The 72089-nt window shown below is 36.3% G+C and overlaps 6 protein-coding genes across 7 annotated transcripts in view; 2 read left to right on the top strand and 4 right to left on the bottom strand.

Annotated features, from left to right (window-relative positions):
- Window positions 1-134: 134 nt before the first annotated feature.
- LOC143274111 (olfactory receptor 8B8-like) lies at window positions 135-1067 on the top strand. The gene has a single exon (XM_076575570.1). The coding sequence runs from the start codon at window positions 135-137 to the stop codon at window positions 1065-1067; it is 933 nt and encodes a 310-aa protein (XP_076431685.1).
- A 16902-nt stretch (window positions 1068-17969) lies between these two features.
- LOC143274110 (olfactory receptor 8B3-like) lies at window positions 17970-21133 on the bottom strand. The gene is made up of 2 exons (XM_076575569.1): window positions 21117-21133; window positions 17970-18903 (listed from the first exon to the last, which is right to left on the bottom strand). The coding sequence occupies exons 1-2, from the start codon at window positions 21131-21133 to the stop codon at window positions 17970-17972; spliced, it is 951 nt and encodes a 316-aa protein (XP_076431684.1).
- Window positions 21134-28039: 6906 nt separating this feature from the next.
- LOC143274109 (olfactory receptor 8B8-like) lies at window positions 28040-30579 on the bottom strand. Of its 2 annotated transcripts, none has more exons than XM_076575568.1 (2): window positions 30563-30579; window positions 28040-28973 (listed from the first exon to the last, which is right to left on the bottom strand). In XM_076575568.1, exons 1-2 carry the CDS (start codon window positions 30577-30579, stop codon window positions 28040-28042), a joined length of 951 nt encoding a protein of 316 aa, XP_076431683.1. The 2 variants fall into 2 exon arrangements, with proteins under 2 accessions (XP_076431683.1, XP_076431682.1); XM_076575567.1 differs by lacking the exon at window positions 30563-30579 and adding an exon at window positions 29094-29107 and having other exon boundaries at window positions 28040-28976.
- Window positions 30580-42382: 11803 nt separating this feature from the next.
- Window positions 42383-43572, bottom strand: LOC102905373 (olfactory receptor 8B8-like). Its single transcript, XM_042282109.2, has 2 exons — window positions 43559-43572; window positions 42383-43319 (listed from the first exon to the last, which is right to left on the bottom strand). Exons 1-2 carry the CDS (start codon window positions 43570-43572, stop codon window positions 42383-42385), a joined length of 951 nt encoding a protein of 316 aa, XP_042138043.2.
- Window positions 43573-52956: 9384 nt separating this feature from the next.
- On the bottom strand, window positions 52957-53904 carry LOC102912117 (olfactory receptor 8B3-like). Its single transcript, XM_006997789.4, has one exon. The coding sequence runs from the start codon at window positions 53890-53892 to the stop codon at window positions 52957-52959; it is 936 nt and encodes a 311-aa protein (XP_006997851.1). The 5' UTR covers window positions 53893-53904.
- Window positions 53905-70543: 16639 nt separating this feature from the next.
- LOC121831048 (olfactory receptor 8B8-like) overlaps window positions 70544-72089 on the top strand; it is a 3023-nt gene continuing 1477 nt past the window's right edge. The window contains exon 1 of the mRNA XM_042282082.2: window positions 70544-72089. This exon is cut by the window's right edge and continues 1477 nt beyond it. Coding sequence (XP_042138016.2) covers window positions 70557-71489 — 933 coding nt within the window. The 5' untranslated portion in view covers window positions 70544-70556 and the 3' untranslated portion in view covers window positions 71490-72089.

The raw sequence follows: 72089 nt of genomic DNA, 5'->3' as shown, positions 1-72089 counted from the left end.
ATTCTATATGATTAGTCTAGGCTTGAAGAAACATTCCCAACATATCTGTTACAGTTACAAAGGACCCCTGAGGAGTCTGCATCATCCTCTAATGCAGTTCAATGTTCTGTGTCCACAGGTCCCTTTAGAGAAGAATGGCCTCAGTAAATCTCTCTTTGGTGACTGAATTCATTCTGGTAGGATTAACAGACCAGCCTGAACTTCAAATGCCCTTGTTCTTTCTGTTTCTAGCAATGTATCTGATCACTGCATTGGGGAATTTGTGTTTGATAATTCTGACTGCGCTGAATTCTCACCTCCACACTCCTATGTACTTTTTTCTCTTTAACTTGTCCTTTATAGACCTCTGCTATTGCTCTGTGTTCACTCCCCAAATGCTGGTGAACTTTATATTAAGGAAGAATACAATTTCTTATGTGAAATGTATGGCTCAAGTCTATTTCTTTTGCTTCTTTGCTATTTCTGAGTGTTATGTCTTGACTTCAATGGCCTATGATCGCTACATGGCCATCTGCAATCCACTGTTGTATAATGTTGTCATGTCTCCTAAATTATGTTTGAGCCTTATGCTTGGTTCCTACTTTATTGCATTTTCTGATGCTGTAGCTCACACTGCATGCATGCTGAGATTGACCTTCTGTGATGCCAGCACCATCAATCACTACTTCTGTGATATTCCTCCTTTGCTCCAGCTGTCCTGCACAAGTACGTATGTCAATGAACTTGTCATTTTTATTGTTGTGAGCATCAACATCATTGTTCCTACTTCAACTGTCTTTATCTCTTATGGTTTCATCCTCTCCAGCATATTCCGCATCAGTTCCTCTGAGGGCAGGTCCAAAGCCTTCGGTACCTGCAGCTCCCACATTTTTGCTGTGTCTCTCTTCTTTGGTTCAGGTGCATTTGTGTATTTCAACCCTCCCTCAGCTGGGTCTATGAATGAAGGTAAAATCTCTTCTGTCTTTTATACCAATGTGGTGCCCATGTTGAATCCCTTAATCTACAGCTTGAGGAACAGAGATATTAAATTTGCCCTGATGAAAAGCCTGAACAAGAAGAAATTTTGATGGTATAGGGTGGTCTCTATGCCTCTTGTTTTGGGCACAGAGCACAGTTTCTATTTGTGGGCAAAATTTCAGCAGAAAACTTTACTCTTGTTTTTTTTTCCCTAGAAAACATTCTGTTTTTTATTTTTTTTATTTTTTTTTAGTTTTGCAATTGCAGAAACCCTTGTTATAATCATAAAAACTAATCTCTCTCCTTTTTAATCACAAAAAGAAATTTTAGTCTTCTAGATATTATTTTAATATTTTTAGAGTTTGTTTTCTTCATTTTTTTGTCATTTTCACCTTTTTCTATTCTTTTTCTTATCTAAATACACTGCCACTAAAAGAACTTACCTATTATCCCCCATTCATTACATTCTTACATTTTTCCTCTTATACATTAAAAGATATATTCAAAATATCAAATGAAGTAACTTTCGAGTGCCATTCTCCACTGCCTGTATGTTTCTGATTTTGAATGTGAATTAAACATGTAATTCAAACATTTGCTTCTGTTCATTTCTGTACATCTTCCATTGGAAAGCAACATATCTCTTTCAACTGCCAATGTGACAGGTATGATTTATGGGTAATCAATAGCTTGGTGAAAAGTGTAGAATTACCTAATGGTTCCATGTTTCAAACATGCCATTAACATAACTCTTTCCATATTTGTATTATTATTTAGGAAATACAATTTTAAGAGTATATTTCAGCTTTGAAATTTTATTATGATTTGTCTGTGGGGTATACATGTGTCTATCATCGTTGTAGTGGTTACTTTATTTTGGATTATTCTTTTTGTTATTATTTTTGTTTGCACAGTAGGGAGTGAAGTTTATCTACAGAATTAAAAATTGAATAATTTGAATGTTTTAAGGGCCTAGTAATTAAAGAAAAGAATATATGGGACAGAAACTGTGCCAACAAAAGTTATCAAATGGGATCCAAGAAGACAGACAATGAGTAAATAAGAGTCTTTCTCTGCAAAGAACGACTGATGCAGTTCTGAAAATCATGTGACTATCTGAATCTTAACTTTCTTCTGTAGAGCACTGCAAATATTTCTCTGGCTTTATTAATCTCACACAATCCTTCACACCAACAATGTCTGTGCAATAATAGTGATTTGAGAATGAAAACGGTTTTATTGATAAATGGAAACAGACTATATTTGTTGAGTCCAAGTAGATTGAAGCCAGATAAGTCAAGGAATAAAGAATGAGTCATCACTGAGACACTAGTTAGGAAGAAGGCTTTAGACAGTGCAGGGCAGACAATGGAATCCTTTTTGTGTGGCTTCTTTTATCTTTTCTGGAAAGTCCTGGGAATACTATGAAGACTGAAACCTCTCTCTGGATAGGCTAAAAAGCGTAAGTTAATTGACAATAAAGAAAATAACCCAAAGGAAGATCTAGAGACAAGTAAATCATTCCATTGTAGTTGACTTTCATAGGAGATTCCCTGTGGGAGCCTGTTTTCAGGTTCCTCGTGGCTTTACCCAAGAGGTCCACATAGAGGATGATTAGGACCATGGACTTGAATGCAGGTGTCTGAGATGGTCTGCACTTGGCTGTGCTGTGGGGTGGGTCTTTTGCTCCACTCCTTGGCATCTCTATAAATACCCTGGGGCCATTGGAAAATGTTCCAGACCCTCTGGAGGCTATCCTTTATTTTCTATCTGTTTATCTCTGGATATTCTCTGCAATAAATCCTTCTATCTAATATTTCCTGCTGCTCACACTCAAGAAAACTCAGGGGAGCTGTGAGATTGGAGGGTAAATGCTCCACAATTCCCATACGAAATTTCTGGGCAAAATGAACAAAATATCACCAAAATGGACTGTGCTGGCACAATAAAGCTATCAAGGACAGACCTTATTTCCACATAACTCTTGAAGGGTTGGGTTTTTTTCTTCATTAACTGACATGAAAAGATGAAGTGTTTACAGACAGGACTCATTTTAAATTATTCACCTGAAACATGAAAAATTGCAATAACTGGCAAGACTTTCCATTCTCAACAGAGGCTGTCGTGCACACTGGTTGTAAGGACAGTGGAATCCTGGGAACTTTTTAAAACAAGTCTCTCTGTCTAAGGGGAATGATTGTATTTTATATATTAATGCAGCATCATGAACAGTAGTAAAACATATCCATGGTATAAATGCCTATATCAACAGGCAGAGATAACTGTGTACACTACTACTGTAGAAGAGTCATTTGCCAGTTTTTTGTTGCAGTGAGGTGTGCCAGAATAGGTTAAGACAAAATAGATACCATTCTAACACCTGCTTTTTAGCCTTACTTTTGCAATTTGGGAATAATAATGAGGCCTCGCTTAGATCATGCAGCTGTAAAGAAAGCCAGGAAGTGTGGTGACATATTGTGTACCCTCATAAAGCTTGCCTAAGGATCAGAGGACAGAGCCAGCCACTAGATTAGACACAGAGGCCAGAAAAATGCCCTTAATCCTATCACTCAGGAGTTAGAGATCTGTCTGGATCTCTGAGTTAAAGGCCACACTGGAAATAGAGCCAGGCAGTGGTGACACACACCTTTAATCCCAGTACTGGAAAGCACACACACCTTTAATCCCAGGAAGTGACAGCAGGGCAGAGATGCATAGGTGTATAGGGCATGAGGAAACAGGAACTAAAGCAGTTCACATGAGACCCTTTCTGAAGACTCAGAGGTTTCAGTCTGAGGATTTGTGGAGTTGGTGAGGTAAAAGGTAGTGGCTGTGGCTTGCTCTGCTTCTCTGATTTTTCAACCTTCACCTTGATATCTGGCTTTGGATTTTTATTATAAGACCTTTTAAGATTCGTGTTACAAGGATGTTATTTCAACATAGTCAGGATAAGAGATTGGCATATAAAATAATCATTAAAAGATCTATGTATCCATGCTTAATAGAGGAAGCACTCAGTAGACCAAGGCCACCAAGTGTAATTTAGCAACCTCTCCACAAGAAAAAAACTGAGGAAATACATCAGTTGTCAGTGCTTGCTTATTATGTGTTAATCCTTGGGGTAAAACCTGATCACTCAAAAAAATTCTAAGAAGGAATATAGGCTAGGAGTGCTAACCTCATTTTACATTATATTAGCACAAGATCATTATAGACTTCCCATTTCATCAAAAGGTTGTATATTGTATCCTTTATGTAACTATAAATAGTATTTATATATTCATGCATGTATCCTGATTTCCCAGTGAAATGTTGTTACAAAACTATGATTAGAATGTTATGTATATGAACAGTGAACAAACTTAAGCAAAAATGGACAATAAAGTTCCAAGTATAAGTAATTAACCTTTATGTACAAACATGGATCTCATGGAAGCGAACCTATAGATGCCATGTAAAACTTCAGAGTAATCTAGACTTGTCTGGGGCAGAAACAACTTTTTCACCACACCTAAGGAGGGATTTTCAGTTATGTCTATTAAAGGAGGGAAGGCAATGTTCAGTCCAGTTATAGAGATTTGTGAAGTGCCATGAAATTATTTCATATTAGTACTCTATAAGGAGAGTATATTTTTCATTCCATTTACAGAGCTTCATTTTTAACCACACTGAAGTCTTCTCTCAATGAAATGTTTCAAATGCTTCTTAGCGAAATTATGATTACAGGATGGGGTCAAACCCATACCTTCACTTGTGCTAGTGAGTACTTTACCACTGAGCTGCATAAACAGCATGCTAATTTCCATTTCCATTTACTAATGGTGAAAATTTAATAAGGACCTTAATAATTACATATACAAAAAAAATCCCAAAGAATAAAAAACTGAAGAATTACTGTACTATTCATAATGAAAGACCTGAAAGATTGGTACAATGAACTCTGGGGAAGACCTGCCCAACTTGGCCCCAAATTCTGGCTACCGGGCAGGTTCCCTTTTGGCCCCACCGGGAAGTATCCCCTTCTCCAAGACCCCAGGCAGACCCTGCAATCTCCCTGCCCTGCCTCCACGTCCATCTGCCTGAGACCCCAGCCACTTCCTGAGACTTAGAGACTGCCCCTCAGCTCCCATCCTGCCCGGGACTTCACTTCTGGACAAGAGCTCCCATCCTGCCCCAGAGTTCCCATTTGGACAAGAGAGCTCCCTTCTGGACAAGAGAGAGAGACTTCCTCAATCTGTCATCTCTGAACCAAGTGCACTAATAAGACCAAGAATGAACCACAAGGAGATGGGCCGATGTCAAGGCAGAAGTACATAAAACAAAATGAAGAGCAAAACAGCATTACCAGAAACTAGCCCGCCTCCAACATCTAGACGTGAACATCAAAAGTTGGAAGAAGCAGAAGAAAACAGCCTTATGAATAACATCATGAAGAAGGCCTTTAATCCCAGCACTCGGGAGGCAGAGCCAGGCGGATCGCTGTGAGTTCGAGGCCAGCCTGGGCTACCAAGTGAGCTCCAGGAAAGGCGCAAAGCTACACAGAGAAACCCTGTCTCGAAAAACCAAAAAAAAAAAAAAAGAAGGTAGAGGCTTGTGTAGAGGAAAAGACAAAAAAAATGGAAAGAACGGTATAAACAACTAGAGGAAAGGGCAAACAAATTAGAAGAAAACAATGAAGTCCTGGAAGAAAACAATAAAGTACTGAAAGAAAATCATGAAAAAGCAATGAAACAAATAAAGGAAACAGTCCAAGACCCGAGGGAAATAGAAAAATGAAGAAGACACAAACAGAGGGAATGAAGGAAATAGAAAATCTGAGTAAAATATTAGGAACTTCAGATGCAAGTATAACCAACAGAATGCAAGAGATGGAAGAGAGGATCTCTGGTGTTGAAGATACAGTAGAAGAAATAAATTCATCAGTCAAAGAAAACAATAAAGCCAACAAAGTCATGAACCAAGATGTCCAAGAAATTTGGGACACCATGAAAAGACCAAACTTAAGAATAATAGGGATAGAAGAAGGAGAAGAATAGCAACTCAAAGGCACAGAAAATATATTCAACAAAATCATAGAAGAAATCTTTCCCAACTTAAAGAAGGAAATGCCTATGAAGATACAAGAAGCCTATAGAGCACAAAACAGACTAGATCCCCCAAAAAAGTCCCCTCGCCACAAAATAATTAAACAACTAAACATACAGAATAAAGAAAGAATATTAAGAGCAGCAAAGGAAAAAGGCCAAGTGACTTATAAAGGCAAACCCATCAGAATAACACCCGATTTCTCAATGGAGACTTTGAAAGCCAGAAGGACCTGGACAGATGTAATGCAGACACTAAGAGACAATGGATGTCAGCCCAGACTAATATACCCAGCAAAACTTTCAATTATCATAGACGGAATGAACAAGACATTCCAAGGCAAAGCCAGATTTAAACAATACTTATCCACAAACCCAGCCCTACAGAAAGCACTAGAAGGAAAATTCCAACTGAAGGAAGTCAGATATACCCTGGAAAACACAGGCAATAGATAAAGCCACAGCAGTAAACCCCAAAGAAGAGAAGTACACACACACTACCATCAAAAAATAACAGGGATGAACAATCACTAGTCATTAATATCCCTTAATATCAATGGACTTAATTCACCTATAAAAAGACATAGGCTTACAGAATGGATACCAAAGAAGGACCCATCTTTCTGCTGCATACAAGAAACACATCTCGAATTCAAAAACAGACACTACCTAAGAGTAAAAGGCTGGGAAAAGACTTTCAAATCAAATGGTCTTAAGAAACAAGCAGGTGTAGCTATCCTGATATCCAGCAAAATAGACTACACACTAAAATCAATCAAAAGAGATAAATAAGGGCATTACATACTCATTACAGGAAAGATCCAACATGATGAAGTTTCAATTCTGAACAGTTATGCCCCAAACACAAGGGCATCCACATATGTAAAAGAAACATTACTAAAGCTTAAACCACACATAAAACTCCACACATTAATAGTGAGAGATCTCAAAACCCCACTTTCACCACTGGATAGATCTCCCAAATTGAAACTTAACCGAAAATTAAGGACTTAACTGATGTCATGACAGAAATGGACCTAATAGATATTTACAGAACATTCCATCTTAACGAGAAAGAATAAAACTTCTTCTCAGCACCCCATGGAACTTTCTCTAAAATCGACCACATACTTGGCCACAAAGCGAATCTCAACAGATACAAAACAATTGGAATAACCGTCTGTGTTCTATCAGACCACCATGGTTTAAAGTTAGATTTCAATAAAAACAAAAACTACAGAAAACCTACAATCTCATGGAAACTGAATAATGCTCAACTGAATCACCAATGGGTTAAGGAAGAAATAAAGAAGACATTAAAATTTCCTGGAGATCAATGAAAATGAAGACACCACATACCCAAACTTATTAGACACTATGAAAGCAGTGCTGAGACAGAAATTTATAGCACTAAATGCCCACATAAAGAAGTTGGAGAAATCTCACACTAGTGACTTAACAGCACACCTGAAAACTCTAGAATAAGAAGAAGCAAAGTCTGCCAGGAAGAATAGACGTCAGGAAATTATCAAAGTGAGAGGTGAAATCAATAAAATAGAAACTAAGAGAACAATACAAAAAATTAATGAAACAAAGAGCTGGTTCTTTGAGAAAATCAACAAGATAGACAAGCCCTTATCCAAACTAACCAAAAGACAGAGAGAGAGATTCCAAATCAACAAAATCAGAAATTAAAAGAGGGACATAACAACAGACATTCAGGAAATCCAGAGAATTATCAGGTCATATTTCAAAAAGCTCTACTCCACAAAAGTGGAAAACCTAAAAGAAATGGACAATATTCTGGATAGGTACCACATACCTAAGTTAAATCAAGACCAGATAAACTATTTAAATAGTCCAATAACCCCTAAGGAAATAGAAACAGTCATTAAAAGTTTCCCAACCAGAAAAAGCCCAGGACCAGATGGTTTCAGCATAGAACTCTACCAGATCTTCAAAGAAGAGTTAATGCCAATACTCTCTAAATTGTTCCACACAATAGAAACAGAAGGAACATTACCAAATTCCTTCTATGAGGTTACAATTACCCTGAATCCTAAACCAAGCAAGGATACAACAAAGAAAGAGAACTACAGACCGATCTCCCTCATGAACATTGATGCAAAAATACTCAATAAAATACTGGAAAACAGACTCCAAGAACATATCAAAACAGTTATCCACCATGATCAAGTAGGCTTCATCCCAGGGATGCAAGGGTGGTTCAACATACGAAAGTCTATCAATGTAATACACCATATAAACAAACTCAAAGAAAAACACCACATGATCATATCCCTAGATGCAAAAAAGGCATTTGACAAAATCCAACACCCCTTCATGATAAAAGTCTTGGAGAGATCAGGAATACAGGGAACATACCTAAACATATCAAAGGCAATTTACAGCAAGCCAACAGCCAACATCAAATTACATGGAGAGAAACTCAAAGCAATTCCACTAAAATTAGGAACGAGTCAAGGCTGTCTGCTCTCCCCATACTTATTCAATATAGAACTTGAAGTTCTAGCCAGAGCAATAAGACAACATAAGGAGATTAAGGGGATACAAATCAGAAAGGAAGAAGTCAAGCTTTCCCTATTTGCAGATGACATGATAGTATACTTGAGTGACCACAAAGATTCCACCAAGGAACTGATGAAGTTTATAAACACCTTTAGCAACACAGCAGGATACAAGATCAACTCAAAAAAATCAGTAGCCATCCTATATACAATAGACAAAGAAGCTGAGAAGGAAATCAGAGATACATCACCCTTTACAATAGCCACAAATGACATAAAATACCTTGGGGTAACACTAACCAAGCAAGTGAAGGACCTATATGACAAGAACTTTAAGTCCCTGAAAAAAGAAATTGAAGAAGATATCAGAAAATGGAAAGTTCTCCCATGCTCATGGATAGGCAGGACCAACATAGTAAAAATGGCAATTTTAGCAAAAGCAATCTACAGATTCAATGCAATCCCCATCAAAATACCAACACAATTCTTCACAGACTTGGAAAGAATAATACTCAACTTCATATGGAAAAACAAAAAACCCAGGATAGCTCAAAGAATCCTGTACAATAAAACAACCTCTGGAGGTATCATGATCCCTGCCTTCAAGCTCTACTATAGAGCTACAGTAATAAAAATAGCAAGGTATTGGCATAAAAACCGACATGTGGAACAATGGAATCAAATTGACATTAACCCACACACCTATGAACACATAATTTTTGACAAAGAAGTCAAAAGTGTGCAATGGAAAAAAGAAAGCATCTTCAACAAATGGTGCTGGCATAACTGGATATCAACATGTAGAAGGCTGCAAATAGATCCATATTTGTCACCGTGCACAAAACTTAAGTCCAAGTGGATCAAGGGCCTCAACATAAATCCAGCTACTCTAAACCTGCTAGAAGAGAAAGTAGGAAGTAGTCTTGAATGCATTGGCATAGGAGATCATTTCCCAAATAAAACACCAGTAGCACAGACACTGAGAGAAACAATCAATCAATGGGACCTCTTGAAACTGAGAAGCTTTTGTAGAGCAAAGGATATGGTCAACAAGGCAAAGCGACAGCCTACAGAATGGGAAAAGATCTTCACCAACCCCACATCTGACAGAGGACTGATATCCAGAATATATAAGGAACTCAAGAAATTAGACATCAAAATGACCAACAGTCCAATTAAGAAATGGGCTATAGAACTAAACAGAGAATTCTCAACAGAGGATACTCAAATGGCTGAGAGACATTTAAGGAATTGCTCAACATCCCTAATCATCATGGAAATGCAAATCAAAACAACTCTGTGATACCACCTTATGCCTGTCAGAATGGCTAAGATCAAAAACACTGACGATACTTTATACTGGAGAGGATGTGGACCTAGGGGAACTCTCCCCCCCTGCTAGTGGGAATGCAAGCTTGTACAACCACTTTGGAAACCAATATGGCGCTTTCTTAGAAAACTGGGAATCAATCTCCCCCAAGATCCAGCTATACGACTCTTGGGCATATACCCAATAAATGCTCAATCTTACCACAAGAGCGCTTGCTCAGCTATGTTCCTAATAGCATTGTTTACAATAGTGAAAACCTGGAAACAACCTAGATGCCCTTCAACTGAAGAATGGATAAATCAATTATGGCACATATACACAATGGAATACTACTCATCAGCGAAAAAACAATGACACAATGAGGTTTGCATGCAAATGGATGGATCTAGAAAAAATCATCCTGAGTGAGGTAACCCAGACTCAGAAAGACAAATATGATATGTACTCACTCATGGGAGGATACTAGAGGTGGAACAAGGATGCCTGGACTGCTACTCACATCACTAGGGAGGCTACCTTGAAAACAGGACCCCAAGAAAGACTCGAGGATCACCCAATGACAGAGAAATGGCTGAGATCTACTTGAACAACCTGGACATGAGTGGGAGTAGTGAAGGGCAAAGGTCGAGGGAAAGAGAGCCTGTGAGATCCCAGTTGGATCAAGAACAGAGAGAGAGAACAAGGAATAGGAGACCATGGTCAATGAAGACCACATGAGAAAAGGAAGAAACAAAGTACTAGAGAGGCCCACAGAAATCCACAAAAATGCCCCCCACAACAGACTGCTGGCAATGGTCGAGAGACAGCTGGAACTAACCTACTCTGGTGATAGGATGGCCAAACACCCTAATAGTTGTGCCAGAAACCCCATCCAAGGACTGAGGAATCTGGATACAGAGATCCACGGCTAGGCACCGAGTGGAGCTCCGGGAGTCTAATTAGCGAGAAAGAGGAGGGTGTATAAGAGCGAGAACTGTTGAAACCAAAGTTGGATAAAGCACAGGAACAAATAGCCAAACGAATGGAAACACATGCACTTTGAACCAAAGGCTGAGGGGCCCCCAAATGGATCAGGCCCTCTGAATAGATGAGACAGTTGATTGGCTTGATCTGTTTGGGAGGCATCTAGGCAGTGGTACCAGGTCCTGTGCTCATTGCATGAGTTGGCTGTTTGAAACCTGGGGCTTATGCAGGGACGCTTGGCTCAGTCTGGGAGGATGGGACCAGACCTGCCTGGACTGAGTCTACCAGGGTGGTCTCAGTCCTCGGGGGAGGCTTTGCCCTGGAGTAGGTGGGAATGGGGGGTGGTCTGGGCAGAAGGGGAGGAGGGTAGGAGGGGGGAGAACAAGGGTATCCGTGGCTGCTATGTAGAACTGAATGGTATTGTAAAATACAATAAAAGGAAAAAAAAGAAGGATATCCATCAAAATGAATGTTAGGTCAAGAGATGTGAGTTGAAACAAAGAAGACATTACATAGTGAAAATCTTGCAATTCATTAGGTTTTTACATTTAAAAAAGAAACTATTTTAAAGGGAAGATGGTGGTGGTTCGGGGGCATTTGTTCAGTGGCAGCTGTGGCAAAGAATGGGAATGTATATTACCGAGATACATTCTATACATGTATAAGTATTTCAAAACATTTTATTTTAATGTTTAGAATTTCATACATGAATATTTTATTTAAATTATTTGCACTTCCTTTCATTTTTTCTATCTCTCAAGTTCATGACCTTTTACTGTTCATTGTTACATACATACACAGGCATATACATACACACACACCTCAATGAATTCATTTATGGTGCTCTTATGTTAATGTATTTGTGGAAGAAGAACACTTAGGATAGACTATTAATTGCAATCTCTTTATCTCAATCTCTCTCTCTCTCTCTCTCTCTCTCTGTGTGTGTGTGTGTGTGTGTGTGTGTGTGTTTCTATGTCTCCGTCTTTCTCCCTCGCTTGCTCTTTCACTTGCTCACTCTCATTTACCTCATATAAGGTTATTTAAATTTTGCTTTATATATGTAAGTCCTGTAAGAAGTGTTTTCATCAAGAAAATAAGTATCAAATTATAGGGAGAATGCCTATCCAACATCTGTGTAATAGAATAGTAGTCTGAAATTTCCTCCCAAATATAACTACCCCATGATCCCCAATACTGCACTATCACTGGCTTCTCCTTTAGGACTCCTCTTCTACCCAGTCTTTGGGACTTCCATCAAAATAATCAATATGGGTTGCACAGAGCTTATCATAGAGAGTTTCAAGCATAAACAAGAAAATTAATTCATTCGAAGGAGAATGCATAGAACAGAAGATTTTTGGGTTAATAAAATAAACCAGACTCAGAAGAATAAACACGGGATTTCTGTTCTGTAGGACCCAAAAACACAAGAGGAAGAGGTCTAGTGTGACCTAGAAGATGGGAAAAGAAAATGCAATAGGGATGAATGTTAGCAAATTACAATGATGTCCATGTATGGAAATGACAAACTTATTATTTGTAGGCTAAATAAAAGTAATAAAATGAAATATGAGTTACTATGAATAAATTATCACTATGTAATGTGAAAACCTTTGAAACAGATACATCTTCACTATGAACTATTTATAAAAAGACATTTATAAATAGTTCATGTTAATGCTTCCAGTTAATGTTGCTTACGTTCACATATTTGGAGATGACCACTTAGGATGGACTATGACATGCAATGTTTCTATACTCTATTGTGTATGTATGAATGTTCAAAAAATAGGTAATTTAAGTTGACTTGTGTTCAAGAAATTCAATTTTTAGTTAAATATCTAATATTAAAATAAATTCCAGACATGTAAAAATTGATTGTAAATTTTACCAAATGTTTTCAGTTTTCAAAATGTCATCTAAAAATAAATACCAATAAAACATTATAATTGTTGTTATAGAGGATTGCTTTAATTCTAAAACCCTACAGAGTAATATTAAGAAGAAATTGTAGATCAACACACTTTATCAATGTAGATTTTTTCTTGAAATTTTAACAATTTCAGAAATGTAAAAATCAAATAAGAATATTACTTTAAATTTTATGGAATGGCATCAGGATTAGTGTTCTGTGAAACTTCTAGAGGATAGCTAAGTGATTAATTAAATTAAATGAATAAAAAAATTCAGATTAATCATACTATGATTTTGACAAAGGTACAAACCCTTCTGATATCAGATTAATATCTCATTATTTTTACATTCTAGCCATGTGGGCTAATATCTATATCCAGGTACACATTAGAATATGCTTTAAATCTGCTCACATATCTTCACAGTATGGATAGAAGTGACAAATCTATGGGGATTAAATATAGTTTCAGTGTTCTGATTGATCCTTCTTTGACAATTTCATATATTTATAAATTATTCTTGTGATTTTCACCCTCACCACCCACTCTTATTCCACTTCCAGTTCCCCTGGAACCTTCTTGTTCCCATAGGTCCCTGTCCTGTTTTCATGTATTTCCCCCCTAGACTTGAATTTTGTTTGTGACTCACTAAGTTTACTTACGGTTGTTCATATGAGCATGGGAAGGGGTTGTTTACATGGAAAACTTCCCAGAGGCTACACCATTGGAAGAAATGACCCCCGTGGCAGCCAATAACTTCCAATAATTCTTCAGGAAGTGGTGGGTTCTCACATTGTCCCCCATCATCATGACAAAATGATGATGAGCCAGTTTTGTGCAGATCATGTGGAGATTACCATAGTTACAGTTTCAGTTTGCATCTATACAACACAGTCCATCATTAAAGGGATTCAGAGCAGCACCATAAGGAAGAAACCTGGTGGCAGGAACTGAAGCAGACGCCATGGAGGAGCACTGGCTTGCTGACCCTATTTCGTTATAGAACTCAGGAAACCTGCCCAAGAGTGGCATAACCATCTACTGGGCTAGGCCATGTTACAACAATCATCAATCACATAAATGCCCCACAAAACAATCTTATGGATGCATTTTCTCAACTAAGGTTTCCCTTTCCCAGATAACCCTAGCCTAGGGCAGTGTTACATAAAAACTAGCCAGCAAAAAGATTGTCTCCATTGAAATACTCTTTAAATTACATTTTTTAACATATCTTCCTGTTTAGCATACAAAAAAAACAGGGAAACTGTCAATATTTGAGGGTGGTAGCAATAATGTAGCCATTAATGTACCTTCAGCTACGTTATCTTATCTTTATTAGTTATCAGGAAAGGTATAGATTCTCTTAATGGCAAATATTAGTCCACACACTAATCAGAGTTATGATATATTAATTCATTACACAGCAAGCCCTGAACAAATCTAACAACAAGCTATTCATTTACTCCCATGAATCCCATGGGAAATGAGTTGGTGAAACCATGATGAACAGCAAATTGGAGGTTCTTCCAAAACTAAAAGTATGTCTATCAAGTGATCTAGCTATCTCACTAATAAGCACACAGCCAAAGGACAGATGATTTTGAAATTGGGGTATGTAAAAGAAATTCAGTTTGTCTTCAATAACATATTGTTTTACCAAAACAAAATGATTTCCCCCAATTTTTTTTTTTTTTTTTTTTTTGGTTTTTCGAGACAGGGTTTCTCTGTGTAGCTTTGCGCCTTTCCTGGAGCTCACTTGGTAGCCCAGGCTGGCCTCGAACTCACAGAGATCCGCCTGCCTCTGCCTCCCGAGTGCTGGGATTAAAGGCGTGCGCCACCACCGCCCGGCGATTTCCCCCAATTTTTAAAAATGCCATTGAACATATATCAGAGATGCAGACATGGGTCTAGCAGGTCATTTTTATTATTGAAAATGACTAATCTGCAGGAGTCCTGTGACTTTCTCTTTTCTATTATCTAAAAAAATAATAATAATACACTTTTTGAAAATTTCCTTAAGCAAAACAGACCAGAAAGTGTAAGTAAAATACATTAAAACCTTAGTGAGTTCATGAACAGCCAGAACTACGTGGTAAGTTTAAAACAAAGAAGAAAGGAAAGAAGAAAGAAAGAAAGAAAGAAAGAAAGAAAGAAAGAAAGAAAGAAAGAAAGAAAGAAAGAACTAAAGAAACCTCAGATTGCCTTAAGAATCTTCACAACTATATGTGTATTTATTTATTTGTTTGCTTGCTTGTTTATTTATCAGCCAAATCTTCCCCTCCCTCTTCTCCTCCCAGTCCTTTCCCATACCCTTCCTCTTCCAACCCTCAACTCCACTCCTCCTCTGTTTCTGTTTAGGAAAGTACAGGTCTTCCAAGGATATGAGAGGATCAGGAGTTCAACTTATTCTTCACTACCTAGTTTGTGTCAATCTGGGATATGTATGAACTTGTCCCCACATTTAGAAAAGATAAAAACACAACAGTAACAACAAAAGACACATTGAGGCTGGCAAAACTGGATATCCATCCACATACAAAGAAACAGAAGTATATCATCTCATCCTGTATAAAAATTAACATGAAATTCATGAAAAAGTTTTAATGAAACACTTTAAAGTTTGAAGATAATGTGAAAATATGAGGTGAGATACTCCAACACAGACAGTCAATGAATTTCTAAATCAGTAATTTTACAATCATCTCTCTCTCTCTCTCTCTCTCTCTCTCTCTCTCTCTCTCTCTCTCTCTCTCTTTCCATATATATATATATATATATTATATATATGTGTGTGTGTGTGTGTCACATATATGTATGTGTGAGTATGTGTGTCTCTGTGTATATATCTGCCTACAATTTTTCTAGCCATGCTTTCTTCATTGTAGTTATCTTCTGTTTACTGTCATGAATTTATTCCAAGGTATGTACGTTCTTGAGATTATAATAGAATTACATCATTGCCCCCATCTCTTGCCTCTCTCTAAACCCTCCCAAATATTGCTCCTTGCTTCCTTTCCAATTCATGGGGCTCTTTCTTCATTAATAGATAATTAATGATTGGATTATGGGGAATTAGCTGTCTTTAGTCCATTGTCATCATGGCTCAAAGCATGAAGTGTGACAGCATGCATTAGACATGGTAATGGAGAAGGAGCTAGGAATTCTACAGACTAATTGGCAGGCAGCAGGAAAATGCTGTGAGTCACAAGGCAGACTTGAGCTTCTGAGACATCAAAGCCCACCCACCTAGTGAAGCACTTCCTCCAACAAAGCCACACCTACTCTAGCTAGTTCATACCTCCTAATAGTGTCACTTCCTGTGAGCCTATGGGGCCATTTTCTTTCAAACCACCACAACATCAAAAAAAAAAAAAAGATGATGAATAGGATTGCATCAAAAAACTGTTTTCCCACAGCAAAAGAAACATGAATAATAAATAGAGCAATGTGTTTACCGGCTCTTCCTTCAACAAGAACTCACTAACTGGAGTATATTAAAGAACTCAAACATGTTAATCACCCAAAGACTCAATATAGTCATTAAATGTGCAAAGTAAGTTAATGTTTATCACAATAATACATATAAGAGGCACACACACAATTCAACACCTGTAGCTATCAGAATAGAAATCAAAACTATATTGATCTACCATCACAATCTCACAATGGGTATAATCAAGAAAATAAATAATGATCAATATCAAAGCTGTAGTAAAAGTAACGCATCTTCCTTGCAGCAGAAAATGTAACTATGGGAATAATTAGAGAGATTACTCAAAAAATAAAAATGCACTAACACAAAAATGGGCGATAGATGTTTAAGGAATCAAGTTTAGTACACAATATAGTTAGAGATAGACTCATGATTATAATAGCACTATTCACAATATCACATTTTGGAAGTGGCATAGGAATCTGTCAACTGAATTTCAACTACAACTCATTACATTAGCTCCTGGTACTGTCCTCACTCTCTTGCCAAAATAAAAATAGGTCCACATTTTCAGTCATTCTCCAACCTGATGTTACATGACATTATTTAAGGGTAAAAAATTCTATCAAATCTTTATAAAGAGTGGAGAGGAAGTATAATCCTTAAAGCTCTATACTGTGGTGGTATTGTGTTCCCCAAAATATTGTGCACCCTAATAAATTTATCTGGGGTCAGAGAACAGACAGCTACTAAGTACAGAGGCTAGAATATGCTGGCATTCACACCTTTAATCTTAGCATTCCAGAGACAGAAATCCCTAGATCGCTGTGAGTTCAAGGCCACATTGGATATAGCCAGGCATGGTGACACACGCCTTTAATCCCAGAAAGCTAGCCTTTAATCCCAGGGAGTGATGGTAGAAAGGAAATATATATAAGGTGTGAAGACCAGAAACAAGAAGCATTTGTCTGGTTAAGCTTTCACGCTTCTAGCAGCACGGTTCAGCTGAGAACCATTCGGATATGAGGACACAGAGGCTTCCATTCTGAGGAAACAAGACCAGCTGAAAAGCTGGCCAGGTGAGGTTAGCTGTGGTTTGTTCTGTCTCTCTGACCATCCAGGATTTCACCCGAATAACTGGCCCCGGGTTTGATTTTATTAATAAGAATTTCTAAGATTCATGCTATACTATACTGCACATATATAAAAGGCATTCCTCATAAAATAGCAGCTTAATATTTATGAAATGAATATAACAGAAATGACTGACATAAAAAGGTCAAGTGCATATTATTTACAGCTGCAATGTAGGTTGTACTTAATAGCCAGTTAATAAAAATACCTGGATCATGAATCACTTGCCTTTCAAAGGAACACCGTGATGTCCAAGAAAAGAAAAAAATAATCAAATTCACACTTCATTACATTGACAAATGAGAGCCATCTTGCCACAGGATACATGGACAATGCAGAATTACTTTGTGTAACCATAGACAGATCTTTTTTTTTGATACATCCCATAAAAAGAATGACAAAAGGGGTTGAACTAATTACTGCTTTTCTTAATTAAAATGATGAGATATTTTCCCAATAATAAAAACTAAAAGGAAATTTATAATAAAATCATCTGTACGAACAAAAAATTCCAATATTCTACAAATGATCAGATTTAAAAAAAAATAGATAAAAGAGGTGGTTTTGATTAAAGCCATAGAAATACTCATTGACAAAACTATACTGATAAACATTTGAATTTAGTCAAAGCCTCCTCCTGCTAAAGGTTTTTCTCAGGGCGACTTTAACATCCTTGTTTCTCAAGCTATAAATTAAGGGGTTCATCATCGGAACCACAATGGTATAAAAGACAGAAGATATTTTTCCCTGATCCATAGATCCAGGTGAGGAGGGTTGAAGATACATAAATGCACAAGATCCAAAGAACAGAGAAACAGCAAGAATGTGGGAGCTGCATGTGCTAAAGGCTTTGGCTATGCCTGCAGTGGATCTCATTTGAAGGATGTTAGAAAGGATGAAGCCATAAGAGGTAAAGATAATGACACTGGGCACAATGATATCTTTCCCACCTACAATAAGAATCTCTATCTCATTGACGTAAGTGCTGGTGCAGGAGAGCTGCAGCAAAGGGAAAAGGTCACAGAAATAGTGGTTGATGGTGTTCCTGTCACAGAAAGTCAGTCTTAGGATGCATCCAGTGTGGATCATGGCACCAGAAAATCCCATTAAGTATGAACCAAGCATAAGATAGGAACATACCTTGGGGGACATAGTAACATTATACAAGAGTGGATTACAGATAGCCACATAACGGTCATAGGCCATTGATGTCAGAACACAACATTCACAAATGGCAAAAAAACAGAAGAAATACAGCTGGGTCATGCATCCCATGTAGGAGATAACATTCTTCCTTACTAAGAAGTTCATCAGCATTTTGGGTGTAATTACAGAGGAATAACAGAGGTCAATGCAGGACAAGTTTAAAAGGAAAAAGTACATGGGAGTATGGAGGTGAGAATTCAACACAATTAAAATGATCAAAGCTGCATTCCCCAGTGCTGTGGTTGTATATATTAGCAGAAAGAGTAAGAACAGGGGTAACTGGAGATCAGGGTCATTTGTTAATCCCTGTAGAATGAATTCAGTCACCAAAGAACCATTTTCCAAACCCATTCTTCTTTAAGATAATCTGTAAACACACAAAAAATATTGTGACATTATAAGACCACAAAAAATTACAGCCACAGATTCTATTACATTTGTGAAGCACATGATAGGAATGCCTATATAGTTGAGTTCACAGAAATTACTGTTCATTCTATCAGGATGTAGAGTGATATTTCCCCAACTAGAACATTAAAAGCTAAATAGAGTAAATTAATCACTAGAAATCTAAAAGTCTGTGGTCATTGCTGTGACTTGTTATGATGACTACTCAGATATCCAAGTAAGAGGAGGCAGAACAAGTAGAGAATTCCAATCCCTCATCTCATCATGTTACCATTGCTTCCATGGAGAACCTGTTGCAACCTAGAGCTAACCTCAACCAGATATAACTGTGGTGGCATCAGGACTACCAAGATTTTTTCAAATACAGACTTAGTTTAGATTTAGTCAGAGTCTAGGAATGATTATATTCTCATGCTTACTATCAGAAAAAAATATTAATCTAGAAAGATTTGAGATGGTCAAGGTGAAACTTATTGACTGTGATATTGTAATACTTGTGTCTCTTGAAACTTTCAAAACTTTGTACTGTCTTTTCAAGGATTCTCTTTTGGGAATTTCATTGAGTCTTAGAATTGCATAATATGAAATGAAGAGGCACTCATGAGATCCTTGGAATTCAATGTCAAGCACTTCACAAGACCAAAGACAAGGCACTAAATGGAAACGCTATGTCTTCTCTTCAGTTACATTCATGAAGAGAGATTATACATGGCTGAGTCCATAGGATTAGAAATCAAGCAGTGCATGATAAATTGATGAATTGCAACATAATTCAAATGAGAAACATAGTTAAGTCTGTAGATACAATTTTCAGCAAGTTAAAATAATTAAGAATGGGTGCATGCTTAAATTTTCTACAAATAAAAGAACATTTTACATTATAATTACCACTATCTCTATATACATTCAAAACTCAAACAGCAAGCTTATATAGGGAAAATACATGTTGAATAATCTCCATTTAAGAGAACTTTACAATTAATAAATGTTTCAAAGCAATTCTAAAATGTACCTTTATTGAGGAGGATCTTAAAAGTGTCATTGCAGGCAGTTATCTGTCGAGTTGAAAATGAAAACTTGATTCAGATTGATTTTGTCAACCTGGATCACACTCAGGATGATCATTGTCAACATATTTAAAACATGGTAAAATTTGGGAAGAAGCTTCCAGCCACAAACATTTCAATTCCAGGTGCACAATAAAGCTTAAAGTGTGATTAATAGAAATTCCTTTACAATGTACCTGTGACCGTGAGGGTGGGTTCTATAGTTAAAGGGCATAGAATCTAGTGTGGCCTTTAGCCAAGATAGCATAGAGGTCAGCAAGCTATAAAATACATATAACATCCTCCCTAACAATCGTTTCTATTAACTGAAAGAGAGAAAAGAGTCTGGGATAAACAATTCTGGCTACTGTGTGTGGTCTGCCTCTATAGAAAAAGGTAGATGAGTTCTGCCTCCACAAATAGCCAAAGGTTCACCCAGTCATTAACAATATCCAATGACAGCCTATCAAAAAGAATACAATTATTTTAACTCCTCTACTGTGGAGAGGGCCCTGGATGTTTAAGATTTATTTCTAGATTTCCTAGTAATTTGTGATGCAAGAACCATCACACAATTTATCATTTATAGATGCTGCAGATATATCAATGATGATGTTAAGGAAAAATGAGGATACCAGCATAAAGAAATTTCAACTTACCTCATTATGAGAGAAAAGCTTTTATGTCATCCTTTTCTGCTTGTTGTTTTATAGGAATCTGTCAATCTCTGGGGGTTTCAAACCTTCAATTCTAAAAGGACACAGCACAAAATTAATTTTCATATACCCTGAAATCACCATTAATCTGTTATAATTTATCAAGTACCCCTTAATCATTTGAGGTGCTATCTTTTTATCACACCTAACCCCAAATAAGACATCAGAAATTTTGCATACTTCACTAGCATGATATACTTGGCTATGACAAGGTAAAGGCTTTCTCAATCTCTTCTCAAAGGCACAGACACAGATATAAAAAAGACATGAGATGATGGTGTTCACACGCTAGACCAGGATGTGTCTTTTGTTCCTTAGAGACTTGGCATTTAAGAAATGCATGCACTTCTCTGTAGGGACTGTACTTCTGTGCTCGAGCCAACATTGAACCTCACCTCCCAACAACCTTCATATCTTAAGGGAAATCTATTGTGCAGCTTCCTTTTCTCATTGTTCCTCCATCCTTAATGGTGGCTTCCGCAGATGCTATTCCCAATATTCCTTATTAATTTATCAATTTTTACCATGGAATGCACCAAAGTATCTAAGGTACTATTACCTATCCTGAGAATTCCCCAAGTCACTTTACAAAAATAATTTTTTTGTTGTTGTGTTTTGTCTTCAGTGCTCAAGATCAGAAAGTCATTGATGCCAAGTGTGAGCTCTTCCATTGAGAAAAATCCATAGACACCCAAGTCATGTTTAAAATTTCGCATCATCACCAAGTCATTTCAATACTTACTGAGAATATGTGCTTGAGTTTCCAGTTTAGTTCTTACATGTAGCACTTTATTGATGAGTTTAACAACATCTATACACATATTACAAAAAGTATGGAACGAAGCTATTTAAATAATTTGTGAATTTTCACATAACAGGAAGTATAAAAAGATCATATCTTCAGTTGTGTTGTCGTGGTAATAAAAGAAAAAATCATAAAACTAGTTACAATAAATCCCTGCATAATGGAAAATAGTGAAATGTCAGCTATGAATATAAATTCTATTGGCTTTATGAAGGAGTCATTTCTTGATTTATTTATCATTCTTTTAAAATATCCCATGTCAAATCTATTTTTTCAACTCAAAGCAAAGATTAGCTTATTCCTTTCCCAGAGATTATTAGACACAAGAGGGTATCTTTGGAATGAGGTAGATTACAGATATTTATTGGAACATGCATGGATGCCTATTGGTGAATGAATAAATGAGGTGAAGTGGTATTTATGAACACATTGAGCTTATTAAACTTCAGTAATAATGAACACTGTGTAATTAATATATGTCACAGCAAAGACAAAGTCTGTGAATTGTTACTGGAGTTAGGCATGGTGGTGTATGCCTATAACATCCTTACTTGGGAGGCTGTGATGAGAGGATGAGGAGTTCAAATTGTTTTTGACTACCTAACTTGAGGCCAATATAAGCTACATAATATCTTTTCTCAAAATATTTTAAAAGATAAAAAACACAACGAAAAGAACAAGAGACATACTGATGCCACCAAAACTAGTTATCCACAAGTAAATAAATAGAATTATTTCCTTACTTCCTATCCTGTAAAAAAACAAAAACAAAAAAAACAAGATGAATTGTATCAAAGATCTAAATTAAACACTTGAAAGCTTGAAGGTAATAGACAAATATGAGGGGAAACCCAAGACAGACACGGTCTCTAACAGGTATTTTTATTTTTTGAAATCATAATTACATTGTAAACCTCTTCCCTTTCCTCTTTCTGAACCCATTCATAAACTTCTCCATGCTTTCTTTCAAATTCAAGTTCTCCCTTTATATATCGGTCTTTAATCACATAGACAATGAAAATAAAAACTGACCAATGGGTTTGAATCAAATAAATGCTTCTCTATAGCAAGAGAAATACTTATAAAGAATAGGGGAGGTATGTTTGACAGCTTTCCTTCAACAGGAGATGAGTATTTGGAGTATCTTATATGTCAATTATGTCTTAGCCATTCTGACAGATGTACAGCCACTTTGGAAATCAGTATGGCCACTTCACAGATAATTGGGAATTAATTGACCTCAAGATCCAATGATACTACTCTTCAGCATATACCCAAGGGATGTTCAATCATACCACAGAACACTTATCAACTATGTTCATATCAACAATATTCATAATAGCCAGAACCTGGAAACAACCTAGATGCTCCTCAACTGGAGAATGCATAAAGAAAATGTGGTACATATACATAATGGAGTATTACTCAGCTGTAAAAACAATGACATCAAGAAATTTGTAGGCAAGTGGGTGGAACTAGAAAATATTATCTTTAGTGAGGTAACCCAGACTCAGAAAGACAAACATGAGTACTCACTCATAAGTGGATGTAAAGTGAAGATTACAACCCACAGCTCCAGAGAAGATAGGAAACAAGGAGGACCCTAAGAGGAGTGCATGGATTGCCCTGGGGAGGAGAAATAGATGAGATCTCCATGAGTAAACTAGGGATGAGGGGAGGGAAATAGAAAGGAGGGGATGGGGGATGAGAACATAGGGAAACAGGATGGTTGAGCTGGGGGAGGAAAGGACTGGGAGAGCAATGAAAGAGATAACTGGATAGACGGAGACATTATGGGTTAAGGGAGAAAAAGGTCATTGACAAATATGAGGGGAAACCCAAGACAGACATGGACTCTAACAGGTATTTTTATTTTTTGAAATCATAATTACATTGTAAACCTCTTCCCTTTCCTCTTTCTGAACCCATTCATAAACTTCTCCATGTTTTCTTTCAAATTCAAGTTCTCCCTTTATATATAGGTCTTTAATTACATAGACAATGAAAATAAAAACTGACCAATAGGTTTGAATCAAATAAATGCTTTATTTTCTTGGTGCTAGGAAAATTCCCAGGAATCCATAAGAATAACCCCAGATTAAACTTCTAGCAATAGTGGAGAGGGTGCTGAACTGGCCTTTCCCGGTAATCAGATTGGTGAATAACTGTCATCATAGAGCCTTCATCCAGTAAATGATGGAAACACATGCAGAGATCCATAACCAAGCACCAGGCTGAGCTCCAGGTATCCAGTCAAAGATAAGGGAGAGGGGTTATATGAGCAAAAGGGGTCAAGATTATGATGGAGAAATCTACAGAGACAACTGAATCAAGCTCATAAGAACTCATAGACTTTTTAAACTGAAACTGTGGAAACTACATGGGACCAGACTAAGCCATCTACATACGGGAGACAGTTATATAGCTTGATCTGTTTGAGGGACCCTGGCAGTGGGATCAGGATCTATCCATGGTGGATGAGTTGGCTTTTGGAGCCCACAATCTATGGTGGGACACTTTGTTCAGCCTTGATGAAGGGGGCGGGGGGCTTGAGCCTTCCTCAATTGAATGTACCAGGATTACCTTTTGGAGGAGGGCATGGAGCATAGATGGGTGTGGAGAGGGAGGAGAGAGGAAGGAAGGATGAAAAGGGGACGGTTCATATGTAAAATGAATTAAACATTTTTTAAATAAAAAAGAAATAAACTATGTTAATCACCAAAAGAAGTGAAAATGGCTAACATAAACACACACACACACACACACACACACACACTTCAACACCTATATTCTTAATGAAATCCAAATCCAATCTACATGATCTTCCAATTCATCTAACTCCCAATGGATATCATTAAGAAAAATAAATAACAAACAACAGCAATATTGTTATCAAATTAACACATCTAAACTGCTGCAGGAAAGGTAACTATGGAAATTAGAACAGTGATTATTCAAAAATAATTTTTTTAAAGAGCAACCACATTACTGGCTATTAAATAACTAAGGCAATCAGCCCTACCATATAACATTTATAGAGACACACCCATGATTGTTACAGCACTATTCACAATAATAAATTCTGGAATTAGCATAGGATCTCATCAATGGGTAAAGGGCTAAAATGTAATATATATGAATGATGGGGGATTATTTAGCTAAAAGAATAAAGACATCATCTCTTTATATAAAGATGCATGTTAGCAGATATAAGCAAGAAACAGAAGAAAAGATACTGAAAGTTTTGTATCATATGTGGGATAAAATGATACAAAGATGCCAGGGATGTACTGAAAATAATGAGGAGAAAAATATGTGGATATTTAAAGGAGGTACTGTTAACAAACTACTAAACATGAGTTCATTCAGATGTTACAATGAAACACGTTCCTGTATAATTAGTCTACATTAATGATAAGATTTAAGGATTACAAGTTCACTTAAACATCTAAAATAAAAGGTTTAAGATAGCAAAGTACATTTTCAAGGAAGATGACTGTCTCTGGAAAGTACCTGCAGGGTGTGTGTATATATATGCTTATGTTGCCTTTTGTGTCTCTTCAAACAAAATAATTCTATCTTATCTAATTCACTGATAGTAACTAAAAGAATAATAAATTTACATGGAATAGCAACACCCTAAAAAGTTTACCAACAACACTCTGCAGTGCTTAAAACATGCCCCATATAAACTTGCTGTGTTCTCAGGGAAGCAGTACCTTAGTCGATTCAGGAAAACATGTTAGCCAAAGAAACCATATGTAGAGGAAAATCCAAAGACTATCCCAAGCACACTGAGCTCTTCTATGAGAAGAGAACATTTTGAATAAAATCACAAGAATCTGTGCCCTGAAGAAATGCCTCAGTAGTTAAGAGTTCTTGATGCTCCCACAGAGAATTAGGGCTCCATTCCTAGTACCCACATCATGGTTCACCACTATCTGTAACTCCAGTTTCAGGACATCTAACATCCTCTCTGACCTCTGAAGACAATTCAGGAACATGATACACATGCCTACATGCAAATAAAACTCTCATACATGTGAAAAAAAGTAATAAGTCTTTTTTAAAATTTTATGTAAGAGATTTTCTAGTCATTTTAAAATGCCAAAATTTGATTAATTGAGTCATCAGAAGGTCAAATGGTCACTTCAAAGTAAGAGGAAATTCAAAACATCTAAAATCAAACAAACAAGCAAAAATTTTACTTTGAACAAACATCCAAACACTTAAAATTGATTGAGCTGTAGACAAAAAAAAAAAACTAAAATAAAAATTGTTTATATCATTAAAGCTATCATACAACATAAGCAAATTGTCACTTGATATCAGATTATGAATTTTCTGGTAAAATATTTAGCCATTTCTCTCAGACAAAAATTTATTGTTGCATTGCTAGGGGAAGTATTTTGTCACCGTTTATTGTGTATTAAATAGTACTTTCAAATTATTCTTGTCTCTCATCTTAGTCAGGAGTTTCCAATTTCTTAAATTCCACATACTGTTATGCCAAGATCACGACCCCAAAGAGACCACTGAAGACCGTGGATGTCCAGAATGCAACAGCAAGGTTTATTCTATAGACACAAGTCTAAACAGGGAACTCGTTCCTACACCCAGTACAGTGAGGCAGGGAGGGGTTGCTCTTTGTTTGTGAAGCCAGCTATTTAAAGGCAAAAACCACAAGCCCTTCAGGGAGGTTGGGGAGGAGGGTAGGGGATTTTTCATGGGTGCAACTCGGATTGGTTTATTTTTATTTTTGAAGATTTCTGTCCTCTTTTAATTGGGTAAGGGTATGTAACCTTTGAATTTACTGATTGGGGCTTACAATTATCATTTGGGGGGAGTCTAGGACAAGTCCCAGGCTTTGTCCTTGAGCTGCCATGGGGGTTGGCTGGCCTACCACATACTGACTGTAGGGGCTGGCTCAGTGGTCCAGCCTCTGTCTTTGAACTGCCATGGTAGCTGGCTGGCCTAGCACGTATTGACTGTGGGGGATGGCTCAATGGTCTAGGCTCTGTCCTTGACTCATGCATATAATTCTAAGTTGGTGAGGGGTCCCAGACAGTAAACATCTGGCTGAACTTTGAGCAGTCAGAGTACGTGCAGAAAGGGAGCTACTGCAAGGACTAGGTCTTTTCTTCATGGCCCTCCCAGAAACTGCTTGCTCAAGTCTCAGGAAACTGAAATTGAGGCCTGATCTCTGAGAGAAGACTGAGCAGACTGTTATGGCATCTGCTTGGTCCTTTCAATACCACTAATACATAAAACCAATCAAAGACAAGGGTGATTTAGTTGTATATAAGCAGTACTGATCTGTATATTTTTTTCTTTATAATTTCATTTATTTGTGAACATAATTTGCATTTCGTTTAGGTCTGGTGAAATTTTATCTAGCTTCTTTTATTTGAAATTACCTTTTATCTCCATTCTTGAAGACTATTTTGCTAGATTTACATTTAGGAGAGGGGAAGGTTGGAGGAAGACTGGGGAGAAGTGGGAGGAGGGAAGAGAGGGGAATCTGTGGTTAGTATGTAAAAATGAATAAAAAAAATTCTTAAAAGAAAATATTAAAACTAGAAGATGATGGACGACCATTAAAGCAGTCATTAGACTTTTCCTCTTTTTTTTGTAAATTCTTCATATTAAATAGTATTAGTCAGTATAGCAATCATAAAATTCCCATATTCCTAAATATTTCTAGGACCCACTATAAAAGAGAAGAGAAAAGAAGATGACATACCACTCGCCCATGCTTTTACTTCGCAAATTTCTTCCTTCCTTGAGTTTCAACTATGAATCATTGTTGTAACTGCTGCGGTTGTACTAGCTCTATTTCAACATAAAAATGAGTCCACATTTTCAGTCATTCTCCATGTGCTGGGAGACTATATTCATCAGGGATTAAAAGTTCTGCCAAAGCTTTATGAAGAGCGGAGGGAAAGTGCACTCACTAAGGCTCTGAGCTGTATGTACATAATACTTAGATTCCTCATAAATTCTTCAGTTTTATCTTCAAAAAGTAAATATAACACACCTAATACGAGAAAGTCAAATTCATATTACTTACAGCTACAACGTATGTTGTATTCAATAGCCATTTAATAAAAACACATGGATCAAGAAGCACTGAGATTTCCAAGGGACACAGTGATGCCCAAAAAAGGATAAAACACAATCTGATTCACATTTTATTACATAGATAAAGGATAGCCATCTTGTCACAGAATACATGGACAATGCAATATTACTTCATATGACCACTGACAGATCATTTGTTATTTTTAAGATACGTCCCATAATGATAGAGATTTAATCACTTACTATTACCTTAGCTAAAATGCTCAAAGAAGAGTTTGCCAATTATATAAAAATCAAAGGAAATTTATATTAAACAAAATATTCTAATATCCTACCAATGATCAGGTTAAAAATAGACCAAAATGTGTTTTTGTTTAATGATGCAGAAATTCTTAATAACATAGGTACAGGGATGAACATATTAATTTTTGATCAAAACAACCTCCTGATAAAGGTTTTTCTCAGGGCAACTTTAACATCCTTGTTCCTCAAGCTATAGATTAATGGGTTCATCATAGGAACCAATATGGTATAAAAAATGGAAGATCTTTTTCCCTGATCCATAGACTCAACTGAAGAGGGCTGAAGATACATAAATGCGCCCGAACCAAAGAACAGAGAAACAGCAATTATGTGAGAGCTGCAGGTGCTAAAGGCTTTAGATCTGCCCTCAGTGGATCTCATTTGAAAAATGGTAGAGAGGATGAATCCATAAGAGGTAAAGATAATAACACTGGGCACAATGATATCTATCCCACCTACAATAATAATCTCTATCTCATTGGCAAAAGTGTTGGTGCAGGAGAGTTGCAACAAAGGAAGCAGATCACAGAAATAGTGGTTGATGGTGTTTCTGTCACAAAAGGTCAATCTAAGCATCCATCCAGTGTGGATCATGGCACCAGAAAATCCCATTATGTATGAACCAAGCATAAGATAGGAACACATCTTGGGAGACATTGCAGTGTTATACAAGAGTGTGTTACAGATAGCCACATAACGGTCATAGGCCATTGATGTTAGAACACAGCATTCACTGACAGCAAAAAAACAGAAGAAATATAGCTGGGTCATACATCCCACGTAGGAGATAACATTCTTCCTTACTAAGAAGTTCATCAGCATTTTGGGTGTAATAACAGAGGAATAACAGAGATCAATGAAGGACAAGTTTAAAAGGAAAAAGTACATGGGGGTATGAAGGTGAGAATTTAGCACAATTAAAGTTATCAAAGCTGCATTCCCCAGTGCTGTGGTTGTATATATTAGCAGAAAGAGTAAGAACAGGGGTAACTGGAGATCAGGGTCATTTGTCAATCCCTGTAGAATGAATTCAGTCACCAAAGAACCGTTTTCTAGACCCATTCTTCTTTAAGATAATCTGTAAACACACAAAAAATATTGTGACATTATAAGACCACAAAAAAATTCTGCCACAGCTTCTAACACACTTGTGAAGTACCTGGTGGAAATTCCTTACGTCTACCTATTTGAGTTCATGGAATTTGCTATCGACATGTAGAGTAATATTTTCCTATGTTCATGCATAAAGCTAAATGGAATAAAGTCAAAGACCCACAGTCTAAAATGCCATGACCACTGCTGTCATTTGAAAGCAGGACTGCTCAGATGTCCAAATAAGAGGTGGCAGGACAAGTATGGGTTCCTCATCGCTCATATTCATCTTGTCATTGTTTCAGCCCTGGGCAGATATACGGAGAACCTGTGGCAATCTGGATTTACCCCATCCAAATACAACTGTGGTGGCATCAGGACCACCTACATTGTTTCAAATATAAACTTTAGATTTTCCAGAGTTTAGGATAGTTAGACCTGTGCTTGCTATGGGAAAGCATTATTCTAGAAGGATTTGAGAGACATCCTTCAATAAATATGTAACCTACTGAATGTAACACTGTGTCCCTTTCCTCTACTGAATTTCTCAACACTCCATGCTGCCCTTCCCAGAATATTCCCCTGGGAATTTTTTTTATTCTTAGAATTACATAATATAATATGAAAGAAATTTCATGAGGTTCTTGTACTTTGATGTGAAGCTACTTCACAAGGCAAATGCCCAAGACACTGAAGGGAAACAGTGAATTACCTTTCCTATGTGGGAAATATAAAACAGTTACATTCATCAACAGAGGGTAGAGGATTCATGGCTGGGGCTCATAGGATTAAAAATCAAGTTCTACTGGCGAAATCACAAAATGATTCAAATGAGAATCATAGTTAAGTCTGGATATCTAATTTCAACAAATTATTGAAGTTAAGAATGATGTGTGCTTTGATTTTCTAACAAAAAAATTAAATTATCACTACCTGTGTATGCATTCCTATGTAGGACGAAGACATGAATAAACTCCATTTTGGAGAACTTTACAACTAAAAAATGGGTCAAAATAATTAATCATCTTTGCCATTTTAGATATTGTATCTAAACATGTTAAAGAAAAACCAAAACACCAGCATAAAGAAATTTCAACTTACCTCATCATGTAAGAAATGGTTTTATTTCATTCCTTTGCCCTTTCTGTGTGACAGGGCTCTATAAATCTCTGAGGGTTTCAATCCTTTGTTTCTAAGAGGACACAATACAAAGTTATTTTTCTTATACCATGAAATCTCCATTAATTTGTCTTAATTTATCAAATACCCCTTAATCACTTAAAGTGGTATCTTTTTTTTTTTTATCACACTTACCACCAGATCTGACACCAGAAATTTTGCATACTTCACTAGCATTATATACTTGGTTATGAACAAGGTAGAGGCTTTCTCATTCTCCTCTCAGGGCACAGACACAGATATAAAAAAGACATGAGATGATGGTGTTCACATGCTAGACCAGGATGTGTCTTTTGTTCCTTAGAGACTTGGCATTTAAGAAATGCATGCACTTCTCTGTAGGGACTGTACTTCTGTGCTTGAGCCAACATTGAACCCCACCTCCCAATAACCTTCATATCTTAAGGGAAATCTATTGTGCAGCTTCCTTTTCTCATTGTTCCTCCATCCTTAATGGTGGCTTCCACGGATTCTATTCCCTGGATTCCTCATTATCTTATTATTTTTTAACCATGGAATACACTAAAATATCTAAGGTATTATTTATCATAAGAGTTCCCCAAATCACATTACAAAAATAATTTATTGTTGCTGTGTTTTGTCTTCAGTGCCCAAGATGAATTTCAGGAAGTCCTTGATACCAAGCACAAGTTTTTCAATTGAGCAACATCCCTAGACCTCCCAAGTCATGTTTAAATATTACATCATTGCTAAGTCATTTCAATACTTACATGACATTTCTGCTTTACTTTCCAATTTGTTCTTACATTGTAGCACTTTATAGATGAGTTCAACAATATTTAAACACATTTTAGAATAAGTATGGAATGCACAAAGTTACTGATACAAGCTATTTAACTAATGTATGCATTTTCATAAAATAGAATTATAAAAAGATCATGTCTTCAATTGAATCATTGTGGTGATTAAATAGAAAAAATTCATAAAACTAGTTACAATAAATCATAGTGAAATGTTAGCTATGAATATAAATCCTATTGGCTTTATGAAGGGGTCATTTCTAATTTATTTATCATTAGTATAAAATATCCTATGTCAAATGTATTTTTCATCTCAAAGCAAAAGTTAGCTCATTCATTTCCCGGAGATTATTAGTCATAGGAGGGTTTAATTGAAGGAGCTTAGACTACAGCTACTTACCGAACTGGGATTAGTTATTAGGGAATGAATATGTTATGCACATTTTAACACCTGTGAGTTGCCAAATACATTGTCCAGTTTCATTCTGTCACTCTCCATTCCTACTTTGCTTTATTTATTCATTTATTTATTTTTGTTCCCAAAGCAAATGTGGTCAAATATCAGTACAATTAGACCAGTTAATGGTCTTCCATGTCTTCTCAATTGTATAATATACTAAGTCAAACTTATTAAACATTGTGTCTATTCCTCTGTGGTAGACTACAAATGAAACAGTGGGAAGTCTGAACCAGGAAGATTAAGAGTTAAAATGTCTTTGGACTCTATTCAGCAAGCTTCAGGAAAATACTTGGGTGCAATCAAGTTCTTGTCTCAAAAAACATAAAGGCAGAAAAGAAAAAAAAACACAACAAAAATAGGAATTGAACCAAAAGTTTAAATTAAATTGGGAATTGCAAACTTGCCCTTGTTTTTATAAAAATAAGGCATAAAGCTTTGTGGGCAATGATGAGTGTTTTATTATTTTAAAATTTCTTTTAGAGAATAATAATTTTAAGTAAATTATAAAAAAATTTATTTGTGGAGCCTAAAAGTACAGGTCAACGGTACAGGTCTTGGCTAGCATACACAAGACTCTGTGTATTTGTCCATCACTGACAATAAAAAAAGGATGTCCACCGATATGAAACTCACAGGTTCTGATGTAGTCCCTATGCAAAATCAAGGTGACTTTAATAAGGTAAATCACCTTTTTCTAAAGTAGAACATACATATAACATTTAATTTTTTAAAAAAATAACATTTTATATAGGGCAAAGCTCAAAGACATTGACATATCTACGATAACAGAGGTCATAAATCCTGTTCATGAATGCCAATGAACTATAAGAATTAATGTTCAAAATGTAAATGAAATTTGGAAAGTATCATGAACAAAATGAGTTTGACAAATAGAAACAAACAAATAAAATAACAACAACAATCCAAAACATTAAGAGAAACCAGATAGCAGATTAGAAGCACACAACCCTTTTCAGCCTAAGTAGACTGGAATTATGGCTTCCTAGTGAGGCAGGTATCTAGGTGTTTTTTTTTTAAACAAAAAAAAAACAAAAACAGAGTCTTAGAAACTTAGCTTTGAAGTTTGGAAAAACCAGAGACTTGGTGTAGCAGTTAGCCTAAGCCTCTGTTTTGCAAGAAATGGCTAGTCTAGCCTGATTCATGGGAATTCAGAGTCTGAACCAACAGCCAGCGAGCCTGCATGGCACTGACCTTCTGCATATATATGACAGTTGTGTAGCTTGCTCTATTTGTGTGACTCCTGGCAATGGAAGCATGGCTGTCCCGGGTCTTCTTGGTGGTTCTTGAGAACCTATTTCTCATGCTGGATTGCCTTGCAAGCCTGGATAGAAGGGGAGGTACTTGGGCTTATGGCAGCTTGATATGTCATGTTTTGCTGATGCCCACAGGAGCACTGTCCCTTTCTGACTGAACACAGAAGAAGGATGGAGGGGAGATGATGGAGAGGGTGGAAGGAGAGAAGGGAGGGGAGATAGTGTTTGGGAAGTAAAATAAATAAAGAAATTTTAAAAAATAACCAGAGACTTAGAAAGCCTTTGATTCTGGTCATTAGAACAGAGGATGTGAAAGAGTACATTATCACTGAGCCCAAGTTTTCCTGGCTGTAAGGTGGAGGGGAGGGTTATTAAAAAGGGAAAATGTGGTTGGTGTCACTAGGGAAAATGGACAAGGAAACATGCAAAATAAAAATGCTGACTGAAATTAACTAATTTGGGAGCTGTATGTTAGGCTACTACTTGAGAAGAAGTACTCTGCCTTTCTCAATATGAAAGCCTGCTTTAACAAGAAGCCATTGTGTGAAAGATGTGCCTAAGGTATCTGCTTTGAGAAACAAGTATATTATAGACTTTTCTTTTCTTTTGTTAATTTTATTTTACAATACTATTCAGTTCTACATAATAGCCACAGATTCCCTTGTTCTCTCAATTCCTGCCCCCTCCCCTTCCCCCAGCCCACGCCCCATTCCCACCTCCTCCAGATCAAGGTCTCACCCGAGGACTGGGATCAACCTGATAGACTCAGTCCAGGCAGGTCCAGTCCCCTCCTCCCAGATTAAGCCAAGCGTCCCTGCATAAATCCCAGCTAACTGATGCAACTAGCCCAGGACCTGGTACCACTGCCTAGATGCCTCCCAAACAGATCAAGCCAATCAACTGCCTCACCTATTCAGAAGGCCTGATCCAGTTGGGGGCCCCTCAACCTTTGGTTCATAGTTCATGTGTTTCCATTCGTTTGGTTATTTGTCCCTGTGCTTTATCCAACCTTGTTTTCAACAATTCTCGCTCATATAAACCCTCCTCTTTCTCACTAATTAGAGTCCCAGTGCTCTACCCAGGGCCTAGCCATGGAGGTCTGCATCCAGATTCCTCAGTCCTTGGATGGGGTTTCTGGCCCAACTATTAGGGTGTTTGGCCATCCCATCACCAGAGTAGGTCAGTCCCGGCTGTCTCTCGACCATTGCCAGCAGTCTTTTGTGGGGGTATCTTTGTGGATTTCTGTGGGCCTCTTTAGCCAACACAATTCTTCACAGACTTGGAAAGAATAATACTCAACTTCATATGGAAAAACAAAAAACCCAGGATAGCCAAAAGAATCCTGTACAATAAAACAACCTCTGGAGGCATCACAATCCCTGACTTCAAGCTCTACTATAGAGCTACAGCAATAAAAACAGCTTGGTATTGGCATAAAAACTGACATGTAGACCAATGGAATCGAATTGAAGACCTTGACATTAACCCACACACCTATGAACATATAATTTTTGACAAAGAAGCCAAAAGAGTACAATGGAAAAAAGAAAGCATCTTCAACAAATGGTGCTGGCATAACTGGATATCAACATGTAGAAGACTGCATATAGATCCATATTTGTCACCGTGCACAAAACTTAAGTCCAAGTGAATCAAGGACCTCAACACAATCCAGCTACTCTGAACCTGGTAGAAGAGAAAGTAGGAAGTAGTCTTGAACACATTGGCATAGGAGATCACTTCCTAAATATAACACCAGTAGCACAGACACTAAGAGAAACAATCAATCAATGGGACCCCTTGAAACTGAGAAGCTTTTGTAGAGCAAAGGATACAGTCAACAAGGCAAAGCAACAGCCTACAGAATGGGAAAAGATCTTCACCAAACCCACATCTGACAGAGGCCTGATATCCAGAATATATAAGGAACTCAAGAAATTAGACATCAAAACGACCAAGAGTCCAATTGAGAAATGGGCTTTAGAACTAAACAGAGAATTCTCAACAGAGGAAACTCAAATGGCTGAAAGACATTTAAGGAATTGCTCAACATCCCTAACAATCAGGGAAATGCAAATCAAAACAACTCTGAGATACCACCTTACGCCTGTCAGAGTGGCTAAGATCAAAAACACTGAAGACACTTTATGCTGGAGAGGATATTATAGACTTTTCTTACTTTTGGAATTTACAGAAAAAGTTACTATACCATTTTGATAGTGTCTACTTTGTGGTCAAGTGTGGCTCTGGCAGATTTAACTGAGTAAAGATCATGAAGAATCTGTAAAAATGTGGTGGATGTCACTAGGGAAAATGGACAGGGAAACATGCAAAAATAAAAATGCTGACTGAACTTAACTAATTTGGGAGCTGTATTTCAGGCTACTACTTCAGAAGAAGTACTCTGCCTTTCTCAATATGAAAGCCTGCTTTAACAAGAAGCCATTGTGTGTAAGATGTTCCTGAGGTATCTGCTTTGAGAAATAAGTATATAATAGACTTTTCTTACTTTTGGAATTTACAGAAAAAGTTACTATACCATTTTGATAGCATCTACTTTGTGGTCAAGTGTGGCTCTGGCAGATTTTTTTTTTTTTTTTTTTTGAGACAGGGTTTCTCTCTGTAGCTTTGCGCCTTTCCTGGAACTCACTTGGTAGCCCAGGCTGGCCTCAAACTCACAGAGATCCGCATGCCTCTGCCTCCCGAGTGCTGGGATTAAAGGCGTGTACCACCTAGGCTCTGGCAGATTTTAACTGAATAAAGATTATGAAAAATCTGTCAAATGAGACTGGTTTCAGAAGCAGGTTATCCTCAGAGCAAGATCTGATATACATGAGCCAACCAATGAGTTCTGAGTTCAGTTGAGCAACCTTGACTCAATAAAAAAATCAAAGAAAGATCACAGCAATGAAGATGCCAGACATTAATTCAAGCTTCCACATACAAATATACATGTGTACATGTGCATTCACATGCACCTACACTATACATACACACATGCAATGCCCATGTAATTTTAATTGGCATTGAAAATTTAAGTCATGATAAATTCTTCTGGTGAAATTCTGTAAAATATTTTCTTTAAGCCTCATAGTAATCATGAGTCAAACATAAATACATTATTTTTTTAAAAAACACAACTATTTGTAACTCCAGTTTTAGGGGTTTTCTCTCCTCAATTGAGGGCACAACCATATACAAATACACACATATATAAATAATGTTTAAATCTTTATTCTAAAAAATCAAATGATCTCAGATCATGCCATCCTATATAAAAGCACTTACAAACATCTCTGTAAAACTTGTAGAACTGATAACTCCTTTCAAAGAAGTAACTGCATAAAAACTTATCATCCCAAAGTAATATTCTTTTCTATATACAAATAAGAAACTTAATTACCAATAAAAAATTAGGAAAATTTGCCATTCATATCAACTTCAGAAATGTCTAAGAATAAACCCAAGTGAAGACCTGAGGACTCTACATTCCCCATTCATATCAACTTTAGAATTGCCTAGAAATAAAACTAAGTGTGGACATGAGGACCCTATAATTGGGACTTTAAATTTATGGATAAAATACTAGAGGATGGGAAGACTAATGCTCTGCTCATGGATTAGAAGAATTAATATCATCAAAATGGCTATATTACCAATAAAGATATGCAAATTCATTATAAGTATTATAAAATCTCAATAATATTTTCACAGAAATAGAAAATCCCTAAAAGTAGTATTGAAACATGAAAGACTAAATATCCAATGAAAAACCTAAAAAGATAGTGCTGTGGGATAATGCTCCTATAAATTGATTTAATAAAATCAGTACCCAAGCAGGAAGTATAGGTGGGGTAAGAGGATGAGGAAAACTGTGGGAAGAGGAAGACTGATTCAGAAGATGCCAGTCTGCCATTCAGGGAGCAGCATGCAATGGCACACAGGTAAAGCCATGGAACATGTGGTAACATATAGATTAACAGAAATGGGCTGAATTTAAGTGTCAGTTGTAAGAGCTAGTCAGTTGTAAGCCTGAGGTAATGACTGATCAGTTTTAATTAATATAAGCCTCTGTGTATTTACATGGGTCTGAGTGGATGCAGACTGGGTGGGACACAGGAAAAATTACAGCTATAGATAACACCCAACATGGGGCAAGAGTGTCCACCTAAAACCTGAGAAAGCTTAAGAGGAGATTATAAATGTAGCTAAGAGCACCTTCTTAGTTCATGTTGCTTATGGTGGGCCTCAGTACAATTATGTGTCCCCTGGATGTGGTGGGTTCATGACATGCAGGATAGAGCTATAGCATGGCAGGTTATTGCTGAGTTACACTGAGGTTTCGGCAAGCCATGCAACATGGTGCAAGGTAGATATAGCTTTTACTACTACTGAAAAAAATTTAAAAAAAGAAGAAGCTTCTCGGCTACACACTGCTAGATGGAAGTATAGACCCACTGCCTCCCAGAGTCAGCAGACAGCGAGGCTCCCAGAGCTACTGCTGAGTTATCTCCACTATGTTAAAAAAACTGAGATGGGTAGGGTCAGCAGCCAAGGCTGCTGCTTCAGTACTAACAACTGCAGTTTAAAACAATAGATTCACAATAAGAAAGATCCAGTGGAATATGACTTTAAATGGTTTACAATGTATGTAAACATGTATGTATGCTTGAAAAAAAGAAAAATTAAATGTAGACAACTATATCAAAAAGAGTTTTAAAAAATAAAGTCTTTAAAGAGTCAGTAAGGGTAATCTAAAAAATAAGCCATGTAAAGTTGGATATTACACAGAGAGTCTAGATTATATTGTCTTGGGATTTTTAACTGCAGAGAGACATTTGATTGTAAAAGCTGCTGATATATATATATATATATATATATATATATATATATATATATATATTTATATATTCTTTAAAATTTAATATATATATATATTATCTTGATTTTCAAATCTATGTCTAAAGATACGTTGCTTTGGAAAAGTGGTTCTGCTTTTGTTTCCACAGAAGATAAGAACCTGTGGAATGCTTTCAGACTAATATGGTTTGACCAGCCAAGAACCCCTGAAAGGTCTCTAATGACACCATGGCCCAAATCATCCAACATCCAAAATCAGCTTCAAGGCAAATAGCTCAGAGAATACAACCTCATAAACTACTACAGTCAGGACTGGACCATAAATCCTAAAATTTTCTTAATGTTCCCATAAGATTATCAGTGCCCTCTATCAGCAGGAAGTAGCCTAAAAATCTCTACCCACATTCCCCCAAAATGGAATGTTTGATTTTGTTTTGGTTATTGGTTACAAATTGTTATTGGTAATAGTCAATCTCTTTCTAAAAGAAAAAAAGGGGATATGATATAAAAATATAATATAAATGTTTTACATTGGTATAGATTTTAGTTTATTGATACAAATTTAAAGTTAATTTTGTTATACTGTATGTATATTTCTACTCTTGTTTAAAATATTTTGTTTAAGCAACTCATTTAAAATTGTAATGTATTGTTGAGAAATACAGATTAATAATAAGTCATCTATGATAATCAAACTTATAGTCATGTTAAGTTTTCTAAGTATACATAGATATATTTCAATTAGATTGATAATCTTCAAACACTTCCAAGACCTGCAGTGTAGCTGGAGTTTCCTCTCTGGGTCCCACCAAGCTCCAGCAGTCCAACAGCCCACTTATAAAATAAACACACAGATGCTTATATTATTTAAACTGTTTGGCCTAATGGCTCAGGCTTCTAGCTAACTAATTCTTACATCTTAAATTCATCCATTTCTATAAATCTATACCTTGCCACGTGGCTTGTGGCTTACCAGAATCTTCACATGCTGCTTGTCATGGCAGCAGCCGGCAGTGTCTCTCTCCACCTTCCTGTTCTCTCAGTTCTCCTCTCTGTTATTGCCGCCAATATTTCCTCCCTGGCCACTGGCCAATCAGTGTTTTATTTATTGACCAATCAGAGCAACACATTTGACATACAGACCAGTCCACAGCACTTCCCCTTTTCTTTTTTTTTAAAAGGAAAGTTTTAACTTTTACACATCTCCAAAGCCAGCTTGGTATATTCAGGAATTTGGGCATAGCTTCTGCTACTACTTCCTGCTGGAGTGGGGCTCTGTATCTTATGGGGACACGAAGAAAATTTTAGGATTATGGAGTAGTCCATGAGGGTGTATCATCTGAACCTGTTGCCTTGAAATGGTTCTGGATGTTGGAACATCTGGGACTTGGTGTCATCGGAGACCTTTCAGGTGGTCTTGGCTGGTCAAACCTGATGTATCTTAATCTGGAACAAATCCATAGCCTCTGGCTTTCTGTGGAAACAAAAACAGAGTCTCCTTTCCAAAGCAACATATCCTTACATCCAAAGTTTGAAGTCAATGTACCTTTAAAGTATATATTTTGGCATAACTCAACAGCTTTTACAATCAAATGTTTTTTCTTCAGTTTCGAATATCAAAGAGAACATAATCCTGATTCTCTGTGTGGTAGCCATCTTAAAGTGGCTTATTTTTTATATTACCTCGAGCCTTTTGCTTTAAACTGCAGTATTCTAAAACTGAAACTTCGCTGTGACTGCTGGCTCCGCCCACTTCAGCTTCCCAACATGGCAGTGGTACATTTTCTGCCAGCTCTGGGAGCCATCAACTTTCAGAAATAGTGGGTCTATGCTTCTATTAAAGCAGCATGCACACCAGTAACTCGCCATAGTAGATAGTAGCTCAAACACGCAGGATGCCGCTAACTTGAAAGAGACAATTAGGAACTGTTTTTATCTCCGTTTTAGAATCTCTTTACTCAGATTTTAGGTGGAAACTCTTGCCAACACGTTGGGCGCTATTTGTAGCTGGAGTTTTCTCTCTGGGTCCCACCAAGCCCCAGCAGTCCAAAAGCCCACTTATAAAATAAACACAAAGATGCTTATATTATTTAAACTGTTTGGCCTAATGGCTCAGGCTTCTAGCCATCTAGTTCTTACATCTTTTTTTTTTTTTTTTTGGTTTTTCGAGACAGGGTTTCTCTGTGTAGCTTTGCGCCTTTCCTGGAGCTCACTTGGTAGCCCAGGCTGGCCTCGAACTCACAGAGATCCGCCTGGCTCTGCCTCCCGAGTGCTGGGATTAAAGGCGTGCGCCACCAACGCCGGGCTAGTTCTTACATCTTAAATTAACCCATTTCTATAACTCTATACCATGCCACGTGGCTCATGGCTTACGAGAATCTTCACATGCTGCTTGTCATGGTAGTGGCTGATAGTGTCTCTCTCCACCTTCCTGTTCTCTCAGTTCTCTTCTCTGTTTGATGCGCCTATACTTCCTGTCTGGCCACTGACCAATCAGTGTTTTATTTATTGACCAATCAGAGCAACACATTTGACATACAGACCATCCCACAGCACTACAAAATACAGCATTTAAAATGTTTTAAAAACTTAGACTTTCTGGACAGTGAGAATCATCTGCTCATGGCTGCACCTATTTATTTCAAAGAGAAAGATGGGCATTGAAGACACTCCATAGGTAGTTTATCTTCTTCTTCTTGTCAAAAATAGCCATTTGGGCAAGAAACTGTTCTTCCCTGGACTGTTTGACAAAATGTTGTATTGACTAAATAGGCAGGACTCATGGGAAGGTGAACACTCATTTTCAAGGTGAGATGGTCCTTTAGGTTCCTACTTTGAAGCAGAAACTGCCAGACATTCTACAGGACACAGGGAAAACACCTGAGAAACTGTAGGCCTGCATGCCCCAACATTGCAGAAGAACTTTGGGTGACTGTCCAGGCAGCCAGCTGTCTCTTAACAGCAGGTATGACTCAGAAAATGCACTCAAAAAACAATTGTCCCTACAAGCTATTATGTAATTTATAATAGTATTGTCTATAATACATACAATTCCACAATTTGTTGCTCCATCAGCATTCCATAGATGAAATAATCAAGAAGGCAGCAGCTCACAGTTCTCAGTGTCACACAGTCCACAGTCGAGTTGTCTGAATGTGGTCTGGGCCTTCCTGAAGCAGCATCTTATGTCCGAAGAAGACATAGAAACTGAGAGCAAGAGTCATGACACAAGGAGGAGAATGAGCAGTAGAGGGATAAATGTAGTCTTTTGTAAGGATTCCATGTCCATGCGAATGAACCCAGTTCTGCACGAGCCCGCCAGTGTGACCAGGACAACAACTGCCCTGAACTGAACTTTTCTTAAAGGCACTCACATAGTACTTTACACTGGCGATTACATTTGGAAAGGTTTTTGAAGGGAGAGACTTAAACACGGAGAAACCAGTGTTATTTGCTTTTACCATCAAGGAATACTTGAAAATTTAAACATTTAAAAGCTGTTATCACATAACAGCACCCAAAACCCAATCCTCAGGAATATCTCAAAAAGATATTGTCAGATCTTTTGTTGTCTATTCAAAATTGTTTCATGACATCATATTTAAAGCTTATTAATTTATTTGTATATCTTTTTTGTTATTTGCATGTGTGTACAAGTGTGTGCGTGCGTGCCTTTAATCTAATCACCGAGTTCCTGGTAAAAGAGATACATTATCTGAAGCAGCAAGCTGAATGGTGCCAAAGGAAGTAACCTGATGTTGAACTCTAGTGAGCTTAAGGATCTGCCCATCTCTAACCGTCCAGTCCTGGCATTAGAAATGTCTTCCATCACACTTAGCTTTTTCGGGGAGGGGGTTTAGTCAGGTTCTCAGGCCTATAAGCCCCCTGCCAATGGCATTCCCTCTCCAACCTCATCTTCAGTTTAAAGTGACCAAGCAACAGGACATTTGCAGCATACTTTTAGTGTATGGAGAACATGGATTTTGAATTCTGAATATTAGAGATATTTAGAAGAGCAAAAAGGAAAGAAATTGTTAGTACCTTAAAATTCAATATGAAGGTTCTATTGACCTCGCATCTTGGCTTTTTGTGACTGGAAGTAATTTGAAGTTTTATGTTTAAAATGTCCTTTTTTTTTTTAAAAGAAAATGGTGATACCTTCCACTTTAGTGGTTGAGTCATTTCAAGGGTTCTTTCCAGGTCATTAATAGTCTCATTTGAACACACACACACACACACACACACACACACACACCACACAAAACTAAAACAACTAAAGGAAAAACAGCTAAATATTTTAAGTTTGTCTTTACAAAATAAATACATAATTACTGACAGAAAAAGAAATTTAAGTGCATTGTATCATAGCTGTGATGTGGGTTATATTTAATAGCCAATGGTGAAAGAATGTGATCATGAAGGACTGTTGTATCAAAATGACATATGGTCATCTAAGAAAGGAAGACAGGAGCAGAGACAGACTATTTGACTCACAACAAAAAAAAATAACAAATAAGAACTGCACTGCTAGAAGATATGAGGGCATTTGTTACTTATGTAATCTCTTTTAGGGCTTGTTAGAACCATCAGTGCTTTTGAGAATGTAGCAATGAAAGGGGAAAGTTATTTACTTACTGCTGTTCTCAAATTGCTAAAATGCTGAAGGAAAATAGTTTCCCAATGGTGGAGAACAAAGAAAACCTACAGAAAATAAAACAATTTACAAATTCTCCTCTCCATGGTAGGAAAAAACAAAACAATACAATGAGGAATGTAGGAAAATATATTGACCAATACACACTAACTCTTGGTGGTATTCCTATGGTAAAAAGATATCAAGTTCTGACTAAAACTTTCTTTTGGTTAGAGTTTTATTCAGAGCAATTTTAACATCTTTGTTCCTAAGGCTGTAGATTAATGGGTTCATCATGGGGACCACAATATTATAAAAGACAGAAGATATTTTTCCCTGATCCATAGACCCAGCTGAGGAGGGTTTTAAGTACATAAATGCACATGATCCAAAGAACAGAGTAACAGCAATTATATGGGAGCTACAAGTGCTGAAGGCTTTGGACCTGCCTTCAGTAGAATTTATTTTGAGAATGTTGGAAAGGATGAAACCATAAGAGGTAAAGATGATGACTGTGGGCACAATGATGTCTTTTCCTGCTACAATGAACAGCTCTATCTCATTGACGTAAGTGCTGGTGCAGGAGAGCTGCAGTAAAGGGAGGAGGTCACAGAAATAGTGGTTGATGGTGTTCCCATCACAGAAGGTCAGTCTCAAGACACAACCAGTGTGGATCATGGCACCAGAAAACCCCATCAAATATGAACCAAGCATTAGATAGGAACATACCTTTGGAGACATAACAATGTTATATAAGAGTGGATTACAAATGGCCACGTAGCGATCATAGGCCATTGCTGTCAATACATAACACTCAGAAATGACAAAAAAACAAAAGAAATAGAATTGGGTCATACATCCCTCATAAGAAATAACATTCTTCTTTAGTGTGAAATTCATTAGCATTTTGGGTGTTATAACTGAACAATAGCAAAGGTCAATGCAGGACAAATTAAATAGGAAAAAGTACATGGGGGTGTGAAGGTGAGAATTCAGCACAATTAGCATGATCAAAGCCAAATTTCCCAAGGTTGTTATCATGTACATCACAAGAAAGAGGAGGAACATGGGTATTTGAAGGTCAGGCTGGTCTATTAACCCCACCAAGATGAATTCAGTAACCAAGGAAGCATTTTCTAAAGCCATTCTTCTGTAAGGAAATCTGTAGGAACACAAACAACAAAGATGAAATCAGGTTACATAAAAGAACACACCATCAATATTTCTCCTACATAAGTGAGGTGTCTAGTAGAACTGACTGAAATTGATCATTCTGAAACCAAAGAGCCACCTTGGATGGTACCACATTACTCAGTGTCATCATCTTGCCCATATCAGTCTTTAAACACTAAATGAGTTATAAAGCAACAACAATGTATACAAGTTGACTGTAGTACTGTCATACCCAATATGACTATTAGAAAAACTAACAGAGAAGAGAGAAGCAAGATGTGTGAAAACAAATTGTCCTTTCTTTTTTTTTTACTATTGTTTCCCTGACTCAGGCTCTGCCTTAGGCTAGAAGAGGCTATAGCAACATGGTACTGAACTTCGTGTAAACTGACCCCTGTAGAATTGGAAAAATAAACAAAAGAACCTCATTTCTTAGGTTCAGGAGGAGCTAATGTAGTGAACACTGCATCCACTCTTGTAGTTTAAAGGGGACCATCAGGTGTTGATGGCTTAACTTCTTAGAAGGAAACCAATGGTTTATCAATTAAACTTCAAAATATAGCAAGCCTCAACAGGCCAATAACTAGAGAATTGCCTATTCTCTAGTTAAATGTGAAAAGCTTTTTCTTATTGTAAAGTACTTTTATGGTATAGCTGAGTCTCTCTCTCTCTCTCCCTTTTTCTCTCTGTCTCTGCCTCTCTGTCTCTGTCTCTGTCTCTGTCTCTGTCTCTCTCTCTCTCTCTCTGTGTGTGTGTGTGTGAGTGTGTATGTGTGTGTGTTTGTGCCCATGTGCATGAATGTATTTTCCAAGCATCTGATTCATACCAAAATAAAGAGAACAGACCAAATTGAAAGGAGAATGGCTTCTGGGAGGTTATCGTGAATGACATTTCTAGTAGTAATCTCCAGATGGATTATCTCTGTCAAGCAAGTAGGGACCATGCTAATTAGGGCCATCCAAACAAGGACCCTCATGATCTTGGGGTCAGGGACTGGGGTTAGGCTGAAGTTCCTTGAAGTCTGCTGCAGCAATCCTGATGTTAAGTGTTTGGGATTCCCAGACCTTTCTTGTAAAAAACTTCCCTAGAAGGGACTACCTTCATTTTGTCATCTCTTATTTATGGCTCCCTCTCTGGTTTAGATACCAGCCTGTCACAACAAAATCCATAAATTCAGAAGTGAGATAAATCTGTTGAAATAGAACTTGTTACTTAAGACACCACAAGCAGTTCCAGTTTTTGTCCAGAAACATTTTCTGCCCAGTTTGCAGGACATTTTTTTGGTTAAATTTTACGACTGCACAAATTTGGGAAAGGAAGATCTTGGATGCTTGATTTTAGCTCAACACAAAGCCATTCACAAACATAATAAGATCAAAGCTTAAAATGGAAAACTATGACCTCTATGACATGTGTAATCTAAAATAGCTATATCCACACATTCAGGAAATAGTATGTTGTTTACTAGAGCAAATGGAGTGAAGAAAAGAAGGTTTTTTAACGGGTAGAGTAATATCAAAGGTCACTGGATAAACTGCTGAAAAAGAAATAGAAATGTTACAAATCCAATATGTTGGTTTTAAACATACAGGGACTCTATGCCAAAAAGAAATCCATTCAATTGGGAAAGATGCCTAGACCTAGAAAACTACTGTTCAACATGTTAACAGAAATAATGCCCCCTTGTCAACTTGAATTTGGTAAGAGGATATATCTTAAGGTCATCTTCTCACTACATGCATAAACATTAAAACCAAATAAAAGTAGGTCTATATGCAAGAAAGCTATATTTGAATTAGCTTCATTGTTGGGCATTTCACAAGTAACACATGGGTCAAAAAAATTTCTTATCTCACATTATTGTTTTAGAGTTTAAACATATCTCAGGGAAGGTGTCAATTACAAATCAGCATAGAATTCAAAACTTACCCACTTTTGGTGAGAAAACGTCCTTACTTACCAATTTAATTTACCCTGAAGTCCTGAAGAGGACTTAAATTTCCTTGATTCCAAGACGATGAAGCACAAAATTAATATCCCATACTCTTTTGAAATCTTTCTGAGCTACTGATCATAATTCATAAAGCTTCTCACTAACATTGAAGAATTACAGGGAAGAATACAGCTTTTTCTTTTATCATACTGACCACTGGGTGAGACACCAGAATATTTTACACAATTTATCACTATTCTACACTTGGCTATGGGTAATGAAGGGGCTCTCTCCGTCTCTTTTCTGGCACTGCTCACAGAGCCCAGATATAAAGAGGAAATAGAGTTACTGCATTTACATGCTAGGCAATGGTGTATGTCTAGATCTTTGGGGACCAGTTCTCTACTTAGGTACATCTTCTTCTTTAGGGATTGTACTTCTTCCTTGATTGAACCAATAATGAACTCCCATCTGCCAGTCATCTTTCATCTCTTAAGGGAAATCTGCTGCTTTTGATATTTTTCTCTTAGTTCCCACATTCTTTCATGGTAATGTTGCACGGGATCTACTTCCATTATCATCTACTACCTCATTATTATTTTTAAGTTTTTTTTTTTTTAAGGAAGTCACATTTTGGAAATTATTTTTCTCACCATCATGTTTTGTTTTTAAAGATCTGTATCAAATTCAGGAATTCACCCATGCGAGAGATGAAGACCACTGAGCAATATCACCAGACCTCCAAGTTCACTGCTACTGTTCTGTGTGTAGTGGTGCACTCTTTCAATTCCATCACTAATGAGGTAGAAACAGGCAGATCTCTGTGTGTTCAAGGCTAAACTGGTTCCACATACTGAAATGCAGGACAGCTTGGGCTACATAATTAGACATTTCCTCAAAAAACAAAACAATGAATTAAAAAAACTGAAGCCAAATCACATTTATGGTGTTGCAACTCAAGTTAATATTTTTTTTAACAATTACTGAAAATTTCCCAGTGGGTGCCCTGCTTGGTCATTAACAATTTATTAATGAGATGAACATTTTTCCAATAAAACATTGTTGATTTGTAGTTATCCAATAAAAAAGAATAAACAATAATAATTAAATGTAATATATAAATGAAATATCTACATACTAATGAAAATTTAATTTCATGCAAGAATTTGATATCTTCTTTAGTTTGTGTTTGTTTTCTTTTTATAGTTTCAACATTTTTTATATTGCTATAGCCTAACAGATTGCTAAAAAATCAAGGTGGAAAAAATGGCATAAATGATCATCAAAATAATACATTAAAAAATGTTCAACATGGTTAGCCAGCAAAAATGCAAATTAAAACCAGTTTGATATTCCATCTCACCCCAGTCAGAATGACTAGCATCAGGTAATGAAATGACAAGAAATGCTGGTGAGGATATGGAGAAAAATGAACTCTTATTCACTATGGTGGTATATAAACTGGTACAATCACTATAGAAATCAGTGTGGTGTTCTTCAAAAACTTAGAAGCAAATCTACCATGACTGAACTAAACTATCTCTGAACACATGGCCAAAGAACTATATATCCTGCTTCAATTATATGTGCTCATATATATTGATCACTGCTCTACTCATAATAGCTAAAATATGGAATAGGCCTGGATGTGAATGAAGAATTAATGAATGAGGAGATAATCATGTAATTCTTATCCTAGAGTCTCTTAATGCATAATATTATTCTACTGAATTTCATTGACAAACCCTTTCTTAATTTGTTTAATATTCTTATATAGATATTTGGTCATGGTTAATGATCTTTTTAATACATTATTGAATTACTTATAATAGACTATCCTTGCATCCCTGGAATGAAGCACAACTTGTTATTGTGAATGCTTTTGGGGATGAGTTGTAATTTTGATATACCAATATTTTAATTAAAATGTTTCATTCCATTTTATTAGCAAAATGGATCCATACTTTTATTTCTTATTTATTTGTTTTATCAAATTTTAGAATTAGAATACTCTTTTAGATTTTCTAATTTATTGTAATACAGGGTTTTATAATATGCCATAAAGATACTCTGAATTTCATCAGTCTATTGCATTGTATCCTTTTTATCTTTCATGTTATGAATTTGAGTCTTCTCTTTATTTTGGTTAAGATGGATAAGGAATAGACAGTCTGGGCTATCTTTGAAATAACCTTGTTTAAATTTTTTATTTCTATTTTCATTTCCATTTTTTCTGCTTTAATATTTTTTCAAACTACTTATTGGGAGTTTAATTCATTTTTACTTTTCTAATACCTTAAGATATACTATTAAGTTATATTTTCAAATTTTCTCTTTTTTCAAAATATATTTCAGCTGTTAGCTTCTATAATTTTAGAATAATTTTCCTTGTATCCACAAGTTCCAATATGTGAAGCTTTCATTTCATCCTGTTCTAGAGATATTTTATGTTCTTTCTGATATATTTGATAGAATTATTTATCATTAAGAAGCATGTATTGTTCAGTCTCTGACTTAATATATTCCTCTATTCTTAGTTTCAGATTTATCCACTGTAATCATATAGACAACAAGAAGTCACTTCACATTTTTTGTTTGTTTTTACTGAAACTGGTGTTATGTTCTAAAATATGGTTTATTTTAGAAAAGTTCCATGAGATGCTGAAAAGAGTGCTTTTTTTTTTTAGTTTTTACATAGATATTCCTTTGATGTCTGCTAAATTTTTTGATCCATATGTCATTTAATTCTGATATTTATTTTTGCCTGGACACCTCACATTTGGTTAAAAATGGGGTTTTGAAATTATCCAGTACTATTGTTTTGAGTTTAGTTGTTCCATGTATTTGGATGTGCTAATGCTAGATGGATTTATATTTAGAAATGTAATGTCCCCTAGATAAGTGATTTTCTTCATCAGTATGATTTGATCTTCTTTATCCCTCTGAATAATCTTGCATTGAAGTCCATTTTTAAGGTATTGGTACTAGTAAACTAGCTTTCTTTCTAGTTGCATTTGTTTGGAATTCATATTTCTAGGCCATCACTCAAGGCTTTTTTTTTTTTTTTGGTCTTTTCCATTGATGTACATTTCTTAGATGCAAGATATACACATTTATCCAAGTCTTCTAACATGTGTCTTTAAGTGAGACTACCACATTAGTAATTAATTTTGAAAGTCATATTTTTATTCTGTTTTGTTTTTCGAGACAAGGGTTCTCTATGTAACAGCTCTGGCTGTCCTGGAACTGAAAGTCATATTTTAATTGCTGTCATTTTCTTGTTTTATAATGTTTGACACATTCCTAATTCTCACTTGTCTATTTGCTGCTGTAGTACAGTTTATTCTTTTCATAGTTTTATATATGTGTTTATCTTTCTCACCAGTATGCAGGATTTCTTTAGGTACCTCTCAGTTTCATGGCCATGAATTACTTTGCTTTGTATTCCTGTCATTCTGTGCATTGGATGCAGCAGTATGATACATTATGGATGTCTGCCTTTCTGCTTTGCTTTTACTGAACTTAAGTTATGTTGGCTTTGTAAGGGACATTGCCTATTAGTCCCTAGTTACATAGCTAGTACAGAATGTTTTGTTGTGGAATTATATAGTAAATATATAATATAGAAATATTATATAGAAATGCAAAGTGATGTCTCAAAAAGAATAGATGGGGCGGGGGGAAGACTGCAACTCAAAACTCCATTTGTGCTTTTGTAAGCTCTTAACTGGAATATACCCTGATCACATTCATTTCGAACTGTGCTAGCAGTTTACTTGTTAGAAGTTTATATGAAGTGAATTCAAGGTAAAGCCACCAAATCTCCCCTGTGTTTATTAAGAAGGAAACTAGTTTTCTATGTCATTCTGGATGTCCAAGTTTTCGCATTGTGTTACAAATGCATTCCTTATTAACAGTAGGAAAAAGTTTCAGTCCTCGGGGGGGGGGGGGGGGGGCTTTGCCCTGGAGGAGGTGGGAAGGGGGGATGGGCTGGAGGAGGGGCAGGGGGTCAGGAGGGGGGAGAACAAGGGAATCCGTGGCTGATATGTAGAACTGAATGATATTGTAAAATAAAATAAAAGAAAAAAAACAGTAGGAAAAAGTGAGCCCCGTGCTTTGCTTCTAGTCCTAATTCTTAATATGACAATTACACTTCTCTCTCTCTCTCTCTCTCTTTCTGCATTTGAGTATTTTTTGAGTATTGTTTAAATATGTGATATCTGCACAGGTGTACCACAGAAGAGTGTCAAGTGTCCTGATTTATCACCCACATCCTAGGTCCTTTGAGACAGTACGTTACTAAATCTGGAGGTAGTGTCTGCCCAGCATCATCCATTATTCTTCCTGTCTCCATGGTACAGCTCTCGTGTTATAAGCGTACTCATCGAAAACACTGGATTTATTTTATTATGGGTGCTGAACTCCACACTTAGACCTTATGCTTGTTCAGCAAATACTTATACTAAATGAAATATCTCTCCATCCTCAGCTCTGAGCACTTTAATAACAATATAATTTTTCTTAGTGCTTTCCCTCTTTGAAAAGAAAATCAAATAAGTACATCTTAAAGTCAATCAAAAAGTTATCAACTATATCATCTATAATAATTGTAGTAGTCTTAAATATTAAAAATTATTATTTAAATATTATTTTTCTTCAAATTTCCTTAAATGACGAGAACTCATATCAAAACAAATGTATCTTCTAATGTTGTAACAAGTTTTATTTATATTTTGAGATTTGTTGGATGAAAACTTCGTGAGATATTTTAATATGGATACTCCAATTAGTGGTAAAAGTTATAGCAGTGTAAACACACCCAGTCTCTGGAGAATTAGAAACAATGGAAATGTTATTTTGAATATTTATGAAGATTGTCCAATCTATAAGAAAAGCCTTTTATCTCAAAGTAAGAAAATTACAAATGAAAGAAAAACTGAAAGCTCAGCTGTTTTTGTTGCTGGAGGGCTTCTCTCCAGGTTTCCCAAGCCCCGCAGTCCCACAATCCACTTATAAAATAATCACTCAGACACTTATATTACTTATAAACTGTATGGCCGTGGCAGGCTTCTTGCTAACTGTTCTTATATCTTAAATTAACCCATTTTTATAAATCTATACCTTGCCAGGTGGCTGGTGGCTTACCGGCGTCTTTACATGCTGCTTATCCTGGTGGTGGCTGCAGTGTCTCTGCTTCTTCCTGTTTCCCCAATTCTCCTCTCTCCTTGTCCCGCCTATACTTCCTGCCTGGTCACTGGCCATCAGTGTTTTATTTATACAGAGTGATATCCACAGCACTTCCCCTATTCTTCTTTTTTATAAAAGGAAGGTTTTAACTTTAACATAGTAAAATTACATATAACAAAACAGTTATCAAGCAAGCATTACAGTTACAATATTAAAGAAGATGTCCTATCTATCTTATATTTGTGAGTTTAAGGTTTTATATCTAACTTCTCTTTTATCATAACTGAGGAAATTACAACTATCTAGTCTTTAACCACATCAAAGACCTGAGAAGGAACATAATGGTACCTGAGAAATGGTAGATGGATGCAAGCAACTTTCAGGAATCTTGCAAGAGTAGACCAAGACAGCTAGCAGCCTGGACAGTCACCTAATGTTTTTTAGCATTGTTGGTGCATTTAAATTGGCTACAGGCCTAGAGTATCTGACAGACCATTTTTAGAAGCAGGAATTCTGAAGGACCATCTTATTCTGTCTTGGCAGAGTACAGTGGTCACTGTACTCTGCCAATATAAACTTTGGAGTGAAAACCGGTGATGCCAATGGCCACCAACTAATCACAATACACAAATCAACAACCACTTACACTAAATTTCACAATGATTAAATACAAAGTTATGATAAAAACACTAAAATTGTGAATACTTTTGTAGCACAAAGCTTTCTGTTGTTCTTTGATTAATGCTCTTCAGCACAAATGTTTTTGGTCTGTTTGCCCAAAGAGGAAAAAAAAAGAATGCAATCTCCAATTCTTGGACAGAAGTATAATAATTTGATTTTGACCACAAAATTTCTTTCAATTGCTTGATTTATTCATTGGTTTAACATTTGGATGTTTAAATTTTCCCAGCTGAAATGGGAGGTTTTACTGACTACAGAACTATAAAGAATCCGCAAATAAATGTCCAGAGATCAGAAAGCTTTAATTGTCCCCAGATATTCTAGGACAATTAGACCTTCAGGAATTAATATTTCTTTATGATAAATAACTTAAACCTATCCTACTTAGGGAAATCTAGAAATTTTAATTTGGAGATTTGAATAGTGGGGTGCTTTAAATTTCACATTATTTCCAAATTCCTAACTTGAGCTTCAATTATCATTCCTTCTTTATTCTTAATCAATCAATCAACTAATTAATTAATTTGTTTATGTGTGGTATGTACATACCACAGTTCATGTGGGGAAGTCAGAGGACAACACTGGGAATCAGGTTTTTATTTTCCTTCTGTTATGTGGATGCTAGGAATTGAACATAGGGCATCAGCCTGAGAAGCAGGTGCCTTTGCCTAATCAACTATCTCATCTGACCACTATGTTATTTTTTGATTCCACCAAAATGTAGCCATTCCCTTTTCACAGCCCAACATCATAGGCATATGCCTGTTGAGGACTGTAGCTTTTCTCAAAAATTTGAAAGTGGAAGACAATACAGAGATATAAATTTACATGGAAATGTATCTTCTAAACCCTGTTAGAGAGGGAAGTCATAATCTGGATTTGCGTCTTTGAGAGCATGGCAGAATGTTATTAGGCTCTTTTCTTTCCTATTCTCATCTTCTTAAATATCAAACACATAAAAACATTTCAAATTCATATTTTTATTGTTTTTGTACAAAATCTGGCTTTTTGAGCCAATCACCTCTAAACTACCTTAAATCACAGCAATGAGTGCCACTAAGTTATCTTCTAGTGGAAAGTTAATCAACACTTAACATGAGAAATGTGTTAATCATCTAAAAACAAAGGCAGTAAGCTTTCAAAATGGAATTGTTTTTCCTTTCACATTTACTGACACAAAAATATTAAGTACATTGAAAAGTACTTGAGACTTTTTATTAGAATAACTATAATACTTTAATTATCAACCTTGTTGCACATTAGCATACAACCCATGTCATAAATATATATGTCTATATATATTTATATATATATAAATCTAGTGTGAGTTTGGGTACAATGATAAATATTAAAGAACTATAACAAGAAGGCCCAATGTTTACAACAGCAAAACGGGTTGTATTTAAATGGTCTTTGTGAAACTTGCATATACCTGAGATATTCATTTTTGAAGTTTGATGGCAGAAATAGTCTCATTTGTATGTTCAGTGAAATATAATAAAAGAATCACACATCTCATTCATTAGCAAAATATCATCTTAGCATTTGCTTGATAGTTTAATGAATAATTTATCTTCCCTAAAAGAAAAAAACTCAATAATAAAAATAAAATGCAATGAATTAAATTTTTTAACATGATAAAACATACGTACTAAACGATGAGGAGAAAGGAATAGCTATTATTAACAAAACCTGAAAACAAATTGAGAATATACCTAATAATTACATGATAAAATAGGAAAACATATTTCATCTAATATTTTAATAAAAAGATAAACCTCCACAAAGCTACAGGAAAGTAGAGATGCTGTTTCTAACATAATTTCCACCTGCTCAGGGTTTTCCTAAGGGCAACTTTAACATCTTTGTTCCTCAAGCTGTAAATTAATGGATTCAGCATGGGAACCACATTGGTATAAAAGACAGAAGAGATTTTTCCTTTATTCATAGACCCAGGTGAGGAGGGTTTAAGATACATAAATGCACCTGATCCAAAGAACAGAGAAACAGCAATTATGTGGGAACTGCAGGTGCTGAAGGCCTTGGACCTGCCCTCAGCAGAGTTTATATGGCAGATACTAGAGACAATGAAACCGTAAGAAATAAAGATGGTGATGCTGGGCACAATGATGTTGATGCCCACCACAATGAAAACCTCCAATTCATTGACGTAGGTGCTGGTGCAGGAGAGCTGCATCACAGGGAGGATGTCACAGAAGTAGTGATTGATGGTGTTTGCATCACAGAAGGTCAGTCTCAGCATGCATCCTGTGTGAGCCATGGCACCAGAAAATGCCATCAAATATGAACCAAGCATTAGGTAGGAACATATTTTAGGGGACATAGCAATATTATATAAGAGCGGGTTACAGATGGCCACATAGCGATCATAGGCCATCGACATTAACACATAACACTCAGAAATAACAAAAAATGAATAAAAATAGAGTTGGGTCATACAACCTATATAAGAGATAATATTCTTATCTAATATGAAGTTCAACAGCATTTTGGGTGTAAACACTGAAGAGTAGCAAAAGTCTATCAAAGACAAGTTAAAGAGAAAAAAGTACATGGGTGTATGAAGATGTGAATTAAGTCCAATTAGAATTATCAAACCCAAATTCCCCATCATAGTCACCAAATACATTAGAAGAAATAGGAAGAACAGAGGGAGTTGGAGACTGGGCTGGTCTGTTAAGCCCATCAGGATAAATTCAGTCACAAAAGACCTATTTCCAACAGCCATTATTTTCCTATTGGAATCTGCAGGCATTGGTCAATGCATTACACTGTAAGACAAAATATCTCTTTCCACATTATATTTCTTTCCACCAATGTATATTCACAGGAAATTTTCAAGTATACCCCAGTCTCAAACTGTAGAATCTGCCTTTCTCATTGCAGTGAGTGCCACAGAGTTTCCCTTATTACAGTCTTTCCAAGCTAAACATGTCAATGTATCTCAGCTTCTGAAATACTGAATGAAGGCAGGGTCATTTCGTGTAAACATGACTGTTTACAAACCAAGGTATAAGGAAAGTATGACTGGACAGAAACACCTTTATCTCATCTTATTATTTCTTCTTTTACTTGATTAAAATGCTTTCTAGAAAAAATAGCAATAGAAAATTTAACAATTAATATTTATATTTGTTCGGATTAGATAGATGTAGAATGAAAAATCAAAACATTATCCATGCACAAGTAAAGACTCTGAATAGAGGCAAGGTTAGAAACTACTGTATGTCACAGAATCAAATTTCAAAGTTTACATTTCAAAGTTCTGTACTTGGAGAAGGAATGTATTTAATCTATGTTTTAAAAATATCTCTACTTTCTATCTGGAACATGTTCATGTCAGCTTTACTTATATCGCAGGGTTTAAAAAAATGGGAAAATTAGACCTGTCATATATCCCTGAACTACTATCATAAACAAAGACATTAAGGTACCTAGAGTTTATAAACTCACCATTGTTGAGCCAGAAAAGATTGGAGTTTTCTTGTTGTTACTTGAAATGAAAATTTCAGCATTTGTGCATTATGAGGCTCTTGTTGTTGTTTTTACTAACAATTTACAAAGTGCCTTGGAAATATTTATGGATTGTAACTTACATTTGCTGATTATGATCTTTCACTACTTATTCATAACAGTAAAAGTCTTCATATTGGTCTACTTGTCACTTTACAATATGGAGGAGTTTCAATGTAAGTGTAATGATATTAATGTAATATGCCAGGCTTTAAATGGAAAGAAACTTGTTAGTTCTTTTCCCTGGAGAATAGCATCTTGGTATAAGAAGGGCATAGAAGGATTTTATTTACACTCTGGACCAAGATTTCTCTTTAATACCTAAGGGACTCACAATTTTACAGAAATTTTTAATTCACCCTTGGGCTTGTACAACTCCCAAGACAAACCCCAAAACAAGATTCCATCTCCATATTATATTCATATCTGAAGGGAAATATGTTGCATTATTTCATTACTTTCCATATCCTAAATAGGAATGTTTCTACATATTCCTATTCTATATTTCCTACTTTCTTTATCAGAAATATTTCAATAATTGCAGTAGCTCGGTTCAATAGTCTCTCATTGAATATTTCACTTTATAAAATTTCCCCTTTCAAAAGTTTTTACTTTTACAATGATTAGAAGTTATTGTAAAATGATTTCTGGGGTCCTTCTGAGAATTTAATCTAATTAATTCTGTCAGTTAAATTTCCTTTGCTTTGATTTGTGTTCACAATTTATTAAATAGTGACAGTGACTGAGAGCACATATTTTGTCTGGTTGTTATGAAAGCTAAAAAAATACTGTAAGTTAATTTGTGATAATATGATGACACATGGCAAATACCTAAACACAATATATTGCTCTTGGCTTCCAACCATAACCAGATGGAAAGACTATTTCTGAAGTATACTTCTTGACTGACGGACATATAGAAATCAGTCTTAAAGAGAACAAGAATCTCTCTCTCTCTGTCTCTCTCTCTCTGTCTCTCTCTCTGTCTCTCTCTCTGTCTCACTCTGTCTCTCTCTGTCTCTGTCTCTCTCTGTCTCTCTCTCTCTCTCTCTCTCTCTCTCTCTCTCTCTCTCTCTCTCTCTCTCTCTCTCTCTCTCTCTCTCCTAGCTTTCAGGGTTCTGGGAAGCACTATGCAGGGTGATAGGTATAAAAAGATATATTACCCACTGATAGAGCCTACATACAGCAATACCAACCTCCAAGGCAAGATGTCCGTACTTTTGCAATAATGCAAAACTGTTTAAGGGTGTTTGTTGGGCCTGAAAAAAATAAGTTTAGAAGAGAATTTAGGTACTCATTTCATGCTGAGAAGACTCTTCTGCCAGAGCAGTTGCATTTCATAAATGAGTCACATAATTTGTGACTGGCCAAAGACCTCCTATATTTTCTGACTTACCTCTGCTTTCTCCTTGTCATGAGCCTCTCCCCTTTTTCTCCATCTGAATTCTTATGAATCTGCACACCTACATGCTGAGAAATATGTGCTGTTAGTATGTGAATGGCATGTGGAAATGACTATACTATCCTGTTGAGCACATACGATGTTACTTGTATATACTTTTTAGGACTGATCATTTGACACTGGACAATCAATTGGGGTTCTTTTACCTGGGAGGATCATATTTCCCTCTCCCATCTTAAATCATTTGGCAGTAGTTATTTCTGTAGGGCTGAGGTCTTATGGGCTTTTCCCCATTCATTATGGTACATTCATTGGTCATTTTTGATCTGCTCACATTTGAGAGGTCATTTTGGTGGGACTGCTATAGATTTTGATACCTCACATAAGTGTAGTCTTTACCCATCATCAGGAAGTCTTGAAGTGAAATGTTTTGAGATCTAAAGACAATTGCAAATACTTATTACTCTACCTAGAAAAATCTTTTGTCATAATTGAGGACAAAATAAATATTCAAATGATGGAAACAGGCTAAAGGAATCTATGGTCACTAAGTCATCTCTACAGAATATAAATGAAGGTATCTATTTCAAATGAAAGCAAAGATAAAAAATTTGTAAGGATACAGGAAACAACAGGCCACATTAGGACATTAGTTAGTCAAATGAGAAAGAGCAAAACAGCAAACAATATGAATCAACTGAAAGACAGGCATCAGTACACATCTTTTACTAATGGTCTCAATTTTCCAATTAAAATATACTGACTAGCAAAATGAGTGAAAAGGGGGCCAGTCTATTTGTTACCCCCAAGAAATGCACTTTGCTTGTCAGTATATTAAATACGAGAAGAATCAATCAAGATAACATTTTAATTTAAACATACACTTGCACACACACACACAGACAAGCACACACACAGACACAGACACAGACACAGACACAGACACACACACACACACACACACACACACACACACACACACACACACACACCGTGAATCTACTCAATTTGATAAAACAAATATTACTAGATATAAAGACATAGGATAACTCCCCAACAATTATAGTGGGTAATTTTAATACCCTATATTCATCAGTAGAAAAGTCATCCTAACAAAAATTAAACAAAGAAACATTTGAATTAAATGAAGGTTATGAACTTAGGTACCCCCCAGCTGGTAGTGCTGTTTGGGAAAGCTGTAAAACCTTTGGGAAATAGAACAGTGACAGGTGATAAGGATCTCTGGAGGGAGTTCTTGAGGTTTTATATACAGGCCCCATTTCCCATCCACACTCGACTTCCTGACATTGGGTATCATTAAGCTATGTGAATGAGAATGAGTCCATAATCTTTTGAGGAAGATTACTATTGGTGTATGGAAAGGTACTTATTTTTATAAGTTGATTTTGTATTCTGGCACTTTGTTAAAAAATATTTTGATCATTTCTATAGGTTTTCTATTACAATTTTTGGAATTTCCTATGTATAATAACATTATCTTCAATTAGAGATAATTTGACTTCCTTCCTTCCTATTTGTATCTGTTTAGTTTCCTCTTCTGATCTTATTGCTGTAGCTAGTGCCTCAAGCACTGTACTTAAAAGGAGGGGAGACACTGGATATTCCCAGCTCACTCCTGATTTTAATGAGACTGCTTCAAGTTTTTCTCCATTTTGGATGATGGTGACGGTGGGTTTATCGTATATAGCCTTTCTTATGTGTAGGTATGTTTCCTCTAGTGCTACTTTCCCTAAGACATTTATCATTTATTTTCACAGAGGTTTTTCTAGAATGATCTTATAATCTTTTAAAGATGACTTATTACATATATTGACTTACATATGTTGAATCATCATTGTATGTAGAGTACAAAGCCAAATTGATTATGATGTATTTTATTGTTTTTTTGGGGGGGGTTATTTGTTGGTTTTTGTTTTATATGCTTGTATTTAATTTGTGAATATTTCACTGAGGATTTTTCATCTATGTTCATCAGAAATATTAGTTTGTAGTTTTCTTTTTTGTTGTGTCTTTATCTGTTATGAATATTAGGACAATATTGGCTTATAGAAGGATTTTGGAAGGTTTCTTATATTTATTATTTTTGGATAATTTTTAAAAGTATTAGTTGTAAGTTTGAAGAATTTTGCTATGGATCTATCTAGGCCTGAGATATTTTCTAGACAGGTCTTTTGTTATTGTTTTAATCTTCTTATTTATTATAATTCTATAATTCGTTTTAACTGTTTCTGGGTCAGGGTTACCTCACTCAGGATTTGTTTTTAGTTCCATTCATTTGCCTGCAAATTTCATGATGCCATTTGCCATTTTTTAAACAGCTGAATAATACTCCACTGTGTAAATGTACCACGTTTTCTTTATCCAGTCTTTGGTTGAGGGGCTTCTAAGTTGTCTCCAGTTATTGGCTATTATAAATAAAGCCACAATGAACACAGCTAAGCAACTGACTTTGTGGTAGGAAGGAGTGGTTATTATACATGCCCAAGAGTGCTATGGCTGGGACTTAGGGTAGATCAATTCTCAAAATTCTGATGGATAGCCATATTGATTTCCTTGGTGGCTGTACAAGTTTTCACTCCCACCATCAGTGGAGAACTGTTCCCCTTGGTCCATATCCTCATCTGCATGAGCTGTCATTGTATTATTGATCTTACCAATTCTGACATGTATAAGATGGAATATCAAAGTAGTTTTGATTTTCATTTCAATGGTGGCTGGCTGAGGATGTTGAACATTTCTTTAAGTGTTTCACAGACATTTGAAATTCCTCTATTGAGAATTCTGTTTAGATCTGTTCCCCATTTTAAAAATGGATTATTTGTTCTTTGATATATAGTTTCTTGAGTTCTTTATATATTTTGAATATTAGTTCTCTATTGTATGTGGAGTTGGTGAAAACATTTTCCCATTCTGCAGGCTGTCATTTTGTCCTGTTGACAATGCTCTTTGTCCTATAAAAGATTTTAAGTTTAATGAAGTCCTGTTCATTGATTGTTGATTTTAGTGCCTGTACTCATTAGTGTTCTGTTCAGAAAGTCAATTCCTATGCCAAGGAGTTCAAGACTATCCTTCACATTCTCTTCTATCAGGTTTAGTTTATCTGGCTTTATATTGAGGTCTTCAATCCACTGGAGTTTTATGCAGGGTAAGGAACATGGACCTATTTGAATTCTAGCCAGTTTGACCAGCACCATTTTTTGAAGATGCTGTCTTTAATCCAATGTGTATTTATGGCTTCTTTACAAAAAATTAGGTGTACATAGGTGTGTGGGTTTATGTCTAGGGCTCCAATTAGATTCTATTGACCAATGTATCTGTTTTTATGCTGAAACCATATAGTTTTTACTACTATAGCTCTGTGGTACATCTTGAAATCAGGCATAGTGATACTTCCAGCAGTTCTCTTATTGGTCAGAATTGTTTTAGCTGTCCTCGTTGTTGTTGTTGTTGTTTTCATATAAACTTGAGAATTGTTCTTTCAATGTCTGTAAAGAATTGTGTTGGGATTTTGATGGGAATTGCAATGAATCTGTAGATTGTACTAGGTAGAAGGGCCATTTTTACTGTTAATCCCACTGATCCTTGATCCTGGGAGATCTTCCCATCTTCTGATATCTTATTCAATTACCTTTTTTCAAATTCTTGAAGCTTGCATCATACAAATCTTTTATTTGCTTGGTTAGAATTACCCATAATATTTTATATTATTGGCTACTGTGAAAAGTGTTGTTTCTGATTTCTTTCTCTGTCCATTTGTCACTTGTATAAGAAGGGCCACTGATTTTTTTCAGTTAATCTTTTATCCACCCACTTTACTGTAAGTGTTTATTAACTGCAGGAGTTCCCTGGTGGAATTTTAAGATCAGTTATATATACTATCATATCATCTGCAAATAACAATACTTTGACTTCATCTATTCCAATTTGTATTCTTTGATTGTCTTCAATTGTCTTATTACTCTAGCTAAAACTTCAAGTGTTATACTGAATAGATAGGGAAAGGATGGACAACCTTGTCTTGTTCCTGATTTTAGTGGAATTACTTTGAATTTCTCTCTTTAATTTGATATTGACTTTAGACTTACTATAAATTGTCTTTATTATGTTTAGGTATATCCCTAATCTCTCCAGTACTTTTATCTTGAAGAGTGATTGGATTTTGTCAAAGGACATTTTTGTATCTAATGAGATGATCATGTGTTATTTTTTCCTTTCAGTTTATTTATAGAATGAATTACATTTATTGATTTTTGTATGTTGAACCATCCTTGTATATCTGGGATGAATCCTCCCGGATTATGGTGGATGATCTTTTTGATGTGTACTTGGCTTCAGCTTGCAAGTATTTTAATGATTATTTTTGCATTTATGTTTATAAAGGAAATTGGTCTACAATTTTCCGTCTTCATTGAGTTTTTATGTGATTTGGATATCAGTAATTATGGCCTCATAAAATGAAATGTGAACTTTTCCATCTGTTTTTTGGTTTCCATCTGTTTAAGGAGTATTGGTGTTAACCCTTTTATGATAGTCTACTAGAATTATATGCTAAAATTGTGTGGCCCTGGGTTTTATTTATTGGTTGGGAAACTGACTTATTGACTGCTTCTATTTCACTAGGCATTATAGATCTATTTAAATTGTTTACCTTATCTTTATTTTACTTTGATAAAGAATACCTATTGAGAAAATTATCCATTTTTGAGACTTTTAAATATTCTTTTAGTACAGTTTTTTTAAATTGCACTAATGATTCTCTTGGATTTCATCAGTGTCTGTTGCTACAACCCCCTTATTCTCTATCTTAAGTTAGTTTGGAAAGAGGTTTGTCTATATTGCTGATTTTCTCAAAGACTTTTTGTATTGTTCTCTTCCTATTTTACTGATTTCAGCTCTTAGTTTGATTATTTCCTACCATCTACTCCTCTTGTGTGTGCTTACTTCTTTTTGTTGTAAAGGTTTTGGTATGCTGTAAAGTTGTTGGTATGAGACCTCACCATTTATTTTTATATATGCACTTAGGGCTGTGAACTTTACTCTTGGCATCACTTGCATTGTGTCACATATGTTTGGATATGCTGTGTATTCATTTTCATTGAATTATAGACAGTCTTTAATTTATTTATTGCTATCTTGACCCATTTTTCATTCAGTGGAGAGTTGTTCAGTTTCTAGGAATTTGTAACTTTCTGTTGTTGAAATTCAGCTTCATTCTGTGGTGCTCTGATGACATGCAGGGAATTATTTTAATTTTCTTAGATCTGATGAGACTTTCTATGTGTCTGAGTATATAGTCAATTTTGGAAAAGTTCCATGAGATTCTGAGAAAAAGATATATTCTTTTTTTGTATGTGTGGAATGTTCTGTAAATATCTGTTACGTTCATTTGGATTAGAGCATCTGTTAGATTTAGCATTTCTCTGCTTAATGTTTGAATGGATGACTGTCAATAGGTGAAAGTGAGTTATTGAAGACTCTCACTATCAATGCGTGAGGGTCAATGCGTGATTTCAGCTGTGGTAGTGCTTCTTTTACAAAGATTGATGCCCTTGTGTTTGGGCATAGATGTTAAGAATTCAAATGTCATTTGGTGGACTTTTCCTTTGATGAGTATGTAGGATCCTTCCCTATCTCTTTTGAATAGTTTTGGCTTGAAGTCTATTTTGTTAGATATTAAAATAGCTACTCCAGTGCTGGACTCCAGCTTTGGATGAGGGCAGGGCCTGAAGATGGGTTGATGCAAGAGCAGCGATGGAGGAATCATATATGGGATAGATACTTCTTAGTTTCACTGTAGGAGAGATGGACAGAGAGGAAGTATACAGGAGTCATTCCTAGTGGTGGATAGGTCATAGAAGAAGATGTAAGGAGTTGGCAGGAGAAGGAAGTGAGCCAGGCCATGGTGGTTTGGAGAATCTGGCAGCCTGGCTGACTAGCATCCAGAGTGTTTCTTTATTGATACAGAATTTAGTAAGCAAGGATACATTCATGATGTTTCAGATCATAGATGATATCATTTTTTGTTTTGGACATGTGTTCCACTTCCTTTTGCTCATTTTTAGTCATCATTAAATTATGACAGAAGAGAGAGTTTCATTTTCAATCATTTTCCTCAAGTTTTGACACCATTAATAAACAGAGTTATCACTGTTACTCATTAATCCCATATCTCAATTTTTGAGAATCTAGAAGTATATGATAGCCTTTTCTCAGGCTGGTAGCTTTGGTTGCTTCAGGGACACTAGACCAAAACAAAATCTTCAAGCCACCATGGGCATTTTGTCATGTCCCAAGCAGTGTATCATTAACTTTTAGTGGTCAGAGTGCTCAGGAAAAATTCCCAGTCTAAAGCTGCTGCAGTTATTATTCAAATTCTGGCATAACATAATTTTCAAAATTATATCTTTATAGAATTTGTCTATATGTCTAATCCTGGCATTCTGTTGTTCCTTGGTCATATGGCATTATAGTGGGTCTGCATGAGCTAACTTTTCTTTTCTTTTTTTTTGGGGGGGGGGTTCAAGACAGGGTTTCTCTGTGTAGCTTTGTGCCTTTCCTGGAACTCATTCTGTAGCCCAGGTTGGCCTCAAACTCACAGAAATCCACCTGGCTCTGCCTCCCAAGTGCTGGGATTAAAGGCATGCACCACCACCACCCAGCTAGTTTGGGTTTTCTTTATTGGTTCTGTTTAAACTTTCAGACCTTGAACAATATAAGAGTCTAGCTCTGACCTGTCGAGGGTTCTTGAGGGGAGGAGAGAGGAATGAGGAAGTATTAGACAGAAATACAGATGTAGACGGTGAGAAAGGCAGAGACACAGGATTGCTTTCAGAGGACCCTGTGTCAGTACCCAATCACCCAGAGATTAATCATGATGAAATTTTTATACATCAGCAAGGGGAGGAGCAAAATATCCATCCCTTTGATGGTCAAGGTATAAAGTATCAACAAGTGTAGACCCTTCAAAACACCTGGTAACCATGCCCTCAGCCAAATCATCCCATTATGCAGTCCTGCTGGGTGAAGTAAGCTCAGACTTTCTGACCTTAAGTAATGACTTACTGGGGAGCCTCTGTGGGCCCCCACAGAACATTTTGTTTCACTTCCTTCAACTGTTTGTTTGTTTGTTTCTTGCCTCTTTTTAAGGGATTGATTCATTTCACCCATTTTTTTTCCTAAAGGGATTCATTGATTTCTTCTTTATGATGTCTATCAACTTCATATAGTTGGTTTTAAGGGGATTTGTTTGTTTTTGTTGTTGTTTTGTTTTGTTTTTGCTTCAGATATATTGGAATACTCAGGGCCTGCTGTGCTAGGATATTGGGACTCTAGTGAAGACATATTGCCCTGGCTGGTATTGATTGTGTATTTATGCTGACATCTAGGCATCTGCGTTTATGGCAATTAAAGTTCTATGTGCTAGTTTCTGGCTTTGTCTTGGTTGAGTGAGTGGTTTGGTTTTTTTTATTTATTTTTTCTCTCTGGAGTTTTCAGAGTGTCATGGCTATGTGTTGTTTGTTTTACTGACTTTCTCTGCTTTTCTGTTCACAGGAAATGCCCGATGATGTTAGAAGCTGAGATGCAGTGACAAGTTGGAGAGGGACTTCAGTGAGGGGGGTGGTCTGTGGGACTCACAAGAGACATGGGAAGAGAAGAAGGGAAGCAGCAGTTGGTAATCTGTTGTAGTTCTATGGAGGAGACTGAAGGATTGTCTCTAGGGGAGCAGAGAGTAGAGAGGGTCTAGAGGCAGCTCATCAGACTTTCTGGAAGGTGTACCATGCATTTTAACAGAGGAAGAGTGCTTGAGTTGGGGTCTGGGATGGAGAGCTGAGGTGTGGGAGGGGGATTATGACAGGATAATCTGTAGAATCAATAGCAGACATGGCAGAGAGGCAGCAGGTGGTGATCTGTTTCAGGGCTAAGGAGGAGCCTGAGGGATTGGGTCTGGGGGAACAGAGAGTGTGGAAAATGTCTGAAGCCAACCTACCTGTTCTTCTGCAGGGATGGCCTGTGGTTGAGCAGGGGACATCTGCCTGAATTAGGGGCTGATATAGAATGATGGGGTGGGGGGGAAGGGAGGTTAAGAGGGGATGGTCTGTGCATTCCAGAGCAGATGTGGACAAGAAGGAAGGGAGGCTGAAGCTTGTTCTCTGTTCAGTGCTAGGGAGGAGCCTGGGGGATTGGGTGGAAAGAACAGAGAGAACAGAGAAGAATTTGGGGCAGCCTACCTTGTTTTCTCCAGATTGTCTTTTATTCTTTCTTGGGCAACAATGTGTCCTTTGGAAATGTCAGTGCCTTCATGATCTAGGTGTTTTTATTGATTGGCTATTAAATACAACCCACATTGCAGCTGTAAATAATATGCACTTGACCCTCTTTTGTCAATTTATGGTATTATATTTATTTCACAAATATTAACCAGCAGATGAGGAATATAAGTATTACATATGTACAGTATAGAGCTTTAGGGATTATACTTACTCTCTACTCTTCATAAATCTTTGGCCAAAATTATATCCTTGAATAATATAGCCTAGCAGCAGATTGGAGAATGATTGAAAATGTGAACCCATTTTTATTTTGGGAGGAGAGGGAGAACAACTCCAGGAACTAATGTAATGAATTCTAGTTGAAATTCAATTGAGAGGTTTCTATGCTAACTCTAAAAGTTGTTATTGTGAATAGTAATAATCATGGGTGTGTCTCTAACTACATTGTGTGTTAAGATTGATTCTTTAGGTATCCAACAACAATTATGTGGTAGTACATTTTTCTTTTTTGAGTAATCTCCCTATTTATTTCCATGGTTACATTTTCTGCTGCAGGACAGATAGATTATGTTAAATCACAGCTATGATATTGGTTATTTATTTTTCCTAATTATACCCATTGTTACTTAGCGAGATCATAGATCAATATAGTTTGGATTTCCATTTTGATGGCTATAGGTGTTGAAGTGTGTGTGTGTTACACTTATTATTGATAAGTATTCAGTTATTTTGTGCATTTAAAGACCAAATTTGTTCTTTTGGTGATTAAAATGTTTGAGTTCTGTATGCATTCCACTTACTAATCTCCTGTTGAAGGAAGAGCTGGAAAACACACCCTCTATTCCTTAATTATGTTTCTATTCTTGTGGAGAAACATATTTATGCAATTCTAGTCATCATTGTTTTTGCCATTAACTAATCATCAAAGTACTATTAATGAAAATAAGATCCTATGGATTGGCAAGAAAGCAAGTAGCAATATTTGAAAGGATTTAAAGAAAGAAAAGGAAAGGGGCAATAATACAACTATATAATTATCTCAAAAAAGTCGATACTTTGGGATAAACTCATACAGTGAACAGAAGACAACTGCAATGAAAAGAAAAACATAGATACAAAAATTTTAGGAGACACATTTAAAAAACAAGATCTCATATAATCTCAAAAAAGTAATGATTTTTAAAAAAATACCTTTTCAGAAATTCATTGAGTGTCTTGGCTTTCTTAGAGTGTTTCCAGTATGTAAGCACATTATCTTCAAACTTTTAAGTGTTTCATTAAGATCTTTCATAAATTTCATATTAATTTTAGTGCAAGATGAGAAGTAGGGATATACTTCTCTCATTTAAATGTGGATAACTCTAGCATTGGAAGCAGGCAATATGAAAGGAATTTGATTCAATGACTATGGAAATTTTTTCCAGGACATTGCAGCTAAGTCATATAATTTGGTGTTGATTTTAATTTCTTGTAATTCAGTCTTATGTATCAATCTTTACCTAGAGAGTATGTAATGTATTTGTGCCACTACAAAGGTTAAAAAATGTCACATTAAACTAAACCAAGTTTTTTTTAAAAAAGTAAATTCTTAGTAATTTGAACTTATGCGGTTTTTTTTGCTATTTTCTTACATATAACTTTAAACTAGATTAACGTTTTGTTCACAACCGTGAAGAACACAGAAAGACTAAAGGTTGTAAGTCTATAGATAGCTTGAAAGAAAACATTTAATACCATGATAATGTATATTATTCAAACATGCAAAAACCATTAGTCATTGTGATTTGAATGAAAATGGGCCCCATAGGCTCTTAGGGAGTGGCACTATAGGAGATGTGGTCTGGATACAGTAGGTATGGAATTATTGAAGGTAATGTGTCACCGGGGTGGGCTTTGATGTTTCAACAGCTCAAATCAGGCCCAGTGGCTCACTCTCTTCCTGCTGCTGTAGATCCAGATGTAGAACTCTCAGATACCTCTCCAGCATTGTCTTCCTTGCTATAAATTCCAGATATTCTCTAAAAACTCTGATACTTCATTGCATTATACAGAAAACCTTCACTTTGCAATCCTTCTACTTCACCCTTCTTACTGCTGTGACTATAGTTATGTATGATCACAAAGGACTAGACATGATTTAAATAAATTGAACAAAATAAACTGAAATATTGATGAACATTGGCATCTTCATAAGCAGCCCCTTAGCAATGACCAGATAACTTAAACACCCAATTTTTAATCATACATGCTTTGGGAACAAATATAAATCAAAGTGAGGAGGTAAGATTATTAGCACACAACCTTATTTTTTCTTATATAGCCCAGGGAAGATTTCAAATAGAAATCTCACCTGAAAAACCAATTCCAGATCAATCCCCATATCTGATACTTGATATTTGTAAAAATGGACAATGTGCATCTGTAATTTCCCCAATATCATACAACATATCCTGAAATCAGAACTGTATATGACAAAAATATCCATTCTTTGCTTTAATTTACAGTCATATTACACTTGTGATGTTTCTAACCAATGATATCTTAATCTGGACATAATTCTTTCTTAAATTCAAGAGCACTAGTGATTGTGGCTAACATTTTACTAATCCCTCAAATAGAATAATGTTCTTTTTTAAAAAAATTAACTTTTTATTGATTCTTTGTGGATTTCACATCATGTATCCCAATTCCACTTATCTCCCTGTCCCTTCACCTCTGCCATCTGTCATTGTGAACCCTTTCAAAAGCAACAAATTATAAAAGTATAGCCAAAAACCAAAACAAAACAAACAAGCAAAAGGTCTTGGCATGGAAGCTATAGTGTGGTCCAGTGAGTCATACAGTATACCCTTTAATCCATACATCTTTACTTGTAAGTGCTCTTTGCAATGGATTGTTGATCTGGCTCAAGGCCTCTGGTTTCTTCTGCTCTATCAATACTGGGCCCTTAATGGGTCTCCTCCAAGAGGCCCTATTGCTGTCCTGTGTCATGGAGATCTTGCTGCCTTCCTTCTACAGATCCAGCCCCCTCACATACTCCAGCAGTTCACAGTTGAGGTGGATATTGGGGTGGGCTAACTTATAGCCCTGTTCTGGGGCTGAGTGGCAGTTGGCAAAAAAAAAGAACAAAAATTATTATCTTTTTCATGTAATTATAAAAATTGTAAGAAAAAAATAAATGATAGTTTAATGAAGTATTCATCTAATAATTCTTTAGCAATAAAAAGTTGGGAGTCAGATATCAGAGTAAGAACCTGAATGATTAGAGAAAATGAAGAAAAGTGACCAGTGGCCTCCTCTATCTCTTGTCCTTGATCCAAAAGGGCCAAGGACACTCTCCAAGCCCTGCCCTCCTACTCCTTGGGTCTCTCTCTCTCTGTCCCTGGTCTTCCAGATCTCTATGCCCCTGGGCCTCTAAAGACTCTAGGGCTAATTTTGGTAAGCTTGTAGTTAGCTCCACCCTCTGACTCAAAGCAAACTTTGTTGGCAGTTTCAGAAGTGTCAGAATGCAATCAAAGCATCCTACAACAGTTTAACCATTCCTATTTTACAGAAATGAACATGGAAAAGAGGGATGTTTGGTAACTTGCCTATCTAGCTACATATCCTCTATTCTTATTATAATGAGTGTAAAAATCCTTAGCCTCATTGATATACTGTTACATTTAAGGACTGAGAAGTGTACTTGCTTTGAATATTTAAATATTTATTATAAATATTTAGCTGGAGTGTGTAGTGGTTAGAATAAGAATGGCCCTCATAGGATCATATGTTTGAATGCTTGGTACCCATTTAGTAGAACTGTTTGGGAGGAATCAGGAGGTATGGTCTTGATAGAATAACTGTGGTCTTAGTGGAGAAGGTATGTTACTAAGTGTGGGCTTTGAGTTTTCAAAAACCCAATCCAGGCCCTGTCTTGCCTGCAACTTGTGGATTAGATGCGATCCCTAAACATTGATACTGCCCCATGACCACCACCCAAGGGCCCCTGCTATGTTGTTCATGGACTAACTGGGGTTCTGAAACTGTAACAAGCCACCAATAAATGCCTTCCCTTAAAAAATACCTTGGTCACGGGTAGCACAAATTGTTAGAAGGTCTTATTAATAAAAACAATATTAGAAGGTCTTATTATTAAAAACAAATCTGGAGCCAGGTATTGGGGTGAACGCTGAAAGATCAGAGAAACACAACCAGCCATAGCTAACCTAACCTCGCCAATTCCTCAGCTGACCTTGTTTCCATAAACTGGAAGCCTCTGTGTCCTCATCTGAATGGATCTCAGCTGAACTGCTGCTCAAAAGCCTAAAAGCTTAACAAGGCTCTACTTCCTGGTTTCTTGCTCTATATACCTTTCTGCTTGCTGCCATCACTTCCTGGGATTAATGGCATGTGTCACCATGCCTGGCTGTTTCCAGTGTGGCTTTGAACTCAGAGATCCAGATAGATCTCTGCCTCCAGAATGCTAGGATTAAAGGTGTGTGTGCCACCATTTTCTGGCCTCTATATCTAGTGGCTGTTCTGTTCTCTGACCCTAGATAAGTTTATTAAGGTGCACAATATATTGGGGAACACAATATCACCACAGTCATAGTTGTTCATCACAGCAGTAGGAACACTAACTAAGAAAGGGTGAAACATGGTAAAAGTGATTCTGGAGGGCTTGAGTGCTGATCAATGGCAGAGTACTTACTCAGGGGCAGAGTTGACTTTGTGGGTTTGATTCAGTACATTGAAAATAAATGGAGTAAAAAACACAATTTCTAAAAAGAGGTATGGGACAATCTCAACCGGGATGATACACTACATATTTTTCCACATTTTTGAAAACTTTGAAAAATGTATAAGAAAGTTTTATTGGGACTCTGTGGAATATTACTCTTAAAGATTCACAAACAAAACAAAAAGTAACCAAAACAAAAGATTTCCCTTATGAGATGAAGGTGGTGGGAGATGGGAGTTCATAATGGCATAAGTACAGAGGATGTACCAATCCCTAAGAGAAGGTCATACCTTACTCCCTTAGGACATGAAGATATATCATGGCCTAGCATGCAAAAGAAACCAGCTCATTTCATTTTTACCTCTGGCATCTGTGCTCTGGGATGAGATTGAGGAAGATTTTACTTTGGGTTCTCAGGCAAGTATAGTAAAGTACATAAAATAAGTAAAATCTTCCTGTGTATCATCCAATGGCCAGAGTGAACACAAGAAAAGTGGCTTACTTTTTATCTAGGGCTTCAGAGGATGAAGGATTTACATTAAACTTTATGAGAAGCATTTCAGAAAGATTTTCAAGAAATATGAGAAATTAATTTTTGTCCTCAGATTCATGGAATCCAAGAAACACTGAGTCTTGTATCTTGATACAGTCCTTTGAGATAACAAGGGCAGGTAATAAAGAAACAGCACTGTTTTCTCTCCAAAGCATGGTAAATTAATATTTAATATTTTGCATCTTTTTGAGATTGTGATACAAAGTTTTCATCTCTTCAAAATATCCCATATAACCCACTATGCTCTCTTTCAAGTTCATGGCCTTTTTAAAAATTAAATATATATATATATATATATACATATATATATATATATATATATATGGTGTGGGTGCACATATGTATATATACACATGCATATACATATTCACAATTAGCTAAGTCTTTATGTTATTTGCATGCATCTTTTGAAATTCATGTTAATGTCAAACTTTCATGTGAAGTCTTTCTTGAGACATAACCCTGAAATATGAAACAAATCATATAAGATTTACAACTTGTTTTGAACAAATTATTCATTGTGAGATGCCAAAAGTGAAGCTAAGGCCTCCCTCCACATAGACTTGCTTTTTTATGTGTTAGATATGAAAACATAATTTAGATAAAGTGAGAAGACAATTGTAAGATATAATCAGTTCAGACTCAAGTATATGACAAAGCATTGCTAAGTATTACTAACATGCTGAACACTAGGTATCCAGAAATTAATCATATTTTATACTTAATCATTTTATACTTTGATTAGCATCTCTTCACTTTGCCTCATGTAGACTGTAGCAAACATGTGGGTGATTTCCAGGCATTCCCAGTGTATGTGTCCCATGTGTGATAGAACAAACACTTGTAAATTCTCTGTGGCACTTTACTTTCACTCTTTCTTTTCTATCTCCACAGATTCTCTTAGAGAAGAATGGTTCTGACAAATGGTTCTTCGGTAACAGAATTCATTCTCTTGGGTTTAACGGACAACCCTGACCTCCAAATACCCCTGTTCTTAGTTTTTCTAGTAATGTATATGATCACTGCCTTGGGAAATTTGACTTTGATCATTCTAATTGTTCTGAACTCTCACCTTCATACCCCTATGTACTTTTTCCTCTTTAACTTGTCTTTCATAGACCTCTGCTATTCTTCTGTTGTTACACCCAAAATGCTAATGAACTTCTTAGTAAAGAAGAATGTTATTGGTTTTGCAGGATGTATGACCCAGCTCTACTTCTTTTGTTTTTTTGTCATCTCTGAATGTTATGTCTTGACAGCAATGGCCTATGATCGCTATGTGGCTATCTGCAATCCACTCATGTATAATGTTGCCATGTCCCCTAAGGTCTGTGCCTTCCTCATGTTTGGTTCATATTTGATGGGGTTTTTTGATGCCATGATCCACACTGGATGCATCCTGAGACTGACCTTCTGTGATGGGAACACCATCAATCATTACTTCTGTGATCTCCTGCCTTTGATGAAGCTCTCCTGCACTAGCACCTATGTCAATGAGATTGAGATTTTCATTGTAGGGGGTAAAGATATCACTTTACCCAGTATTGTCATCTTTATATCTTATGCCTTCATCCTTTCTAGCATCCTCCAAATAAGGTCCACTGCTGGAAAGTCCAAAGCCTTCAGCACCTGCAGTTCCCACATAATTGCCGTTTCCATGTTCTTTGGATCATGTGCATTTATGTACCTAAAACCCTCCTCAATTGGATCTTTGAACGAGGGAAAAGTATCTTCTGTTTTCTATAATATTGTCGTCCCCATGATGAACCCTTTAATCTACAGCTTGAGAAACAAAGATGTTAAAGTTGCCCTGAGAAAAACTCTGAATAGGAATAAGGTTTGATGAGAAACGTACTGTCTTTGTCACAAACAGTCACAAATGCATGATTTTTCGAGGTATAGTGCCTGCTTCATGATCTGATTTCTTCATTATAGTGTGGTAATTTATATTTTTCTTTGCTAGCATGGTTTTGGAAAATGATGTTCATGATATGTCTTAAAACGACTGATTGTTGTTGGAAAATGTTGTTCAATGTTATCTCTTTAAAATGACTGATTGCATATTCATTACTCTCTCAATTGATTAAATACAACTCTTAAAACATTCTTTTGTTACATTAGTTATATGCATATTGTAAGAATATACCATCATAGTGTGATGATATATATTTTTCCACATATATATATATATATTTTTTCAACACACATGTGCACACACACACACACACATGCATGCGTGTGTGTGTGTGTGTGTGTGTGTGTGTGTGTGTGTGTGTATTGGATGAGCAAGATTCTGGGGTTTAATGAAATAATTAGTCCTTGGCCTAAAAAGGCTTATTAAATATTAAGTCCAGAGTAAACTATTAGTCATGATTTTGAGTCTAGTGCTTTTTAACATTTAAATCTACTACATTCTTAAAATACTTGTTTTAGTAAAACAAAA

Source organism: Peromyscus maniculatus, chromosome 7, assembly GCF_049852395.1.
Source record: "Peromyscus maniculatus bairdii isolate BWxNUB_F1_BW_parent chromosome 7, HU_Pman_BW_mat_3.1, whole genome shotgun sequence".
In the NCBI taxonomy this organism is placed as follows: Eukaryota; Metazoa; Chordata; class Mammalia; order Rodentia; family Cricetidae; genus Peromyscus; species Peromyscus maniculatus.
Note: the sequence above shows the minus strand (reverse complement) of the source record. Positions and strands in the feature narration are given on the sequence as shown.

Bases quoted from the DNA above. Each gene is read 5' to 3' on its own strand.
- LOC143274111 (XM_076575570.1), top strand. From the start codon at position 135: ATGGCCTCAGTAAATCTCTCTTTGGTGACTGAATTCATTCTGGTAGGA.
- LOC102912117 (XM_006997789.4), bottom strand. From the start codon at position 53,892: ATGGCTGTTGGAAATAGGTCTTTTGTGACTGAATTTATCCTGATGGGC.